The sequence below is a fragment of the Neovison vison genome, chromosome 3 (assembly GCF_020171115.1).
Source record: "Neovison vison isolate M4711 chromosome 3, ASM_NN_V1, whole genome shotgun sequence".
Taxonomy (NCBI): domain Eukaryota; kingdom Metazoa; phylum Chordata; class Mammalia; order Carnivora; family Mustelidae; genus Neogale; species Neogale vison.
Window position 1 is genome coordinate 131,036,379 of NC_058093.1, and position 60,948 is coordinate 131,097,326.

General features: G+C 41.5%; 1 protein-coding gene across 5 annotated transcripts; it reads right to left on the reverse strand.

The window, feature by feature from the left end:
* Positions 1–21,458: 21,458 nt before the first annotated feature.
* Positions 21,459–60,728, reverse strand: SOCS6 (suppressor of cytokine signaling 6). 5 transcript variants are annotated; one of them, XM_044242823.1, is made up of 3 exons: positions 60,666–60,728; positions 54,936–55,124; positions 21,459–27,103 (listed from the first exon to the last, which is right to left on the reverse strand). In XM_044242823.1, exon 3 carries the CDS (start codon positions 26,979–26,981, stop codon positions 25,374–25,376), a length of 1,608 nt encoding a protein of 535 aa, XP_044098758.1. In that variant the 5' UTR covers positions 26,982–27,103; positions 54,936–55,124; positions 60,666–60,728; the 3' UTR covers positions 21,459–25,373. The 5 variants fall into 5 exon arrangements, 4 of the variants coding, with proteins under 4 accessions (XP_044098758.1, XP_044098760.1, XP_044098757.1 ...); XM_044242825.1 differs by lacking the exon at positions 60,666–60,728 and adding an exon at positions 59,672–60,072; XM_044242822.1 differs by lacking the exon at positions 60,666–60,728 and adding an exon at positions 59,587–60,072.
* Between the last annotated feature and the right edge of the window lie 220 nt (positions 60,729–60,948).

The window sequence follows — 60,948 nt, forward strand, 5'->3', positions numbered from 1 at the left end:
TCTGTTCATATCTTCTGCCCATTTTTTGATATGATTATCTGTTTTGTGTGTGGTGAGTTTGAGAAGGTCTTTATAGATCTTAGATATCAACCTTTTGTCTGTACTGTCATTTGCAAATATCTTCTCCCATTCCGTGTTATGCCTCTTTGTTTTGTTGACTGTTTCCTTTGCTTTGCAGAAGCTTTTGATTTTGATGAAGTCCCAAAAGTTCATTTTCACTTTTGTTTCCTTTGCCTTTAGAGACATATCTTGAAAGAAGTTGCTGTGGCTGATATCAAAGAGGTTACTGCCTATGTTCTCCTCTAGGATTCTGATGGATTCCTGTCTCACATTGAGGTCTTTTATCCATTTCAAGTTTATCTTTGTGTACAGTGTAAGAGAATGGTCGAATTTCATTCTTCTACACATAGCTATCCAATTTTCCCAGCACCATTTATTGAAGAGACTGTCTTTTTTCCACTGTATATTTTTTCCTGCTTTGTTGAAGATTATTTGACCATAGAGTTGAGGGTCCATATCTGGGCTCTCTACTCTGTTCCACTGGTCTATGTGTCTGTTTATATGCCTGTACCATGCTTGGACATCTTATTTTATGAAGGTGGAGAGCTGGTTGATTTTTGGTGATGGTGTTTCTCCTGCCATGGAAACATGAGAAAATTTCCCCAAGATAGTTGGTCTTAAAGTCCTTGAGTTCTGGGTTTACTTACCTAAAAAATAAAAGGCTAAATTTGTTTTGTGAGATGCAGTCAGGGAAGTGAGTTTTGCTTGGAGAGTAAGAGAAGAAGGTGACCCAACTTGGAAAGACTGTTGGATTCCATAGATTAAGGCTTGGGGGCTTCTGTAGGACTTGGTGGTGGGCTGGCTCCTTGGCCCCCAGTAAGGAACCAAGCACCATGGGTTTTGGAGTTTCGGCCAGTATCTGCAAGACCAAATATAATCTTGAGGGTGTGGAAGCTACCATTAAAAGTTGCCTTCTAATAAAATATTTTACAGTCATCTATTATTATATTACAAACTATCCCCAAACTTTAAATTGTTGTTGACTTATGACAAAATAGTTATACTACAATTTCTGGTTAAATCATTATCCAGCTGTTTACATTATTATAAGCAAGTAAATTTTTTAAAAGATTTTATTTCTTTATTTGACAAAAATCATTTTATTATATTGCACAATTTTGTGGGTCTGGAATGCGAGTATGGATCAGCTGGCTGATTCTTCTGTTCCATGTAGGTTTGACAAAAATGATTCTGGTATTCAGTTGGCAGATGGGCTGGCCTAGAGGGTCCCAGGATGACTTCTGTACATGAAGACTCATGCACGCATGCCTGGACAAGGATGGTTGAAGAACCAGTAGAACTAGGTGTATTAAGTAGAGCACCATGCATGACCTCCTAGCATGTGGTATCAGTGTAACCAGACATTGTACCTGGTAGTTCAGGGCTCCAGGAGTGAATAAGGCAAAAGCAGCATGGTCTTGTATAATCTAGGCCCACACGTCACCTCATGTCACTTCTACTGTTGACTGGTAAAAACCATCACAAGCCAGCCCAGATAAAAGCAAAGGGCACATAACCCCCACTCTGACTAGTACCAAAAACTTAACAGCCACTCTTTTAAACCACCACAACTATAAAGACATGGACTTAGACCACTTGGAACTTCCAAAATGGACTGAAAATCAGGGGCCCTTCTGCAATTTTAGGAACTGCATAAACCACCAGAATTCATATATAACATGCCTAATGGAAACAGAACCAAAAGGAGGCTGACTCTCAGCTTAGTTATGTTTTTAATTACATTAAGAAAATATCAACTCTTATTTACTAAAGCTTTAAAAATATTACATATTTAAAAGATTTATTCACATAAAAAAGTAAAATGTTCTACAAAGCTTAAATAAAATACCTCTTCCTTGCCATATTAGTTTTCTATTGGCTGCTATAACACATACCACAAATTCAGTAGCTTCAAACAACACATATTTATTATATTATATTTCTGTAGGTCAGAGTCTGGCACAGGCCTCGCTAAGCTAAAATCTTAATGTCCACAGGGCACTTCCTTTCTGGAGGCTCCAGGGGAGAATCTGTTTTCCTTGTTCCTTCAGGTTCTTGGCAACATTAGGTCTTTGAGGTTGTAGAACTGAGGTCCCTGTTTCTTTGATGAGGGTTGATCCTGACTCTTAGAGGCTACCTGTGTTCCTAGGGTCATGACCACTCCTGTGGTCACATCTCTCCCTCTCTCTCTATCCACTCTCTAACCTCAAAGGTTCATGTGATTGGATTCACTTAAATAACCCAGGATAATCTCCCGATCTCAAAATCCTTAATTAAATCACATCTGCAAAGTTCCTTTTACCATGCTACTTAACATAGTCATGTTTTCTGGGGATCAGGACAGAAGCATCTTTGGGAGGTTCTGCCTACCATACTCACTACTCCCCATCCCAATTCCAAAGTCTTTTTTGTTATACCAGTGTATAGCATGATTTCTGGATGTTCTTTTAATTTAACCCTTAACACTAAGATAATGATTTAACTCTTTTATGTGCCCACACATCCACACACACATACATATTCTGTCTTCCCCCATTCTCCCAAAAAGAGTTATACCACAATTTCTGGTTAAATCATTAACCAGCTGTTTACATTATTATAAGAAAGCAATTTTTTTTTCAGATTTCATTGATTTATTTGAGAGAGAGAGAACACAAACCTGGGGAGAGACAGAAGAAGGGAAGCAGACTCCCTACTGAGTAGGGAGCCCAAAGCAGGGCTTGATCCCAGGACCCCAAGACCATGACCTGAGCTGAAGGCAGATGCTTAACTGACTGAGCCACTCAGGCATCCTTAAGCAAAGTAAATATTTTTATAACTAAAAACATGTTATGCTATGATTATTTCTTTCCTGAATAATTGCAATCACTATTTGCCATCTTTCTTTCACTCGCTTAATTTTCTGTATATTGATCATCTTGGAAGTTTTCATCAGAATTGGAAATCACTTCTCAATACATTTTAACACAGCAAGAAATCTATCAAATGTTTTCCTTGCTTGAAAACATCCCTCCTTTGCCTTATTCCCTTTCATTGGGACTTGGATTGATTGCTATCCAATCTATTACAGCTATTGAACTGGAAATATTCTTTTAGTATCACTTCCAGAATTGACTTTTTATTTCTCCTATGTTGAGGATCACCTGTCTCTTGGTCTACTCCCCCCCCCTTTTTTTTTTTTGCTGGAGTACATGCACCAGTAACTCTCTGAGAAAAGGCACATGATTTATTTTATTTTTTAGTTTGCATGTCTTAAGACCTTTTTTTTAATTCTACCCTCATATTTGCTTAATGTTTAGGTTTTGTAGAGTATGCTGGGTTGGACTTCTTCCTCCCCCATCTCTTAAATGATGTCAAGATTTGAGTGAGGATGGTGTGGGGAGCGGCCTGTGTAGTATCTTATAGCAAAGGAATAACAGAGGTCAATTGTGAAGAGGGAGTTAACCAGAATGACATCTCCACCACAAGTTTGTTCTTGGGCGCATCGTTTTTATAAAAGAGCAGATGGTAGTTGAGGATCTGGGAAAGGATTCCTTGTACTTAAATTCTTGACTTTCATATACCTAACCAATTTGAACACTTCATATACTTAACCAGTTTGAATAATATTCTAAAGTATCAACTCTTCCTGGAAGAGGGGTACGTCCAGGAGTAGAGAGACAAAAAACACTGGCTCTCTCATTCTCTCATTCTTTTTCACTTACCAGAAACAAAAAGCTTTAGAAAACAAAAGTAATTTTTTCTACTATATTACATCCTTCTTCCACCCTATAAAGTGGTTCAATGGCCTCTTTGTGGAGTCTGTTGCTTAATAACCCAAATTTCTCTAGAGTTTAGAATACTTATAAATACAATCACCAATAATGACAATTTTCATTTATTTTTCCTTTTAAAATTTATATCAGAAATTTATATGGTCCCCTTTGAAAGATGATAAGAATTTAAGAAATATATACATTATAAATTTTTTAAAAAGACTCATGATTTGTAAAGATTCAAGAAAAAGAAAAAAAAGAAAGACTTCAATGATTTTCTAATCATATTTATCATGAACAGTTTTGGCCTATGTTTCTACTAATGAAAACCATTATTAATTTTAGTCAAGTTTTAAAGAAAGTAATCAAGTCCTAGACACTGGATATTACGGTAATGTTATAACCTTATTTTCCAGGCTTTTATAATCTCCTTGTAGATACCAGACAGTTTTATAGTGAACAGTTAAACAGTCTATGATTAACTGCTAAAATGAAAGCTGTAAGCATATAATATCTGACTCCATATCATGAAAGACCTAGGTTATTAGCAAATGTGCTGCAGAACTTTATCCTATAATCTACTTAAATAAAAAATAAAAGTTACTAAGCTGTAAGTTGGTGAGAAATGCAACAGAAAAATTCATAGTAAAACTCAAACAGATCATCTTAATATATATATTCAACCTCCCGGTCCAAGCATATTCATGTCTAACACAAGTTCTGCATAGAAACAAACATGATGGGGCGCCTGGGTGGCTCAGTGGGTTAAGCCGCTGCCTTCAGCTCAGGTCATGATCTCAGGGTCCTGGGATAGAGTCCCACATCTGGCTCTCTGCTCAGCAGGGAGCCTGCTTCTCTCTCTCTCTCTGCCTGCCTCTCCATCTACTTGTGATTTCTCTCTGTCAAATAAATACATAAAATCTTTAAAAAAAAAAAAAGAAAAGAAACAAACATGATACTAAAATTGAATTTTTACCCTAAAGCTAACATGGAAATGAAAACTGAAGAAAAAAAAAAGTACATTTATTTCTTTTACGAGATTTTTCCTAAGATTTTTAAGTTACTTGTACATTTGGACCTTTTGCATTTTAACTTCCTCTGAGAACAATAGAAGTAGATTCCCACCCTGTTACAATCTTATCAGCTAGGTCTATGGAGAAATCCTTTCAACTAAAACAGTTAACAAGGTTAAAATCTGGATTCTATCAATTAATGATGAAAGCAATTTAGTAGTTGATCAATGTTACATGTTTAATGAACTTAGATGAACACTTTCATGCCTTTGAACTAACAACTCATATTAATTAATTCAGTTAAATGCAGAATTCATATTTGATCTCCCTATCACATAGCAAATGTAGACAGCTTGAAAAGCCATAAATGGCTACAAACAATGTAAATGTGCAGGAATTTCAGTATAGAAAAGCAGAAAGGAAAAAAAAAAATCTAGAGCCGGTCCAAATTGTTCTAAAAACTGAAGTTTAGATTTCCCTTTCTATTTGGCATTTGCTGAATTTCTGGATTCCACCAATTGTCTTTAAATTCTAAACAGTGAAAAACTGCTTCCTCAGAAGTACTGGGGGGAAAAAAAAAGAAGAGGAAAGAAAAAGGAAACTAAATTGCTTTTTAAAGCATTCAAAACCAACTGTCAAAGGTCATTGCTGGGGAAATAAGCAGCCAGTATTTGAGTGAGACCTCAAAGTATAAATATCAACTTCTGTAGTCCATGCCTTGGCTCTACTTCTCAACTGAAGACTTCTAAAATTACATGGTTTCTAGTAAGTGAATTACATTTACATTTTTCCCATAATCAAAAAATCCAGATCAAAGTTTGATTTCATAATCTTGTTGTTTCCTGAAGAGGTGTTCTGTAGTGAAAATGAGGTCATTGCCTTGGTAAATTGAGAGACCAGCTCAGAAAGTTACCAAAACTATGAAAAAACTGGTTTTATGATTTAAGGATGTACAAGCACATTTTATTGAGAGCCCCAAGGTCCCAGGAAAGTACTGATGTATATTTTTGCCTCATGCTTTGGCATATTTTTTTTTCATTACAATGGTTACATTTGGAGATCCATAAGGAAGAGCAGTGCTGTACCAAAAGAAGGAAAAGGGGGTGGGCATTTTAACCTTTAATGAAATAATTTCAGCAATTTAAATTTCATTTTAGCTTTAATCTATTCATATGCTAAGACTGGAGGAGATATTTTGGGATTGACTCTCTACCCCCAAAAATCAATTCTTGTTTTTTGTTATATACTGGAGAAACCATGCACAAATGCAAACAGAATTAGTACAAATGCTATCTCTGGAATAAAAACAAAGGCTGGGTTGGGGTTAAAAGACTCCTGGGATGGAGGCCACAAGAGCACAGTAAAAGCAAATTAACTACAGGATGTTTTCCATCCAGAGTGGATTCATCTACTGACAATGAAAGGGGAAAAAGTTCTCTTGGTTATGGATTGGGTTTGTCTAGAATTTTTAAACAACCAAAATACCATTGTAGGGTCATATGTCTGTGAGAAATATCACTACAACTAAACATTTAACTAAAGAAGGAAAAAATTAAAGTTTTACCTATTAGCCAATACTAAGTTCTTTAAATTGTTATCATAAAAGTTGCTCGTTTAAATAATCCAGTAAGACAAATATTTTTATTTTAATAAATGGATCAAAATGTACAAGCAATACCTGGTAATGCTCTATAGAGTTCATCCTGGGCACAGATGCAGAATCTTTATGCCACCAGATAATTTTTTTAGTAAAACAATGAAAATTGGCAATGCAGATGCTATAGGAAATTTTATGCTTAGGCAATCTTGCATCTATTCTGTAATTCATGTATCTGACACTTGCTAGCTATTGAAAGATTGTTCATCAGAGTTGTTCTTAATTAAGATACTTCTGAATTTTTAAATATGTTTTAGTTTAGACAATATTTATTAAAATTTAATAGTAAAACCAGTAGCAAGTTAAGATAGTCTCCCCTCTCTGTGTTCCTCATCTTAATGCTCCTTAAAAATCATTGAATTTTTGGGGGTGCCTGGGCGGCTCAGCCGTTAAGCAGCTGCCTTTGGCTCAGGTCATGATCCCAGGGTCCTGGGATCAAGCCCTGCATCAGGCTTCCTGCTCAGTGGGAAGCCTGCTTCCCACTCCCCCTGCTTGTGTTCCCTTTCTCACCGAGTCTCTCTCTGTCAAATAAATAAAATCTTAAAAAAAAAAAAATCATTGAATCTTTAAATTAAGAATTCCAAATAGTGTGTTCCCTTTTCTTCTCACTCCTTTGGCCCGAACATCTAGAAAAGGCTTTATTTTGACATGATTTTTACATTTTCTTTGATCTCTATTAAACTCATGTACACTGAGTGACATAATCACTAGATTTACTAGGTTAATAAATGGTAGTTGGAGATATATAACACAACAATTTCTGACTAGAGATGAGCTCCCTCAGAATGAGCACGGAAAGGAAATTTTTCAATCAGTAAAGCTTGTTCAGCCATTAATGAATCAATAAAAAAATTTTTAAATCACATGACACCTAAAAGATTTCAAATGTTTTTACAAAATTTTCCAAGAAATAGTCAACACTGGTATACTATACTGTCTCACACCTCTACATTCCAGGTACTTTATTCCTTAATAGGCCAGATAATTTCACTATTCCACAAAAAAAAACAAAACGAAACTAAACACACACACACACACAAAATCCCTAGTTATGCCTGTAAGTAGGTGACCTTCCTCTATTATTCTTACGCTATACAAAGAATGTGAAATATACCACAATATTTGAATATGTTTCATATAAATTGTTCATTTTAATACAAAACCATTAGTGGTAAAGTACCTACATTTTTATACATATTTAAGTGTTTATTTTATTAGCAGATGTTCTTTATTCATTAACATATCTCCCTAGACTGAAACATTCAGATACCACCTTCCCCACTTCCCCAATAAGGAGGGAGCAACCCTCAGAACAGACTCCTGTTTCCTGACCACAGGAGTAGCCATGTGACCCATCATTCTGGCCACAGTGAAGCATGAACATGTGATCCAGTTAAAGCAATGTGGAGTCCTGCCTAGGACTCTCTGCTGGACCTTAGTGGAAAGAAATTCCAGTTCTCTGCTGATGACACAACTCTAACAATGTGACCACAGGACTGCCAGCCACTAGGTTCCCCACCTCATGGAAAAGTTTGAGAGAATCAAGTTGATGTCCTGACCATGGCTAACCAGGCTCAGGACAGCACAAACTTCCAGGTTTGAGTTCCTGAGACCCACCAACCATACCACAAAATTAGAATCTCTGGTTTGGGAAAGTAGGGGCATTCCTTCTTTAACAATGGAGTAAATGACATTCAGCTTCCAGTAACATCTCCCAAAAACAGAACTAGTTAGGTCTTGCTGAATCCTATCTTTCCTTGACACTCATCTCCCTTACAATGACTTTTACAGTCCTGGCACATAATAGGAGCTCAATAAATACGTTCTGAGTGAACGAATGAATGAATCAATGAATTTGTTAGCACTGAACTATACTGTACAGTTAGTAAAGGTGAGTTAGTAAACATAGGAACACAGTAATTTAGAGCTCACATTGAGAGGTGTCTTTAAATGGCTCTGTAAGCATATAGTCTTTTCTGGGTACCATATTCAGCTTAAGCACAGAACACCCAAAGAAAGTGAGGGTCCCATGGAGAGAGGAATCTGGTGCTATACAAATGGGGCAAGAGACTTCGGACTAAAAGCTGGAGAAATAGGTCTCCCAGCCACCAAATGGGATCTGAGCCACCTCAACTGTTATGGATGGAATGCCTGTGTCTCCCTAAAAGTCATATGTTGCAACCTCCAACCTTACCTAATGTGACAGTATTTGTAGGTGAGAATTTGGGGAGGTAAATAGATTTAGATGAGAGCATGAGGGTGGGCCTCCCATGATGAGATGCGTGTCCTTAAAAGACCCCAAAGAGCTTGCTTCCTCTCTGTCTGCACATATGGAGGAAAGGCCATGTGAGGACAGAGGAAGAAGGTGCTGTGAGCAACCCAACAAGAGAGGCCTTACCAGACTTGGATCCTGCTGGCACCTTGATCTTGAACTAGTAATCTCCAGAACAGTAAGAAATAAATACCTGCTGTTTAAACCACCCAGTCTATGGTATTGGTTAAAGCAACCCAAGCTAAGACAAATTTTCTTATCAGGATCAGGCCCTATGTCTCAGAGTCCGCCTCACTACAGAATGTGATGGCTAGTCTCAGCTCCCCGCAGAACACTTAATTTTATTTAAGATAAGTTTTACTGTGTTTACTGAGGCTATACAAAGCATAAAATTTACATTTTATAAAGTCATACCATTTGTTCACTCTGAATTTTATTTGGCTACTATTTTCCTACTAGGTTGAGTTCCATGATTGACTGTTGAATATAATAAACATTTATTATGTACCTTTTACATACTAAATTCATTCTAGATCAGGGGATATTGAAGAAAATGCCTGTCCTTATAGAGTTTATATTCTAGTCGAAGGGGGATGAGGTGAAACAGGGGATAAACCAACAAACATGTAAACAATTAAACATGTAGTATGTTATATAGTGACCTCCAGTTCTGGCCATGACAAACCCTTTCATATCTGTTTAACTATCTCATCAAAAACAACTACAGGAAAACATGAAGAAGGCCCTGGAGAGCAACCAAATTTGACAGATTACAATGCTCAAAGCAGGAGAACATAGGAGGTCCACATTTACCCTGTCATTTTCCCTAAGCACATTTTCCAAAAGGCAGAACATAGGAAAAGTGTCCAAGCTGAATGGCAGTCTTAGCAGAAAAAGAGACAACAGTCAGTATTTGGAGCTGTCAAAGCATTTGGATCTGGGAAAACCCAAAGAAAGAAGAGAATCACAGAGAAAAAGCCTAAAGATCTTCACACAAAGTCCTCCCAAGTCATTGTCTGACCCTGAAATTTTTCATGGACAGTTTAAGCCTTCCTGAAGAAGAAAACAAAGAACCCTGGGGAAAAAAACAGAACAGGGTGGCTAAAGAGTCAAACAGAACCTTTAGCATCTAAGAATTACTGAGGAAACAGAAGTCAGAGTTCAAGGTAGAATGATCTTGGTAAACATTCAAGCTTGAATTTGAGATCCTAGAGTGGCCGGGAAGCATGGCTTTGTCATAAAACTAAGAGGATAACCTTAAACAGACCAGACTTAACAACACTTGCAATCAAGTTTCAAAAGAATCAAGATGATCTGCCAATTTCCTAGCTGCCTTCCAGAAGAAAATTAGACCTCTTCGGAAGAACAGAGTAACAGTCCAGCGTTCTTAAAATGTTTTAACCAAAAGGTTCATCATCCAAACAAAAATCACCAGGGGTGAGACGTAAGAGGGTGGAGGAGTAGCAGACTGAAATGACATCAGATCCCAGGAGTTCAGCTAGATAGGTATCAAACCATTCCAAACATACAAACTCAACAGGAGAGAGAAGAGAAGAGCAGGAATTCTAGGAACAGAAAATCGACCACTTTTTGAAACGTAGGATGAGCAGAGAAGTGAGTCCCAAGGGATGGGAAGATAGACTGCGGGGGGAGGGGCTGGCTGCCAGCAAGCAGCGGAGTGGCGGAGCACAAAATCAGAACTTTTAGAAGTCTGCTCCACTGAGGGACATCACTCCAGATGCCGGGGCGGGGAGACCCTTGTGAGAGCAGTGTGGACTCAGGTCCTGTGGGGTCACAGAAAGATTGGGGGTGCCAGAGTGTGGCAAAGCTGCCAGGTATTGGAGTGGGGAAGCCGACTACAAAGACAGAGCCAGAGAGTGAGCTTTCAGCTCGGGGTTACCTGAAACTGATCCGTGGCACAGTCAGACCACTGCTCTTTGAGCAGAGACCCCACAAGTGACAGACCCAGGGAGACTCACTTTCCTCCACCAGGAGGAACAGTGTGGCAGGAATCTGCTGGTTTTGGAGACTCCAGATGGGGATGTGCGCCAGAGATACAAACACTCATTCACAGGCAGGTGAGCTCCGAGTGTAGCCAGAGATCAGGGAGATAGGAATGATTGATTGTTTTTCTCTGAGGGTGAACTGAGGAGTGGGGCCCCAAGCTCTTGGCTCCTCCAAGCCAGAGACTGGGAGGCCTCCCATCCTCCAGAGCTGTTGGAAAAGCGTTCAGGGAACAAAAGCTCCAAGAGCAAACCTGAGCAGATTATTTAGCCCAGCCCCTGGCAAGAGAGGTGCAATTCCACCTCAGGCAAAGACATTTGAGAATCACAGCAAGAGGCCCTTCCTGCAGAAGATCAGCAAGAACATCCAGCCAGACCAAGCTCACCAATCAAGGAGAACAGCAGAACTCCAGAGCTAGAGGAAAGCAATACATAGAATTCATGGTTTTCCCCATGATCCTTTAGTCTTGCAAAGTTAAATTTTTAAAATTTTACTTTTTTTCTTGTTCTATATTTTTAACCTTTCCTCTTTCTGCTTTTAATGTTTTTTAACTAGTTTAACAATATCTTTCTAAAAAATCTTTTTAAACCATATTATCATAATCATATTTTATCCCTTCATTATATTTAACCTTATTTTTTGTATATCTAAAGGTTTTGGGTTTTTTTCTAAAAAATTTTGGGATACAGTTTCTTATAACAGATCAAAATATACCCTAATCTAGCACATGGCTTTGTTCTAGTCTCCAGACTAATCACATTCTTTTTTTTTTTTCCCTCTTCCTTTTTCTAACCAACTTATCAATTTCTTTTTTTAGAATTTTTTTTAAATTTTCACCTTTACAATCATATTCCATCCCTTCATTGTGTTTACCCTTATTTTCGTGTATATATAAGTCTTTTTTTCTTTAAAATTTTGGGAGGTAGTTTCTTCTAAGAGACCAAAATACACCCAAAATCAAGTGGGTGGCTCAAGACTGGGTTCTATTCACCAGTCTAATATATATATATATATATAGAGAGAGAGATAATACACACACACAATATTTTTATTATATTTATTATATAAAATAATATAAAATTAATTATAAAATATATTATATTTTAAAATAATTTTAAAATAATAATAAAATACATTAATTGATAATATAATAATAAATATATTTATTATATATATAATACACACACAATATTTTATTTTTTATTTAATTGCTTTTTTCCTCCTTTCTTCTCCCACAGTTTTGAATCTCTTCGGATTTGGTTAGCGTTTATTTTTCTGGGGTCATTGCCACCTGTTTAGTATTTTATTCTCTTGTTCGTATATTCTTACCTGGACAAAATGACAAGGCAGAAAAACTCACCACAAAGAAAAGAACAAGAGGTAGTACCAACAGCTAGAAACCTAATCAATACAGACATTGGTAATATGTCAGAACAAGAGTTCAGAAAGACGATTCTGAAGGTGCTAGCTGGGCTCGAAAAAGGCAAGGAAGATATTAGAGAAACCTTTTCTAGTGAAATAAAATCCCTTTCTGGAGAAATAAAAGAACTAAAATCTAACCAATTTGAAATAAAAAAAGGTACTAAAGAGATGTAGTAAAAAATGGAGGCTCTTACTGTTAGGATAAATGATGCAGAAGAGAGAATTAGTGATACAGAAGATCAAATGACAGAGAATAAAGAAGCTGAGCTAAAGAGAGACAAACAACTACTGCACCAAAATTCAGAGATAACTGATACCATAAGATGAGACAATATGAAAATAACTGGGATTCCAGAAGAAGAAAGAGAGGGGGCAGAAGGTATATTGGACCAAATTATAGTAGAGACTTTCCCTAATATGGCAAAGGGAACAAGCATCAGAATTCAGGAGGTAAAGAGAACCCCTCTTAAAATCAATAAAAATAGGTCCACCCTGTCATCTACTAGTAAAACTTACAAGTCTTAGTGACAAAAAGAAAATCCTGAAAGCAGCGCGGGACAAGAAATCTGTATCATTAAGTGATAGAAATATTAGACTAGCAGCAGTCTTATCCACAGAGACCTGGCAGGCCAGAAAGGACTGGCATGATATATTCAGAGCACTAAATGAGAAAAACATGCAGCCAAGAATACTACATCCAGTTAGGCTGTCATTGAAAATAAAAGGAGAGATGAAAAGCTTACAGGACAAACAAAAACTAAAAGAATTTGCAAACACCAAACCAGCCCTACAGGAAATATTGAAAGGGGTCCTCTAAGCAAAGAGAAAACCTAAAAGTAGTAGACCAGAAAGGAACAGAGACAATACACAGTAACAGTCACCTTACAGGCAATACAATGGCACTAAAATCATACCTCTCATAGTTATCTCATATCTCTAGTTACCCTGAATGTAAATGGGCTAAATGCCCCAATCAAAAGACACAGGATTGCAGAATGCATAAAAAAAATAAGACCCATTCATATACTGTCTATAAGAAACTCATTTAGACCCAAAGACACCTCCAGATTTAAAGTGAGGGGGTGGAAAACAATTTACCATGCTAATGGACATCAAAAGAAAGCTAGGGTGGCAATCCTTATACCAGATAAATTAGATTTTAAGTCAAAGACTATAAAAGGAGATGAGGAAGGATACCAAAAGGGTCAGTCCAACAAGAAGACCTAACAATTTTAAATATCTATGCTCCTAACATGCGAGCAGCCAATTATACAAACCAATTAATAACAAAATCAAAGAAACACATTGATAATACAATAGTAAGGGACTTTAACACCCCCCTCACTGAAGTGGACAGATCATCCAAGCAAAAGATCATCAGGGAAATAAAGGCCTTAAATGAGACACTGGACCAGATGGACATCACAGATATATTCAGAACATTCCATCCCAAAGCAACATAATACACAATCTTCCCTAGGGCACACGGAACATTCTCCAGAATAGATCACATTCTGGGTCACAAATTGGGTCTCAGTAGCAAAAGATTGGGATCATTCCCTGTATATTTTCAAACCACAATGATCTGAAGCAAGAACTCACTCACAAGAGAAAAGTTGGAAAGAACTCAAATAATGGAGGCTAAAGAGCATCCTACTAAAGAATGAATGGGTCAACCAGGAAATTAAAGAAGTGAAAAAATTCATGGAAAAAATGAAAATTAAAACACAACATTTCAAAATCTATGGACATAGCAAAGGCAGTCCTGAGAGGAAAGTATATAGTGATACAAGCCTTTCTCAAGAAACAAGAATGGTCTCAAGTACACAACCTAACTCTACACCTAAAGTAGCTAGAGAAAGAACAGCAAAAAAAGCCTAAACCCAGCAATGGAAGAGAAATCACAAAGCTCAGAGCAGAAATCAAGAAATTGAAGCCAAAAGAATGGTAGAACATATCAATGAAACTAGGAGCTGGTTCTTTGAAAGAATTAGTAAGATGATAAACCCCGGGGCAAACTTATCGACAATGTGGAGGAAATGGATGCATTCTTAGAGACACATGAACTACCGAAACTGAACAAGGAAGAAACAGAAAACCTGAAAAGACCCAAAACCATTAAGGAAATTGAAGGGGTCTTCAAAAACCTCCCAAAAACAAGAGCCCATGGCCAGACGGCATCCCAGGGGAATTCTACCAAACATTTAATGAAGAATTAATACCTATTCTCCTGAAACTGTTTCAAAAAATAGAAATAGAAGGAAAACTGCCAAACTCTTTTTATGAGGCCAGCATTACCTTGATCCCAAAACCAGACAAAGACCCCACCAAAAAGGAGAATTACACACCAATATCCCTGATGAATACAGATGCAAAAATTCTCACCTAAATACTAGCCAATAGGACCCAACAGTACATTAAAAGGAATATTCACCAGGACCAAGTGGGATTTATTCTTGGGCTACATGGCTGGTTCAACATCCGCAAATCAATCAATGTGATACATTAATAAAAGAAAGAACAAGAATCATATACTCTCAATAGATGCTGAAAAAGCATTTGACAGGGGTGCCTGGGTGGCTCAGTGTGTTAAAGCCTCTGCCTTTGGCTCAGGTCATGATCCCAGGCTCCTGGGATCAAGCCCTGCAGGTGGCGCTCTGCTCAGCAGGGAGCCTACCCCCCCCCAACCTGCCTCTCTGCTTACTTGTGATCTCTGTCAATAAATAAAAAAAATCTTTAAAAAAAAAAGCATTTGACAAAGTACAGCAACCTTTCTCAATCAAAACTCTTCAAAGTGTAGGGATAGAGGGTACATACCTTAATATCATCAAAGCCATCTGTGAAAAACCCACAGCGAATATCATTCTCAATGGGGAAAAACAGAGCTTTTCCCCTAAGGACAGGAACATGGCAGGGATGTCCACTACCACCACTGCTATTCAACACAGTATTAGAAGTCCTAGCCTCAACAATCAGACAACAAAAAGAAATTAAAGGCATCTGAATCAGCAAAGAAGAAGTCAAACTCTCACTCTTTGCAGATGATATGATACTTTATGTGGAAGACCCAAAAGACTCCACTCCAAAACTGCTAGAACTTGTATAGGAATTCAGAAAAGTGTCGGGATATAAAATCAATGCACAGAAATCAGTTGCATTTCTATACCCCAATAGCAAGACAGAAGAAAGAGAAATTAAGGAGTCAATCCCACTTACAATTGTACCCAAAACCATAAGATACCTAGGAATAAACCTAACCAAAGAGGCAAAGAATCTGTACTCAGAAAACTATAAAGTACTCATGAAAGAAACTGAGGAAGACACAAAGAAATGGAAAAACATTCCATGCTCATGGATTGGAAGAACAAATATTGTGAAAATGTTTATGCTACCTATAGCAATCTACACACTTAAAGCAATCCCTATCAAAATACCATCAATTTTTTTTCAAAGAAATGGAACAAATAATCCTAAAATTTATATGGAACCAGAAAAGACCCCAAATAGCCAGAGGAATGTTGAAAAAGAAAGCCAAAGTTGGTGGTTTCACAAGTCCAGACTTCAAGCTCTATTACAAAGCTGTCATCATCAAGACAGTATGGCACTGGCACAAAAACAGACACATAGATCAATGGAATGGATTTGAGAGCCCAGAAATAGACCCTCAACTCTATGGTCAGCTAATCTCCGACAAAGCAGGAAAGAATGTCCAATGGAAAAAAGTCTCCTAAACAAATGGTGCTGGGGAAATTGGACAGCCACATGCAGAGGAATGGAACTGGACCATTTCCTTACACCACACACAAAAATAGACTCAAAATGGATGAAAGACCTCAATGTGAGAAAGGAATCCATCAAAATCCTTGAGGCAAACACAGGCAGCAACCTCTTCGACCTCAGTTGCAGCAACTTCTTCCTAGAAATATCACCAAAGGCAAGGGAAGCAAGGGCAAAATGAACTGTTGGGACTCCATCAAGATCAAAAGCTTTTGCAAAGCAAAGGAAACAGTCAACAAAACCAAAAGACAACTGACAGAATGGGAGAAGATATTTGCAAATCATATATCAGATAAAGGGCTAGTATCCAAAATCCATAAAGAACTTACCAAACCCAACACCCAAAGAACTAATCTAATCAAAGAATGGGCAGAGGACATGAACAGACATTTCTGCAAAGAACACATCCAGAGGGCACAGACACATGAAAAAGTGTTCAACATCACTTGGCGTCAGGGAAATACACGTCAGAACCTCAAAGAGATACCACCTCACACCAGTCAGAATGGCTAAAATTAACAAGTCAGGAAATGACAGATGATGGTGAGGATGTGGAGAAAGGGGAACCCTCCTACATTGTTGATGGGAATGCAAACTGGTGCAGGCACTCTGGAAAATAGCACGGAGGTTCCTCAGAAAGTTGAAAATAGCTACCCTATGACCCAGCAATAGCACTAGGTATTTACCCTAAAGATACAAATGTAAAGATACAAATGTAAAGATACAAATGTAGTCATCCAAAGAGGCACGTGAACCCGTATGTTTATAGCAGCAATGTCCACAATAGCCAAACTATGGAAAGAACCTAGACGTTCATCAACAGATGAATGGATAAAGATGTGGTGTATATATACAATGGAATACTATGCAGCCATCAAAAGATATGAAATCCTGCCATTTGCATCGATGTGGATGGAACTAGAGGGTAATGCTGAGTGAAATAAGTCAATCAGAGAAAGACAATTATCATATGATCTCCCTGATATGAGGAATTTGAGAGGCAGAGTGGGGGGTTTTGGGGGGTAGGGAAGGAAAATATGAAACAAGATGGGATTGGGAGGGAGACAAACCATAAGAGACTGTTAATCTCACAGAACAAACTGAGGGTTGCTGGGGGGAGGGGTGTGTGTGGAAAGGGTGGTTGTGTTATTGACCTTGGGGAAGGATATGCTACGGTGAGTGCTGTAAAGTGTGTAAGGCTGACCATTCACAATCCCTGGGGCAAATAATACATTATATGTTAATAAAAATAATTAATTCAAAAATTACCAGGAATGCTTAAAAACAACAAAAATAGGGCCAAAGGACCGCAAGTCAGGCAATAAGGAAAAAGCACAATAGAAGTGGATCCAGATGAAAAAAATCTCAACTGAAAAATGGAAACTACCAAATAGAACCAAATAGAAAGTGGAATCAAAGAATACCATTAAAAATTTACTAGCTAGGCATAACTAAAAAACTGGAAATCACAGATGGGAGGATTAGGTAACTCAAAGATATATCAATAAAAATGATACAGTATGAAGAGGTGAGAGAATGGTTGAAAAAAATAAAGAGTTCCGATGATATTTAGGGAAATATCAGTCTAAAGACATGAAATTGGAAGTCTACCAGGAAAGAACAAGAAAGGGATAGAAAAAGAAGTTAAAGAAATAATGATGAAAAATTTCCTGAAGTTAGCAAAAGAAAAGAAAAAAAAAAGATTTAGAGATCCAAGAAACACAACAAAATCCAAATAGGATAAATTCAAAGAGAACCACACCTCAGCACATCAATAATTGGACTACTGAAAAATAAAGACAAAGAAAAACTAAAATATAAAAAGAAGTAAGAAAGAAAAGGAAAAATCTTAAAAGTGTGCGGTGGTCAGTAGTGAAAGAACACATAATTTACAGAGAAAGAATAGTGCAAATGGCAGCTCATTTATCATCAGCAAGAACAGGGTCCAGAAGACCATGGTATGACATTTTAAAAGTAGTTACAGAGCAAAGGAAAAGGTCAACCTAGAATTCTATACCCATTGAAAATATCTTTCAAAAACAAAGGGTAAAGGGGCGCCTGGGTGGCTCAGTGGGTTAAGCCGCTGCCTTCGGCTCAGGTCATGATCTCAGGGTCCTGGGATCGAGCCCCGCATCAGGCTCTCTGCTCAGCAGGAAGCCTGCTTCCTCCTCTCTCTCTGCCTGCCTCTGCCTGCTTGTGATCTCTCTCTGTCAAATAAATAAATAAAATCTTTAAAAAAAAAAAAGAGTAAAATGAAGATAATTCTGTTAAAGAAAAGTTGAGAGAATTCATTGCCTTCAGATTTACATCATTGGAAACACTGAAATGCAATTTTTAAAAAGATTTATTTATTTATTTTAGAATGAGTCATGGTAGGGGCAAAGGAAGAGAATCTTCAAGCTGACTCCCCACTGAGCACAGAATCCCATGTAGGACTTGATCTCAGCACCCTGAGATCACAACATGAGCCGAAACCAAGAGTCGACACTTAACCATCTGAGACCCAGGCACCCCTGAAATGCCTTTTAAATAGGATTTAGCTATTTTCAGTTTCCGTTAATTGTCCTAAACTTGCCAGGTTAGTCATATGTGCTGATATGTGCTGATAGAGTTTAGGACAACTATTCAAAGTTTATAACAAAGAGATTATTTCTGTTTTAATGATACCGGGCTAGCTATAATATAAATGGCTATTTTCCATAAGTGGGGAAGAGAATTTACCTTGAATTCATCATAACGATTACCATAGGAACAGAGATGGTGATTTTTTTCCTATCCATTTAGGTGCAGGCCAAGAAGTTAGAATGTAGAGTGTAAGTATAGTTACAACTACTTCCAGAAGGAAGTTCCTGTTCAGGATGTACTTACTACAAAATGACAGAAAGTTTAAGAGAAATGGCTGAGCTTGGGTATATGAATAAGAAAGAGAGGGTGGAAGGTTTCTTTTGTCTGCTAGAAAGCATAAAACTGTGGCTCCTTGCATAACAGGGCACAAGTGTCTCAGGCAATCTGATCAAACACATAAGCAAAAAAGAAGCAACATTTTCCTTTATGCACCAAACATGTGGAGAAGTCCTGCCAAGAGTTACAATTCAACTTTACCTAATCATGTTCCTATATTAGCATATCAGACAGTTTTCTTTTAAGTGAACCTTTCCAAGGCCATGCAAGGGAAAGCCATGTTCCCATCCTCAGGATTAAAAGGCGAGAAGTCCGTAAGATACACAAGTCAGGCCCCATAAGTGGTTACCTGTCAGTGCCTGGACAGAACATCTTTGTTTAAGCTAAAGTAGTCCCCTGGAGAAGAAAGTAGTCCCCTGGAGAAGAAAGTAGTCCCATGGAGAAGAAAGAAGCAATTCATTTGCTTCTGCTAAGGTTTCCCCCTGACAATCAGAAATAAATATTTTAAACAACAGAAAACACCAAGTAGAGGAAGTATATCATACTGGATGACAGCATGGATTTTGGGACCAAATGGCGGCAAGTTTGTAAGCCGGTTCCGTCACTTGGGATCTTTGTGACCTTCCAAGGTCCACCTTTGCATCAGTTTTCTTTTTTTATGATGCTAAGGTGCCTGCCTCACAGTGGGCTGTATTGAGGACACAAAATATATGTTAAGTAAGAGTTAGTAGTACATACATTAGCACAGTTTAAGCTCACTATTATTTTACTAAGAGATAAATGATGTAAAATCCAGCTCTCCATTTTCACCTATTGATTCCAGGAGATTCCAGAACCCATATATTGCAGAGCAATGGATTCTTCTGTATTACAAGACATACATCCCTTTGTTTTCTAGGCAACTGTTACACCCCCCAGCACTATGAGGACGGTGATTCTCTGGGGCAAATGGTGCTCACCACCTGGCAGCCACAAGAAAACAAGAATGCCAAGGTCTAGAGTGAGGAGAGGGAAATGGTTTGTGGCAAATGCAGGAGGTAAACAAGTGGCTTGAGAATGAGTTCTCAGCGGAAGAAGAGATGCCACCTCTTAAAATTGCTAGGGGTGTGCACCTGGATGGCTCAGTCCGTTAGGTGTCTCACTCTTGATCTCAGCTCAGGATTTCATCTGAGGGTTGTGAGTTCTAGCCATGCATTGGGCTCCGAGCTGGGCATGGAGCCTACTTAAAAAATTGTTAGGGGTAAGGCGGGGCCAGAGAGCAGATTATCTGCACAAGGGAAGAGGCTTTCTCTAGTAAGAACCTTGGGTAGAATTCCACAAACAAATATGGAAAATACATACATACATATATACGTGTGTTTGTGTGTATTTTTTTTGAGAGCGTGCGCACACGCGAGTGTGAAGCAGGGGAGGGACGTTGGGAGAGATCTTAAGCAGACTCCACCAGCACAGAGCGTATCATGGGGCTCGATCTCCCAACCCTGAGATCATGACCTGAGCTAAAGTCAAGAGTTGGATGCTTAACCCGGTGAGCCACCCAGGCACCTTTAATTCCATGTACTTAAGAAAAAATTTTATAAATTCGCTTGTGACCTAGGCCCAGGGCAGGATTTGATGGCTCAAAGTGACCTCTAGCCAAGACAGCTGGCCCTGTTCATAAACCATATAGAAATAACCCCTGCTCTGGCCAGTCACTCTTGGACTTTTCACACTCTTAAGGGAGCCTTTCCCAAGAGGACTTCTAACTCCTTAGAGGAGGTGGCAAAGCTTCCTGGTACTACGTAGGGAAAATGCAGTTGAAGACTAAAAGTGTAACCCCAGAAGTTTGGGTGCAAAGCCAGCTGTGGTCAGAAAGATACTTACTCTTGGGGTGCCTGGGTGGCTCAGTGGGTTAATCCACTGCCTTCGGCTCGGGTCATGATCCCAGGGTCCTTGGATCGAGTCCCACATCGGGCTCTCTGCTCAGCGGGGAGCCTGCTTCCTCCTCTCTCTCTCTGCCTGCCTCTCTGCCTACTTGTGATCTCTATCAAATAAATAAATAAATTCTTTAAAAAAAAAAAAAAAAGAAAGAAACATACTTACTCAGATGCCACTACGACTGGGTTCTCTGCCAGTGTCAGGCCCAGGCATTACTGCGCCATGGACTTTGGGTAGAAGGCTTCGGGGGGAGGGAGAGTGGGAACAGACGAACTGGTGTTCACCACCCATTAGCAAGACAAGTCATGCAAAAGAAGAAAACAAGAGTCAAAATTTTTAAAAGGTGTTTCAGCACAACCTTCTTCCAGTGAAGTTTTATTACTACACTCATTTTAAGTAGACTTGGTCTCACAGATGATCTGCCTGCTTACTCCCAGCTCTATGTTGAAGGCTTTCAGGGCAGTAATTAACATTAGCTGATTACTAATTCATTTCATGTCTCCCACGAGCATTTTCACTTTTTCCTAATTTTATTTTATTTATTTTTTTTTTTTACTAATTTTGGTCCCTACTCTCCAGTCTCTGCCCAGTTTATGGGGCATCCAGAAACCAACTAGTTAACCTGACTTAATTAAACTTCAGACTCTGTACCCAGGTTATTAAGTAGACTACAAGGCAGATCTTGTGAACGCAATTTTTATTTACACACTGTATCTAGAAGCAGATACATAAATTCTTATACAATTAATTTCCAAAAATGTGCAAGAAATTACTATAATTTGTTTACAAACCAAAACACATATTAAAATCAATGGACTTTGGATAATTCATTCTGTGGTGTTCTCAGTACAAATGGTACACACCTGATTTGAAACATACAGAAAAAGTGTAAACTACAGCAATCTGGATTGCAAGTATTAATTTCATGGCACTCCAACGACTATAAAATTTCTTTAATCCAACATGTATACTTATTACAAAATTCTATAAGAATTTTTCATCATCTCTGGATGTAGAGTTTGGATCACTTTTCAGAAACAGCAACTACACATTCACCATATTATGACTGATCAATAAAAAGGATGTTTATTAAAAAAATCCTTAGTAGGATTTTAGAAAGTAGCAAAAGGAACCAAATTTGTGATTACTAACGTACCAATACTTTATTTTGGAACTTTAAAGTTATTTATGGAACTGGTAACTGCTCCTTATTAGAGTTTTCAACAAAACTGGCTATTGCTGGTAGAGTGATTTCATTTTCAAATTGACTTCACATTCGATGACAAGCCATTAGGATTTAATATATATTATTCTGAATCATTCATGAAACAAGTTATCTCATATATAATGTGAAATGTACAATGATTAAAACTGGCGTTTCTGAAAGCATTATTAAGATATTTAGATTTATAGCACTAGCAGGGGCACTGCGTATAACCTACTTAAGATTTTAGTCATTTTTATCCTGTTTCATTAATACTGGCTCAGAAATTATAATGTATACTTTGTGTTTATTTCCTATATGCCAAAGATTTTTGTCTTTTGGCACATGATTTTCTTCAACAGCAAGATGGTTACCCTTGTAGCCGGTTTCCTTAAAAACTATTCTTAGTTCTATGATCATTTCCTGTGATATGTTTCTGACCTTCTAGATTTTCAGATTATTGCACCAAGTAGAAAGAGAACAGTTTTCCTTAGAAAGAGAAAGAGTGAGATATTTTTCAAGTACTTTCTATGCTTTCTTATTATTTATAAAAATGCCTAATAGTGTCCTAGTAAGCCTAGAATTAGCTTCTAGCCTCCATCATGTTTTGTGACGAAATGTTTGATTAAAAAAAACGACTCTGATTCATTTACTATGGCAAAAGGATACAGCTTTCCTGTTTTCTCTTTCTTGCCTTGAGCTCAGATTTTTTAGAAGCACATATTTTAAAAATCACTTACAGGTTTTTCCCGCGCCATCTAAACTGCCATTCAGTAGAATCCAGAAATTTAACCAAATGGTATCTAAATCAAACTACAGGACAGAGATTTCTCTCTTTTCCCCTTTCCATTTTTAAAGACTATTTTATTTTAGGATCCTATAAAGCCAGTCTCTCACATTATGTTGTGCTGCCTACGCCAAATGGTTCTCTCTACACAAAAGCAGAAAATATTCCAATACTCCTTTGTTGGTAAATAATTTCTTGGCAAATACTTTTATTTTTATCAGTACACTATCAGACCCTAGCAATTTCAAACTGGATTAGAATAGGGCATTTCACCTTGAAGTATTTTATATTACAACTACACAAAAAGCACATAAAAAACTGGCTTTCTGAATTAGAACAGCATCAAGACTTGCCCTCCATAAAACCCAAAATACAATTTTAAAAACATTTAGATGAAACTCAAACTAATCTTAACGTGAAACTAAATAGCTAGATCTTGAACACATGACATCATGAGGAAAACGTGGGGGGCAGGCTTTGCCCACATGACGAGACAGGGTTCAGGGCAGTCCAAAGACCTCTGTGCACCATGATCTCACAAAGAGTACATGTAAATGCTTCTAGAAACACGGAGAAGCCATTTCAACATTTATTATTAATACACAGTGACTCTGTGACAATACCTGCCATCTAATATAGATGCACAGGGACTTTTAACTCACCCTAGATATATTTTAAATTGTTTAAAAATAAATAGTTTTGCAAAAAAATAGTTTAAATGTCTTGCATTAATTTGATAAGTTTACAACTCTGTTATAGTTCTTAATCCAAATAGCTTATAGTGAACACTTAAATTATATTATTACAGTATACTCCATATTCCATCCTATTAGGTGAAAACGTATCAGAAAATGAAAGAGGAGTCTTTGCGACAAGGTACAATCAACATTCCACCAAAATTAAGTACCTTTTCCCCTTTAAGTCAAAATACCATAACACGGTATTATTGTGCCTTTTCTTGGTATTTCTCAGTTCTGACCCTACCTAAAAAACAGAAACAACAACAGCAACAAGAAACAGGGACGCTGGCATGTCTGAATGACAAAGCCATTACGGGTGACCCAAGACCTTTACTCTTACTTTTAATTGAGGGGTAAGAGATAGGAAAACTGAGTGGCAAAGGAAGAAATGTCATAAATTATATGTTTCATCGGAGGTGGAAACATTTTCTAGATGGGATGCTTCCAAAACACTCACTGAAGCGAATAAACACTGAATTTCAAAATAACCAAAGTACTGGGGATAACACACTCCTTTCTGTGCCCCAACCCAAGCAACTGAATCAGAGATAAAACAACTAATGCTGGCTGCCAATTTACTTAAGACTTAGCTAAATTTAAAACAAGACAAAACAAAAAACCGATTTTTAAATGGCAGTATATACGATGGGCAACAAGACTTCCATATACCTGATACAGTTTTTAATATTCTTCTTACAGGAGGCTCCACAAGTTCCACAATTTTTCAACTAAAGTCATCAGGTTTTTTGGTTTTGTTTGGAGAGAAGGAAGGGTCAAATCTAGCACATCTTAACAGTGACTACATAAAAGAAGAATATAAACCCAAATCTAAAACAAGGTTTTCTACTCAAATCAATTTAAAAACTTTATATAAACTTAAATGTCGCAAGAGAATCTAGTCCTTTACGAAGGTCAGTTCTACATCAAGTTCACCCAAAGAAAATGTTGGCTAAACTAAAGAAATCACAGATAAAACACTTTACCAAAGGAAAGTATAATTAACACAACAAAATTACTATCACAGGAAACTATGATCATCTAGTGTCTCTTCAATAATAGTTCTAGTCCCATAGGTCTTCTTATGTTATTCCAATTTGTACCAGAGCTTAATGACAGAAAAGGCAACAATTTCTAAATTGGTGGTATACACTTCTTTATGATTTTTTTTCATGTAAGGCCATTTATTAAAATAGACAAACCACAAGATGAAAATGAAGGCAACAGAAAAATTCAACTTTTCACAACCAAAAAACAGCACAACCTCAAAAACAATTTGGAAATAAGTGTTGTAGAAGTTATGTTGCAGATCTGCATTCCAATACCCAAGATTATGTCAAATCATAGTTCTAAATAAATCCTTCTGAAGTATGAGATTAAAAATCATTTTCAGTGTATGTGTAAATTCTGCATTTTTTCATATGGGTATGTTTATTCAACACGATCTTTGAAAACGGGCCATTTAAAGAGACATAACAATATTCATTCTGTAAGTTTCATTCAACTTTACTTAGGGTTGAATACACATGAAATGTGCTTTTAATGCATAAAAATCACAGTGGATAGCAGCAAAGGACTGGGGGGGGTGGTTAAGGAGAATCTGATCATTCACATTGTGATTATTCTGCACATTTATGAAAGATAATTCACACTTCCAAAACCGCAAGACTTCCCTTTTTAAAGAACCAAAATAAACCCAAGACACCTTGCTGACACTTCCCCACCCCTGAACAAATTGATTACTTTTACACATAAAACTGAAATAGTATGGCAGCAAAAGATTTTGATAGCAATGTAAGTTTGTAAACTGTATTTCAATCTCTTTTTCTTATTCCCAAAGTGCAAGATGCAGGGTTCTCGTAATCTTTCAGTAGTGCTTCTCCTGTAAGTAATCCTTCATTTTGTTTGGCAAAGGCAGTTTCTGAATCAAGTCTATCCTAGTATACTGACGTATAACAAAACGACACAGGTACTGCAAAGAACGCACCTGCATGAACCGTGACACGGGATTGGTCAGTCTGACCGGGTAAGTTGCAGATCCAGGCAACCGAGACCTTGAATAACAAAAAGCTCCATTTTCAGAGTCCCTGATTGAATGCTCAATTAGATCAACGATGGACGTATGTCCTTCTACGTCGGGCTGTTCATAAAAGCTAAACCTACCATTGGAGTGTTCGATTCTCGTGTGAAGTGTTTTGCCATGGGAGCGGAAGCTCAAGCTCAAAAGGTAACGGTCGTCAGAACTGTCCCGAACAAGGAAAGAGCCATCTGGCACATTCGCCAGCTTCCCTTCTGCCTCCCAGCGCGTGATGGGTCCCCAGTACCATCCTTGTTTCGCCAGTTTTTTCAGCTCCTCCGTAAGGCTCGTCACAACCATGGGGCCGCTACTCTGCACCGAGTCGTACACTCTCGCCACCCCAGGGGCAGAGTTCGGGTCAAAATTCAAATGGCAGCGCATGCTTTCGGCCACGTGGGCGTCCGTGCCGGCGAGCGCCCCGAAGTTCCTTTGGACTGGATCGGTCTGCATCGGAGGTAGCAACGGTGAGAGTGGGGGGGCGTCGTCGTGACCCGCTCGGGGGCTCTGCAGCATGACGCCGGTGGTGCCGATCAACAGGCCGTTCACCGCCTGGTCCACGAAGATCTCCGGGGCCACCACGAGGTCCTGGTCTACCTGATTCTCGTCTTCGGCGAAGGAGCCGCCTCCCACCTGCGGAGGGACCGCGGAGACCTCCATGGGCGAAGAGGTGTCCAGACAGTAGGCGCGCGGCCCCTCCAGCGGGTACATCCCCTCGTCTAAAGGCACGGTGTACTGAATGTAGTCCTGAGGCACAAGTCCGATAACGACAGGCACGTGTTCCTCGAGGTGCAGGTGCAGGTCCCCGTGCTGGGCCTCGGAGCCCTTGAGGGAGCTGCTCTGCTCCGGGCACACGGTCTCCGACTGCAGGTCGTGAAAATCCTTCCGCACCCCGTTCAGGGCCGGGCTCGGACTGGACGTGTGAACCAAGGCCTTGACCCTCACCTCCATCTTGATGCACGTCTCCTCCGAGTTGGTGGGCCGCAGGGGCCACGGCGTGGGGCTGTAGTGGTGGCTGCGGAGCGACGTGGAGCGGATGGGCCGCTGCGCGCGCACGTCCTTGAAGACCAGCGGCGCCGACGAGGAGGAGAAGGTGTCGTCGTCGGCCGCGCCGCCGGCCGCCGCGCCGCCCTTGCCCTTCTGCTTCTGCTTCGCCGACAGCCGCCGTTTCAACGTACCCATGAGGCTCTCGCTCTTGGAGCGGCCCTTCCCGCCCTTCTCGTCGTCGCCGCCCAGGTCGCAGCCCGCCAGCTCCTTCCCGTAGCAGCCGCCGAACAAGGGCTCGTCCTTCCCGAAGTCGCCGGCCAGCGCCGGCTGCGGCACCACCATGAAGTCCGTGTCCTCCTTACTCTTGCTCAGGTTGAACGACTTCCGGAAGGTCTTGAGGCTGATCTTCTTCATGGTGACTCGCTCCCCGCTCGAGGCTCACCCGCTCTCCGCGAAGCGCTCCTCACGCATCCGGGGAGGCCGCGATGCCGCATCTACGGACTCGGCCGGCCTCGCACACCCTCCGGAGCCGTCCTCTAGAAGGAGAAAACGTCAAATTCTTAAAAAGTCCCATTACGGAAGAGTTCCACACACGTTTAGTTCACTGTTTCAAGCCTTTAGCTTCGGAAGGAGGACGCGCGTGGGGCGGCAGCAGGGTCGGCGCCGTCTGCGCGGGGCGCCCCCCGCCGTCCCCCCGCCGCCGTCTCGGCCCCCCGCCGTCCCCCCGCCGCCCCCCCCGCCGGCCCCCCCCGCCGCCCCCCGCCGCCCCCCGCCGTCCCCCCCGCCGCCCCCCCCGCCGCCCCCGCCTCCCCCGGAAGAGCCCGCGGTCCTCCGGCCGGTCCGCGTCTCACGAACACCTCGGGACGCCTCAAGAACAAACCCTACTCTGCCTCTCTCCTTTCCGCACCGCGCTTTTGAGAGAGTCCAGGTTCCCGCCTTTCCTAACTCGCTCTGCCCGAGCGACGCTCGGCTGCTGTCGCCCGCGTCCCCAGCAGCACAGGCTCAGGGACGATGACACCAGGTCCAACGGGCAGAGTAACAAGCCCGGCTGATTCCTCAATAGTTTACACACACTTTCAAATACTTAATCATCTGTAGGGACACATAAAAAGAATCCTATCATCCGCGAGAGCCTGCAGAAAGTCTGGCGTGGGCCCGCATGCCCGCGAGCCCCCCAAGAAGGCTCCGGCCCCTCAGCTTCCCCGCGCCCGGCACAGCCTGAGCCCCGCTCGCGCTGGGGCGCTCCCAGCGGAAGCCACGCAGCTGGAAGTGTCGGTCTACTCTGAAGATGATGAAGCATATTTCCAGAATGATTATTTCTTCCTCCTCTTATTCTTCTCCTCCTTCTTCCCCCACCGCCCCCCTGGCAAATTTTTACTTCTGTATCCAAAAATATGTTTTCTAAACTATCTTATAAACATTCCATCACAGAAAAAAAGACAGGATTTTAACTCTGTAAAGACTTTCTGAATATCATTTTATAGGGAAAATTTGGGGCCCCAGAAGTAATACTGGTAACAGTAGTACCTGCCTTGCAAAGACATTCTGTTTTGTTTTGTTTTTTTAAGATTTTATTTATTTATTTATTTGACAGACAGAGATCACAAGGAGGCAGAGAGGCAGGCAGAGAGCCCCAGGCGGGGCTCGATCCCAGGACCCTGGGATCATGACCTGAGCCGAAGGCAGAGGCTTTAACCCACTGAGTCACCCAGGCGCCCCAAGACATTCTGTTTCAAACTACACACGTTTTATTTCCTCTCTGTCCGAGCTCTGCAGTTTCTGCAACCAACAAAGTATAATGTCCTAAAATAAGATGATTAGCTTGACTTGAGCAAAATGCTAATAAAACTAAGAGCAAGATCCTCCCCACCCATCAGTTCAGCACCACTCTGTTTCTTGGCAAAAGAAAAAAAGCTCTAAGCTTGATGACATTCACAAATTCACTATGCATTTGCTAAGTCCCTGCTACACACCCAGCACTGTATGGTCATACACAGATTAATAAATCGTTTATGGCCTCATAATCTAGTAGCACAGAGAGATGAATGAATGTATGTATGAATGGACAATATTTAAGACAAACCTATTAGTAATATACTGATGATAACACAAAGGGAACTAAGAGAGACATCTTACAAACGTTTACAAATAGACAGGATTTGGTTACTGTGTGCATAGAATCTGAATGAAATCATTTTTAATAAAAGCCACTCACATCAGACAATCTATCAGGGGATCAGCAATATCATCTCCTTAAAGGAAAAAGCAATTTTAAAAAGTCTTGCTGTCATGTACTATTTTTTCGAGCAAATTGTAAAAAAATGCATATATGTACTTGGAGGGCCAGTTTCTTTTAAACATACTAAGTTTTCTATTAGATGAACTCACTATCCAAGTACCATTATCTTCCACCTAAGCATAAACATGTAAGTTATTAACAATTTTAATTTGTTTAACAAAAATATGACCACTCATAAACATGAAATGGAGAATGTAACAATATACTTTAGTTGGCAAGTCACTCCTTCTGAGTAGACCATATAGGTTTTGTAGCCAAAGACAGATTCCAACATGTAATCTTTTCTGATAAGAATAATAATCCAACTGTGGTTGTGACAGGTACATCTCTAAGTATAACTCCTCCACGCAGCAGAATTTAGAGATTTTGTTGCTATGTGATAAAGATGAATTACAACCACTAGAAAGAAGCGGATATGAAACTCAAGTTAAGTAAAATAAGCTCTTCTCTTACACAACACATGTAAATTATGTTGAAATTTTAAAAGGTCAACAAGAAAAAAGAACAAAAGAAAGGAGCTGATATCATAGAAATAATAAATAGTAAGTAAAAATGTACAAAGTAGCTTTCTGGTAAAAATTAATATTGTGTGTTTGCATCACACAAGCCTGATCCATGGGCTTGTGGATGAGTAAGTCCTGGGCCAGGACCGTGACACCCCGCACCCCCAACTATGCAACCGCTCCAGGGGTCATCAACCAATGATGTCACGAAACCTACCACACTTAGAATTTCCATAGTAATTATCATATCAACTTGCCTTGCTACCAATATTTTAGGAAGGCAAGCGTATGTAGCTCCATGAAAATCTGTACGCTGCATGAGCACATCCTTCATGACCGTATGAAGCTTTAAAAATGCCTGAAAGTCAGTCATACATTCTGCTGCAATTAAATACCACTCCAGAGTAACATAAAGTAATGCTGTAATACTACCTATGAATGTGCCAGGAAAATATCTGGAGAAATCTTTGCAAATAAAGAAACACTATCACACACAGAAGCAGGTCCAGGCATACATGGAAACAGGGCACATCAGCAAACCGATGGCAAAGGACACAATTCAGTCCTCAGCGTGAAGACAACTGGTTATACATCTGGAAAAATGAGAAAACTGGATTCCATACCTCATACCAGCAGTGAAAATAAGTTATGAGCAGATTAAAGATCTAACAGTGAAAATCTCATTTTAGTTGGAACAAAATATAAAATATCTTTAAGACTTTGAGATAGGAATAAAAAGTCTAAGTGCTCGCTTTGGCAGCACATATACTAAAAACAGGAATAAAATGTCTTAAGGCACAAAAAAGGATAAAGAATAAAATCGGGGCACCTGGCTGGCTCAGTGGGAAGAGCATGTGACTCTTGATCTTGGGGTCTCACATCAGTTTAAGCCCCACGTCGGGGGTAGAGATTACTTTAAAAAATAAAAGCTTTAAAAAAAATAATAAAACTTGTTCAAAAAGATACACAAAGGGACTGAGATGTCATCTATCAAATTCTTTTGTGAAGCTAAGAAAAACAGGACAACGTAAGTATACCAAAGCATCCACTAACTTCTCTTAATCAGAGAGAACTTTTTTTTTTTTTTTTAAGATTTTATCTACTTGATAGAGAGCAAGCACGAACAGGAGCAGCAGACAGAGGCAGAGGGAGAGGCAGGCTCCCCACTGAGCAGGGAGCCCATGTGGGGCTCGATCCCAGGACCCTGGGATCACAACCCGAGCTGAAGGCAGATGCCTAACGAATAAGCCACTCAGGCATCTTCAGAGAGAACTTTTTTTTTTTTTTTTTAAAGATACATTTTTTTTTAATTTATTTGACACAGAGAGACAGGTCACAAGCAGACAGAGAAGCAGGCAGAGAGAGAGGCGGAAGCAGATTCCCTGCTGAGCAGGGAGCCGGATGTGGGGCTCGATCCCAGGACCCTGGGATCATGACCTGAGCCGAAGGCAGAGGATTAACCCACTGAGCCACCCAGGCGTTGGCCCCCCCCACCTCCAGAGAGAACTTTAAAGTACAATTCTTCATAGCAGTAGAAACTGCGTTTATTTGTCTTAACAGGCTGAAATGGTGACCTGAAGACTAATAAAACCTCCTGCATTCATGATAATTTTCTGGCTCATGAGCAAAATGAATCCAATTTTGTTCATAAAAGAACTGGGCATCAGTTCACACAGAGATTAAGAAAACTTAATTACCAATAGCTATAAAACTAAAGGATGCAAACGAGACAAAACAAACATGTTCAATCCCAGTAACAGGGACGTTGCAAAGAAAGTACTGTTTGCATTAATTCTTTAACCCTCTCAGCCACCCAGGCATCCCATGTTTGCATGGGATGAAAATCAGCATGTTTGAAAATCAGCAAATTCTCCACGAACTAGGTAGGTCAACAGATCAACAACCAGAATGGCTTATATATGGTCTGTCTAGACTGTCATTTCAACATATCTCAAACCCAAACATGTACATCAACCTAAAATCTGACCCACAGGCTTAAGCCCAGTTAATTTTCTAGGAGTAGTATAAAGTGTTAGCTCAGTTTCGATCTTAATAACAAAGGTTTTTGTTTTCCTGCTTCTGTGCCTGGTTATGCTATTCCCTCCTCCTGGCAAAAGTTCTCTTTCTTTTTCCTAATCCACCTTTCAGAGAATTCCTTAAAAAAATATTCCTCTTCCTGAAATCTGCTCTGATCACCCTCCAGAAGGGAGTTCTCTCTCCCTTCTCCGAACACAACCTGCATTTATTTAATAGTATGTCACACAGTGACCCAGAATTGCTTGCATTCTATTCCTATCTTATTCCCCAGATGGTAGTGCTTGAAGACAGAGACCAGGTCTCATTCATTTTTCTATTCCTAACCAGGAACTATCACTACATATTTATTATAATCTGTTTAAAATCTCTGATACCAAATAAATATTCCTTCACTATTAAGTAAATGATAGGAACGATGGGATGGGGAAATCATACTGTACAAAACTGGCTAAATCTCCTCTTATCAAAATGGAGCAACTGATCTACAAAATCAAAAGTCATTATTACAAATGATGCAGGACTGGCAATTCCATCTAAAAAGGCCACATGGAAAATACCCGCCGATTATGACAAGGTCTACCACTCAGAATCCAGCCTCATACTTCCACATGGCAGGTGTTCTGTGTTCCGTCATGTAAAGGCTACTGAAGAAATGCTACCAAATACACGAGTTAAGAGAAAGAAGTAAAAATACTAAATGCTACCCTATTACTTACTTCCACACAGTTACAGTACATCTAAAAAATAAAAAATCTGCTTTTGAAAATTGAGCATCCACGGCATTATCAATACACTGAATTATGCTATCATCAGGAAATAAAAGTTGTACGAAGTAACTGAATCTTCCAGTAGGCACTTCGGACCTCCTTTCTGTCGTACGCTGTTATTCATAAAGCTCTCTCCGGTCCTTCCCCACACCTGCCGTGTGTAAGATACTCTATCAGATCTAAGAGAAGTTCAACTGACACAAAACTAAGAGAGGACATCTGTGAGCTCCGAGAGAGGTCAAAGAAATGATAGGAAAAGGCTGGCCTGAGACAGTCTGATACAGTATCCTCAAGCAGTAAACTCTGAATGGTGACCAACAATTAAAAGCTGTCAGTCAGACTAGACTGTAAACAAAGAGATGGTGAGAGTTTATGGTGACTCTTAACTTTGCTTCCCAACTGCTCCCTGACTGCCCTATGTGGACATGTGGGTGAAAGCCACAAGCAGGTCTTAGTGGCTCTGAGGTGTCCCTGAACTTGGACTAAACATTCTGTCCTTATTCTTTTCATCACTATCATCAGATCCGCAGAGGAGTCTTGACCCACAGAAAGTCTGTCTTCAGTAGAAGGAACAGCCTCTGATAGTAACAGAGCCCAGTCCATCACGGTGGCCACTATACGGGGAGAGGCTGTCCGGGCAGCATAGACAGGAAACAAGTAAACCAAGGGAGGCGTGATAGTTAGGAACTGTGAGAGATACCATGAAGGAAAGGAAGCAATCAGAGAATACCGGGGGTTCCTACTCTAGGTTCCCAAAACACTGAAGACCCCTCCAAGGCCTCTCTAACAAGCCAGTATTTACACTGAAGCCAGTCACGCAAAGGAAGGTTGAGGCAGAGAGAACACCTTTCCAGACAGAGGGAGGGGCAAGCTCTGGGCTGAGGTGGGAGCTGCAGATGCAAACACAGAATCCAGCTGCGCCTCAAGTGGATGGTGTGGAGTGGGGCGTAAGACGGCACATCAATGTATTTGGGTCTGACTCTAAGTGCGTTCAGAGGAATGAAAAGGTTTTCGGGGCGCCTGGGTAGCTCAGTCGGATAAGGGCTTCACTCTCGATTTTGGCTCCAGTCATGATCTCAGGGTTAATAAGACTGAGCGCCAAGTGGGCCTCCACGGTCAGCGGAAAGTCTGCTTAAGATTCTCTCTTTTCCTCTTTCTTTGCTCCTTCCCCCACTATGTGCACGTGCGAGCACACTAAAAATAAATAAATCTTTAAAAAAAAAAAAGGTTTCAAGTATCAACATGTTCTAGTTTAAGTATGCATTTCCCAGTTTGAGCCACATATCCTCCTCCTCAAAATACAGGCATATACAAAACCACTAGGACTGTAACTTGGGATGGCAAAAACAAAATCAAAAACAAAACCCAGGGTCTCCCATTACCTTACCCAAAAAATAGATGAACCCTTTCTTCATAAAATGCAGATGCTAAAACAATCACTTGAAACTACTTCTGTAGTTCTAAGAGAACTACAGGTCTTCCCCTGGTAGACCACACTCTCCCATTTCTCAGCAAGAGTTATTAGGCTGAGATGAAGGAAACGGTCAAAAAAACGAAGAGGCAACCCACAGAATGGGAGAAGATATTTGCAAATGACAGTACAGACAAAAGGTTGATATCCAGGATCTATAATGAACTCCTCAAACTCAACACACACGAAACAGGCAAACATATAAAAAAATGGGCAGAAGATATGAACAGACACTTCTCCAATCAAGACATACAAATGGCTATCAGACACATGAAAAAATGTTCATCATCACTAGCCCTCAGGGAGATTCAAATTAAAACTACATTGAGATATCACCTTACACCAGTTAGAATGGCCAAAATTAACAAGACAGGAAACAACATGTGTTGGAGAGGATGTGGAAGAAGGGGAACCCTCTTACACTGTTGGTGGGAATGCAAGTTGGTGCAGCCACTTTGGAGAACAGTGTGGAGATTCCTCAAGAAATTAAAAATAGAACTTCCCTATGACCCTGCAATTGCACTCCTGGGTATTTACCCCAAAGATACAGATGTCGTGAAAAGAAGGGCCATCTGTACCCCAATGTTTATAGCAGCAATGGCCACGGTCGCCAAACTATGGAAAGAACCAAGATGCCCTTCAACGGACGAATGGATAAGGAAGATGTGGTCCATATACACTATGGGACTATTATGCCTCCATCAGAAAGGATGAATACCCAACTTTTGTAGCAACATGGACGGGACTGGAAGAGATTATGCTGAGTGAAATAAGTCAATCAGAGAGAGTCAATTATCATATGGTTTCACTTATTTGTGGAGCATAACAAATAGCATGGAGGACAAGGGGTATTAGAGAGGAGAAGGGAGTTGGGGTAAATTGGAAGGGGAGGTGAATCATGAGAGACTATGGACTCTGAAAAACAATCTGAGGGGTTTGAAGGGGTGGGGGGGGGTGGGAGGTTGGGGTAGCAGGTGGTGGGTATTATAGAGGGCACGGATTGCATGGAGCACTGGGTGTGGTGAAAAAATAATGAATACTGTTTTTTATGAAAATAAATTAATTTAAAAAAAAGAGGCTGAGAGAATTTCAGGTCCAACATATGAACACTGGAGAGAGTCAAACATGAGTCAATTGCATACAAAGGTTTTATTAATATCTAATTTCCATTTACAAACCATTCTTGATAATGCCTCACTTTGTGATGTAATTTTAGTGACATTAACATTCAACTTCATTAAAAATTGCTAATCACTTGAAACATGATCTCTGTCAGGAAACATCTAGAGCTGCAAACCCTTCTGGGTCCGCAGTTATGAATACACTAGGCATCATGCGAGAAACATGCGTCTGTGTGTGCTTGAAGGTGTGCAGACACAGATAATACAGTAGAAATGCATACGAACTCATCTCGGGGCTGGGTGGAAAATATCTGTAGGACATGCCACACGCTGTAAGCCTACGCTTTAGAGATCCATAATTAGGTAAGTTTTGAAAAGTAGGTATAGAAGCCGAAGAAAGCTCCAGACCTGATTGGGAAAGTAGGCCTGAACAGGAAAGAGTCCGGTGGAGGATCGGGGCAGCCGGTATGGAGGCGATATATACCCCAACCTGCCCACAGACACTCTGCTTTTTCTGGAATTCAATGGACAAACTACAAGAAGAGTAATACCCCAAATGCTCTCCATTTGCCTCACTTTTTCAAGCACAAGTCTTGACAGCCGGAAGCCCGCCATGCTGTGCCTCTCCCATTCTCACACTTGCCCTCTGCCCCACCTGCCACTCCGAGACCACCACCAACACGCGGCCGTTCGGGGCACCGGTGCTGCTGCGACCACCACCCTGCAAACCCCTCACGTTCCCCAAGTCTTTGCTCTGCTGTCGCCTTCTCCGTGAGGCCTGGCCCGACCAGGCGGGTGAACTGAGTGCAGCCCCTCGCAGGCGTCGCGGCGCTCTCCCCCAGCGCACACACTCCGCGTTTACTGTGCTTTCTCCCCTCCAGACGCTGGACAATGTAAGCTTCACAAAAGGGGGGATTTCAACTCCGTGTTACCCACTGGTGCCCCCCAAGAGTCTAGGACCATACCAAGGGCGCAGGAGACGCTCAGTCACTCTGAGTAAGCCGATGTCAGACCAGCAAACCTCATCAGGCAGGGCGATCCCGTACCCTGCCCACCTTGCCCTCAAGCCATAATTCGCCATTATTTACAAAAAAGTCACTAAACTCCTTAACACGGCGTGGCCCTTCTTTCCTTGATTTCGGCTCCAGTCACACTGAAAGCATTCACACTCAGCACATTCTCGTTCAACACAGAACTTCTGACATACTGCCTCTTTGATTGGAAATGTTTCCTTCATCTTCCTCACCAACTAACTCCTTCACGCCTCAGCTGTTCCAGCAGTTCCTCTAAGAACCACATTCTGCTCTTCCTGAGGGTGAAACCCCCAAGTCCAGGACCGCAGAGTACTGCATACCTCTCCGGCCTAGAATTTTCATCTGGGATGTGTACTCAGATCTGTCTGTATGAACGAGTGATTAATGACTCACCGCAGCAGATGATCTATACTCAATATGAAAGCAAAGAACGTTAATTTTTTTTTTTTTTTTTGGTCAGAGAGAGGGAGAGAGAGCGAGCACAAGCAGAGAGGCAGGCAGAGGCAGAGGGAGAAGCAGGCTCCCTGCCGAGCAAGGAGCCCGATGTGGGACTCGATCCCAGGACGCTGGGATCATGACCTGAGCCGAAGGCAGCTGCTTAACCAACTGAGCCACCTTATCCTCTGCACCTAGCACACACCTGGCCCCAAAAAGGCACTCAAAAAAATGTGCTGAGTGAACACGGCAGTGAAATGAAGAACACTGATCCACAGTGAGAGGCAACATGACGTACACAGCTGCCCCAGCAGCAGAACTGGTAACTGATTCTGAGGGGCTACGTAGTCCCGTTTAAATTAACCTCACTAAACTTAGGGTTCAAATGGCTCTGATTCCCATTACTGCATCCCTTTTGTACAAAAAAAGACTGACAACCAGAGTAAAAGTACTTGGTAATTATCTACTTGATAACTATTCCTTTTCCAACTACCAATCCATATGTAACTCAACATTAACATTAAATAAACAAAAATCAATCCTGGACACGAAAATACTGTAAAAAGTTCTATTAGGCCATATGGCCTTTTAACTCTTCCTTTCATTTTCTAGGCCAAGATCACTCTCGAAGTTTTAAGAGTATCTGTTTTTCTGTTTGCACTTCCAAAAATACATGCCATCTTTTTATAGGATTACCATCTGCCTCACCATGCCTAAGTAAATGTTCTGAATTAGTTTTATTGCTTTTTAATTGTAAAATTTTAAGTTTACACATACTGAAAATGTGTCTCAAGGTTCAAAGGAAAAGGTTTTAGACATGAATACTTTATTCATAGGGGCAGAAGCTAACCTCTTCAAACAATTTCCCAGCCTGTTTTCAAAGGAATGACTGGAGACAGTCATGCCTGACATTAAAACACCTAATGAAAACATTTAAAATACAACATCAACTATTTAACATTCAACAAGTAATACAGCTTTATTATTGCTGGTTTATAAGGGAGGAAACCAGGTCTCAGAGAGATTAAAACTTGCCCAACCAAGTTAAGTAATGTGTCACGAGGAGAGATGTGGAATGTGATCGTGGCACATCGAAGCTCCCATTCTCCCCCCGTGACAGGCTGCCACGCAGCCAACTCAGCAGTTCCCAACTTCCCAGTCTGGGGACCCCTTCATCCTCTTACAAATTACTCAAGACCACCAAAAGCTCATCTATGTGGCTTTTATCTACTGAAACTTTGCCTTCTAGAAATTAAAACTGGGACTTTAAAATAGTTATTCATTTTTCAATGACAATATACTCATTAGATGTTAACATAAATAACATTTTTCTGAAAAATAAATATATTTACCCAAACAATAAAAATTCAGTGAGACAAGTGGCACTGTTTTACATTACTGTAAATCGTTTTTCTGTCTGACTTAAGACAGCTGGCCTCTCATGTTTCCATCTGCATTCAATCTGCTACAATATGTTGTTCCAGTTAAAGCGTAATTAGAAAATCCAACCTCCTACAGATACATAGCTGGTAAAGGGAGAAATATTTTCTTTAATAATCTTTTCATATAACCGTGGGTATTCTTTCCTGTGATATTATACCAAAAATCAACAAGTGATACTTTCTTAAAAACTCAGTTGCACTGGGAAATCTGAAACCCTTTAGATAACTTCTTAATTACATTCAAATCCCATGGTCTAAGCTTGCATTTTGAATCAATCGTCCAGGATGTATTATTTTGTAGTATCATAGTGATTTCATTACGCAATCTTGAAAAATTCCATTTATTAACATTACCATTGACTGATCCCATCAGGAAAGCTAAGCACCGGGAAGCAGTAAACTAACAGTGGGAGACACAAGCTCTCCATAATTCTGATTTTTGCTTGAAAGCCTGGATTTATCACTGACACCAATACTGTCTGTAAATTTATGAAACTGTATCTACCGAAACCCTGAAGCTAAAATACCGTAGTTGGTCAACAGGTCTCTTGTTAATTTATTTAGGTTTTGTTTTGTTTTTTAAGTTAAGTTCTTTGCCCAACATGGGGCTTGAACTCATGACCCTGAGATCAAGAGTCACATGCACTACCGACTGAGCCAGCCAGGCGCCCCGTCAACAGTTCTTTCAGGTAAAAGTGGTATCTCCTGACAGACTGCATGAAAGAGGGGCTGGAGTGCAGCATCTCCAACAACAGCACAAATGCTTCCCCTGAGACACCTTCTTCCATTAGTCTGTGGGAGAAACCATGCTCTATACACTTGCATTTTGTCACAAGGATTTTGAAAAGATGTGTACTCAGGGTCAAGATTTAATAAATGTTAACAATTTTTACAGCTTCCTAGTGACTTTTTTTTTTTTTTAAGATTTATTTATTTACCAGAGACAGCACACAAGCAGGGGGAGCAGCAGGCAGAGCAGGCAGAGGGAGAAGCAGGCTCCCCACTGAGCAGGGAGCCTGATGGGGGACTCAATCCCAGGACCCCGGGATCATGACCTGAGCTGAAGGCAGACCCTTAACCTACTGAGCCACCCAGGAGTCCCTCCTCAGTAACATTCTTAAACGTAACTGTGACTTGCATTTTACTGCAAGTGCTTAGAGGTAAAGAACAGGAGACTGCTATGAATGTTCAATCACAGCTGGGGCCACAGCCGTGGCCATGGGAGGGCACCACCAACTGTATCCACCATTGCTTCTGCACCCTCAGAGAATGGCAAATAATGTTTCAGACTCATTATCAAAGGGGATCCACAGACCATACTTAGAACTACCAGCTTAAACTATCTGTGAAGACAGTTTAAAAGAACAAAGAGAAAGAACTTAAGGTAGGCAAGGCATCCACATAAGTTACCAAGACAAAGAATTTCACTATCATCTCTCTGCCCTAAAGGTGGCCAGTTTCTTAGCAAGCCATGGTTCGTGCCCTTCCATTTCAGCTCCTCAGTTTCTATTCCGTTGTTCCTGAATCTGTCAGTATATTACCTGCCATTAACTCTATAAAAAATGAAAAATAAATAACAGATAATAAAATCCTTCCAGAAAGGAGAGAAAGTAGACCATATGATAAAAAGGAAAATAAAGGCAATGGCCAATACTAGATGAAATGCAACAGAATTTAGGTCCCCATGTTTGTTATGCCAATATATATAACTGGGATAAACTGAACTATTAGAAAAAGATTTTCAGGTCTGGTCTTACAAATCCCATCATATGCAAAACACACTAAAATCAATGGTCTCAGAAAGTTTCAAAACACCGTAACACCATCTGCTAGCCACTATCAGACTATCCTCTTCTTTAGCATTCCTGCGATTATCCTACTCTATCAAGTGAATCAAGTTTAAATTTGTATTCTACTTGAGATCATGAATGTTATCAGTCACTGGTATATCCCCATTACATAAAATACCTCCTGGGTTTGACTGAGGTTCATCCAAACTTTTTTGAATTTAAATTCACTGCATATTTTAAGCATGCAAACAAGTAAGTAATTTTTTTTTAAGTTCTTCCTACAAAAACAATTGATTCGTAAACACTAAATAAATGCAGATGGCTAAAAATTTTCTGTGGAATTAAGTGTAAACAAAACCATTCTAAAAGCCAACAAAACAGTACTTAAAAAAATATAGGTTTTTGTACAAAGATTGCTTTGCAAATATGATTAACTTCTACTTAAAAGAAATGTCAAAATGGAAATCACATGTAATATATCATTGAAGGACAGATTTTACACAATTCAGACTGATAGAATTTAGTCAATGGATATTTCAAGGAAAGACACTGGTCCTACATATGGAAATTACGAAAGAGTGCATATTTACTTGTTTCAATTAAAAATGAAATGTTTAAAAATACGTGAGTCCATAATTAAGTAAAGTTTTTCAATTAACTGACAAACACCAATCTTAATTGCTTCAGGAAAAATCCTCTAACAGAAAAGAATGAAAAAAGGAATATGCAAACAACAAGAAAGCTAGTGTAACAGTAACAAGATAGTGAAAATGGTCATACAAATATAAAGGGGCACATTACATAAGGTATAACCCACACAGAAAATAAAAATGCCAAAAATTTTTACACACAAGGAGGCCCAGGTGGCACAGTCAGTTAAGCGTCCAACTCTTGGTTTCGGCTGAGGTCATAATCTCAGGTCGGGAGATTAAGCCCGAGACAGGCTCCACACTAAACGCAGAGTCCACTCGAAATTCTTTCTCTCTGTCAGCCTCTCCCACACATGTTCTTTCCCTCTCTAAAATAAATAAATCAATCTTTAAAAAAAAAAAAAAACTATACACACAAAATCGAACATTAAAATATCTTTTTCCGCCCAAGAAAATAAATGAAAATGAAGAATACAGATTTAAATTACATAATTACTTTATTCCTTTAATATATGATTCTATACTCTAAAAAGTAAGAAAGCATCTGCTTTTTAAGAACTTATGGTATAGTTACCAAATGTGCTAATATATGAGGTCACAATGCAAATATCGGTAAACTTTCAGTTTATCTGAAAGTTTATCTGAAAAATCAGAAATATCTCACTGGGGCACCTGGATGGCTCAGTTAGGCATCGGACTCTTGGTTTTGGCTTAGGTCATAATCTCAAGAGGAGGAGATGGAGCCCCACACTGGGCTCCACTGGGCAAGGAGCCTGCTTGGGATTCTCTCTCCCCCACTCCCCCTGTCCCTCTCCCATCTCTTAAAAAAAAAAACAAAAAAACAAAAAAAACAACTCCTCAAATGACAAGACAATAAAAACATAAAAAGGAAAACAGAAAAATAAAAATGACCAAACATCCTCTTGAATCAAAGAGGAAATCTCAAAGAGAAGAAAAATGGTATACTCTTTATAAACTAAAATCATGGAAATGCGACAGATCAAAACCTATGTGATTCTGCAAGACCCTACTAACTGCGCTCCCAGAAAACTTCTAAGCCTTAAAGGCTTAAAAGAACTAAACATTAAGGGATTTTAAAATAAATAAATAAAAATAAATAGTAAGGAATTAAAAGAAACAAAGTATGCGTTCAATTCCAGAAGTCAGCAATGAGAACCCCCCCCACCCTCGCAAAAGACGAATGAATCAGAAAACAAAAAACAGTAGTGGTAAACATTGTAAGAGTTGATTCTTCAGTATACTGATTCTTCAGTATACTGATTCTACAGTATAAAACTGTATTTATATGAATTAGAAATGAAGTAACTACAAAATATGTAAGAGTACTGTGTAAATTCAATAAAAATTTGAAATTTAGATGAAATGGGAATTTTAAGGCAAAATATGTATTACCAAAATTTGCCTTACAAGAGGCAGGAATCCAAAAGAGACTAATAGCTGTCAAACAACTTGAGGAAGTCCTGAAAGAACTACCACGACCCCTCTTCCTTTGGGGAGAAAAAGGGACTAATTACTAAAAACATGAAATACAAAACTCACTAACCTACTTCAAGACATAGAACAAGCAGCCTCCCAAATTTACTTCTGAAGCTAAAGAATACTGATACCACCACTGGACAAAAGACAATATATTAAATACAAAACAAAACAAAAAACCCCACAGATCTCACTTATGAATACTGAAATGCACATTTTAAACACCAGAGTGGTGAGGGGAAACAATTCAGCTATGTAAGGTACATCCCAGGATTGCCTGCACAGCCGATTATTTGTAAATTCATTATAATTTACCATAGAGCAAAGGAGCAAAATCATATGACAACAGCTATAAATCTCTCTCTCTCTCACAAACACACACACCAAAAAAAATTATCAATCCTAACCCTTCAAAATAGAAACAGACGGACATTTAACACATGATGATATAACAAAATTAAGAGTCATATGAATAAAGAAATGATAAAAAGCCAGCAACAAAGATGTGGATTACCAAGTATTAATTAACATTATTTTCAACATGCTAGCTAATTAATCAGACAAGGGTAAGGAGTATAAATATTGGAAAGGAGAAGGCAAACTGTCATTATTTACAGATGGCATGAGTGAGTACCTAGAATACAACAGATGCAGCTGAACAACTATTAGGGAAAAAAAAGAAAACAAAAAAAATTCCCTCTAGTGACTACTTACAAAATTTACATGTAAAAATCACTAGTAATTACTTTAAAAAAGCTGGGGGGTGGGGCGCCTGGGTGGCTCAGTCGTTAAGCCTCTGCCTTCGGCTCAGGTCATGATCTCAGGGTCCTGGGATGGAGCCCCGCATCAGGCTCCCTGCTCCGCGGGAAGCCTGCTTCTCCCTCTCCCACTCCCCCTGCTTGTGTTCTCTCTCTCTGTATCTCTCTCTGTCAAATAAATAAACAAAATCTTTAAAAAAAAAAAAAAAAGGCTGATAGGCTAATATAGTAAAAGACTAGATTTGATTTATAATAGTTTCGAAAAAGATGAAATTATTTTTTTCAAGATTTTGGTTATTTATCTGACAAAGGGAGAGTGAGTGAGCAAGCACACGAGTAGGGGGAGCAGCAGGCAGAGGGAGGAGCAGACTCCCCACTAATCAAAGAGCCCAACCAGTGCTCAGCCCCAGGACCCTGGGATCACAACCTGAGCCAAAGGCAGATGCTTAACCGACTGAGACACCTAGGCACCCCAGATGAAATTAATTTTTCAAAAATGTCCAGAAATACATGAAAAACTTTAAAACTCCTCAAGAGGATCATAACCGATTTAGATATATAGAAAGACACATTTTATTCTTAGATAAAACAATTAAATCCTGTCAAAACATTCCTCAAGACCCCAAGAAAACATCAATGATATCTGCAAGAAACCAGATAAAATTATACTGAAATTGGACCTATAAACAAGGAAAAGAGGAAAAAAACTAAAGGATAAATGAGGGCGAATGAGCTGCACAAGATATTAAGCTGCACAGCTTAGGGCACCTGGGTGGCTCAGCCAGTTAAGCGACTGTCTTCCGCTCAGGTCATGATCCCAGAGCCCCCGTTTCAAGTCCCACATCGGGCTCCCTGATCAGCAGGGAGTCTGCTTCTCCCTCTGACGATCCCTCTCTCATTCTCTCACTTTCTCTCTCTCAAATTAAAAAAAAAAAAAAAAAAATTAAAAATTAAAACAAAACATACAGCTTAAAACTGGAGGGGGGAAAAGACTAGAAAGTCAAGAAATAGACCAAACACATATCGAAAGAGTATGTGCCCAACAGAACACGTGACACTACCGGGGGTTAGAGAGATTCTTCAAGAAAGGATGATGAGCGGGCTGGGTGACCATTTGGGAATGATGGAGAAAGCAAAGCTTTTACTTTCTTAAAAGTACTGTGCAGAAGGATCAAATACATAAACATAAAAGAAAATACAAAAGTTGTAGAAAAATCTTTTAAAAAAATCTTAGCACTGCAGAAAGCTTTTCTATGCATAACATAAAACCATGAAACCATAGAGGAAAAGAATGACAATCCAACAATGCAAGTTATAAATCTCTGGATAGCTAAAAGAATGGCATTACTAAAGCCAAAAGATAAACCAGAGGAAAACTGCGAGCACATGACAAAGGACTAATTTCTGTAGCACAGACTGTGCCCTTAGAAATCAGTACGAGAAAGGCACAAAATCCCATAAGCAAACAGGCACAACATACAAAAGAACAGTTCACAGAGAAATAACGGAAGGAAAGAAAAAAGAAAGGCAAGAAAACAAGAGAAACCAAGCAAGTGACAGAGGGAGAAAACAAATTCAAGTAGCCCATCATCACCCTAGAAGATTTTCAATTCATTCATAACAATGAAATTAAAGGAATCTGGGGTGCTAGAAACTGTTCTATATCTTGATTGTGGTAGTGGTTACCGAATATATTTGTTAAAAATCAACAGATGGTACGCTATAAAGGCTGGCTTTTATTCTAAGTATATTCTAAAATTTTTACTAACTTATTTGAGAGAGAAAGAGAGCGAGCACACGTGCACACACACGGGGAGGGGAGAGCAGAGGGAGAGGGACAGACACCATTCCACACTGAGCGTGAGCCCAACACAGAACTCAATCTCATGACCCTGAGATCATGACTTGAGCTGAAATCAAGGAGTCAGATGCTTAACTGAATAAACCACCCAGGCAGTCCTCCCTGGAGGATATTCTATCTCAACTTTAAAAATGCACTGAAAGGAAAAGCAAAATGGTAGTATCTCTCACCTATGAGTTTGAAAAAGTTAAATCAGTAACAATGTTGGCAAGGGTATGAAAAACTGATAAAAAAAAACTTAATACAAATTGGTATGATTTGTGGAGAATTATTTGAAAATATTTATCAAAATTTTAAATTCACATATGCTTTAAAGAAGTTAATTATGTGATCAGGAATTTGTGTTTTGGATATATACTCATGCCAAAAACAATGACATACGGAAAATGATGTTCCCTAAAGCATTAAAATTTTTAAAAGCTACTATTACTTGATCATTTACCTTAGTAAATGATTAGCCCACACATTAGCCCAATGCATGCCAGGCTCTGGTTTAAGCCTTCTGAATACACAGCATCTCACTTAACCCTTAGAACCCTGTGTACTCAGTACTGCACACAAAGCAGTCTAACACAGTGGAAAGCACTCCGGAACCCCAAAGTAGGAGTTCATATATTTCCTGGGTCCACAATTTAACAGTTGTGTGATCTTCAAAATAACGGAACCTACCACTCAAGTCAGTTGTGAGGTTTAAACATGTTAATATATGGGGCACCTGGGTGGCTCAGTAGGTTAGGTCTCTGCCTTCAGCTCAGGTCATGTTCCCAGGGTCCTGGGATGGAGCCCCACATTGGGCTCTCTATTCCGTGGGGAGCCTGCTTATGCCTCTCTCTCTGCCTGCCTCTCTGCCTACTTGTGATCTCTCGGTCAAATAAATGAATAAAATCTTAAAAAAAAAAAAAGCGTTAATATATGCGGTGTCCTCACAACATAGCCTAGCGCGTATTAGGCTGATACGTGTTTGCAGCTAATAGTAGTAGTCAAAACAGTAATATCCCCACTGTAGAAATGGGGAAGCTGAGGTAGAGATTAAGGGTAGAACTGATTCTACAGGTCAAAGAATTGATTCTACAGAATGAGTCCATTTATTCACTCTACAGACATATGCTAAAAAATTTATTTTGGCAAAAATGCAGAGTTAACCTAAATATCTGAAACAACAGACAACAAAAATCAGTGGACTACTTTAATAAACTATAATCCACCAACACAACAGGGTATCATGCAGATAAACCAAGGGGTCCAAAATGCATTGTTGGTAAAGGGCGAGCTACAAAACAAAACGCAGACGTGATCCCATCTGTGTACGTATTCATATGCCTGCACGTATAGAGTGAATGTCTCAGACTACCCAGCATCGATGACTGCAGCTCGAGTGACGAGGGCAAGGGGTCAGAAGCCCGACAGACGGCTCTTTCCCGATACAGGTATCGTCCGCTTTTTGCACTGCGCCTCACACCAAGTTAACTTTTACAAAAAGAGCTCCATCAGAGCCCGGTTTGGCTGACCAAAAGAAATCCGCAGAGGGTTTTGCCTTTGCAGAAACGGCAAAGAGCAGAAACAGCATTCCCTGTTTGGCAGTGAGCGGGGTGGGAGGCTGTGCTCCCTCAAGCCGCGAGCGTGGCGCCCCCCAACGCCTGCCCGGGGAACTGCACTCAGTGTCCGGCTTCCAGCGGCGGGAGCTCGGAACTGGGCCGGTGAGCATGTGTGCTTTACCCGATTCACTCTGTGCTTCCATTGGCAAGACATGTTCTAAGGTACCAGAAAAACCTCAAAGAGATTATTTTTGGGGGTATGGAAATGCTCAAAACATTTCCCATGTAATTTATGATAACTGCTTCTTCACTTTACATACCATTTTTGGCTCATAAAAGGTTTCACAGGAACACCCTACTTTCAGATAGTGGGGGAGTCCTGTATTAGATCTTTCGGTGACCAGGAAGCACATTTCACTTTACTACAAAACAACCACCCCCACCACAACCTGAGAAAAGAGAACAGGCAGGCTAGGTAAAATACGTACTTGTGTGTTTCGGTCACCTCTTATCCAGAAAAGCAGAACGCTGATGCCCTCAGGGTCAAAGGTCTCAATACTTTTCCTAAATCCATCTCTCCCTAAACCTTCCCAAACCATTCCCAGTTCTCCCTCGCTGTTTATCTCAAGGATGCAAACTCTTCCCCTCCATGCCCTGTGTCATTTCAGGTCCCTCACTCTCGTCTTCAGTCTTTCGCTCCCCTGTTCACAAGCAGCCTCTTCCGTGGCGCCGCTCCCTCTGCATACCAGGAATGAGCACCTTCTCCAACCCAAATCCCTGATGCCGGACAACCTTGGCACCCTGGGGTTCGCCCCATATGGCAAGTGCTTCTCACCACATTCACTATGATTTCTGTTTAGCTTACACCACTCACCACTGTGAGTCCCTCTCCCACCATCATTTCAGGTGACATCCTGGTCTGGACTCTGTCAGACACTGCACTTCCTTGAAAAGTTTAAGGAGATGCTGCCAGACCTACACAGAGACTATAAGCAAGCAGCATTTGCAGAAACAGGGAGGGGCTGCACAGGCAGAGTTCAGGGCTATCCCCATTCACAGGAGATACCCAGGAGGAAGAAGGAGGGGGGCCTGCCACCCGTTAATACCTCTACACCATACCACTTCCATTACTAATACCAGCACAACCACTGCCCAGTCGGAGGGGACTACATCCTAAAAAACGTACATTCATCTTCTTGGAGCCTCATAAGAACTCTATCAGAAGGTATTGTCTTTATATCTTTATCTCCATTTTATAGAAGAGGAAGCTAAAGCTTAGAAAGTTTGAGTCTGGGACACCTGGCTAGCTCAGTCGGTTAAGCATCTGACTCTTGGTTTGGGCTCAAGTCATGATCTCAGGGTCCTGAGAGTGAGCCGGCATTAGGCTCTGTGCTCTGGGCAAAGTCGGCTTGAAATCCTTTCCCTCTCCCTCTCCCCTTCCCCAACTCAAGCACATTTCTCTCTCTCTCTCTCAAATAAATAAAATCTTTAAAAAGGTTAAAAAAAAAAAAAAAAAAAAGGAGGGGCGCCTGGGTGGCTCAGTGGGTTAAAGCCTCTGCCTTCAGCTCAGGTCATGATCCCAGGGTCCTGGAATGGAGTCCCACATCAGGCTCTCTCTTCTACAGAGAGCCTGCTTCCTCCTCTCTCTCCCTACCTGCCTCTCTACCTACTTGTGATCTGTCAAATAAATAAATAAAAATCTTTAAAAAAAAAAAAAAGGAAAGAAAGTTTAACAATCTGTCCAAAGTCACAAGGGAAGGGGCCAAGTAACCGACCTGAGTACCAACCTGCGGTGCATAGTCTAGAAACTACCATCTTTTCGGACGGTTTAGAATGGGAGAGCAGAGCCTAGTGACTAAGAGCACAGACCTGGAACCATGCCACTTGAACTCAGATCACAGGCAGCATTTCCTAATGAGCGTGCGCACCCAGGCCTCAGTTTCGTCTAGAACAGCCATCAAACAAGCGTCTACCCAGGGGAACTCCCTTCTGGGTGATGGCACCAGGAAGCTGACAAACCCTCTCTGCAAGAGGCAACCCTACAGTTGGGTCAAACTGTAGAACGCGACCACTTCAGCACTCTGGAGATGAACTAACAGCAGGCAAGAATGGAGAACCTTATTCGTGAAAACCACTCAACTCTGGGACTGCATTAAAATTACAGACTTTTATGCTCCAAAACACGGTGAGAGAGAGCAGGTCACAGACTAGGAAAAAGTATTTGTACGTCACATATCTGATATAGCATCTTTATGCAGAACAAATAAAAAACCTTTACAACTGAATTAAGATAACCTAAGTTTTTAAATTGGCAGAGGACATGGATAGATCTTTTACTAACGAAGACAGAAGACATGCAAATGGCTAATAAGCACACGTTATTATTAAGGTGCTTAATATTACTGGTCATTAATAGAAATTAAAAGCCACAATGATACCAGACCTAGTGTTAGCAAGTACGTGGGGAAACTGCAACCTTCATGCATTGTTGGTGGGAATGCAGAACAGCTTGACTTTTGAACCGTTCTCTGTTTTCCTTAGTGTGAGAAAAATGTTAAAATGCGTGACTAAATATAGGTAACAAAAAGATTTTTGATAGAGCAGGTACATTTTAGACCCCCAGAAATCAGTGCCTATCAGTTCATAGGGACCCTGTACTTCCTTCTTCCTACAGCTGTAGAGTGCTTGTGTATTGACTTCATTCTTCTTGTGGCACCTTAAGGAAGTTTCTCATTTTATTTTAGTTGATTTTGTCAGTTTTCTTTTATTGTTTGCTCCTTTTGTTGTCTTAAGAAATCCTCCTGATGCTGAAGTCCTACACTCTTCCGTATTTCCTATACAAGTACTGAAGTTTTGTTTTTCACCTGTAAGTCCTTGATTAATCCAGTATTGATTTTGCACATGGACAACCAAGTGGCTAACACATAAAAAAAATACTGACCCTCCGGCACCTGGATGGCTCAGTCGGTTAAGCCTCCAACACTTGGTTTTGGCTTCCGTTCAGGTCATGATCTCAGGGACCATAAGATCAAGCCCTGAATGAGTTTCTCCGCTCAGTGGAGAGTCGGCTTCGAAGAGTCTCACCCTGTGTCCCTCCCTCGACTCACAGGAACACTTTCCTCTCCTCTCCCCCTCTCCCTAAAACAAGTAAGTAAATCTAAATTTAAAAAAAACAAAACAAAACAAAACAAAAAAAAAAGCCAACAACTAACCCTGATAAGATCAAAGAAACAAAATTAAAATAGAAATAATTTTCCACAACCCAAATTAGTAAAGATTTTTCTAAATGATAATATTCATTACTTGAAAATGTCTTAACATAGCTGTTTAAAAAAAACTTGGTTCTATGCAACTCTTAGAAAAATATTCATACTCTTTGATCCAATAATGCTGTTCTTATAACTCTTAAAGAAATAACACAAAACCAAAGCATGACAACGTCCCCTACATTATTATATAGGATAAAAAAATAAATTTTAAGAATCAGACACATTCTAATTTCCAACAGTCTGAGAACTGTAAACAAAATTCTAGCACATCTACACACTGGAGCTTCAGGGAACCACCAAAACTGGTATTTATACAGGGTTATAAATAACGTGAGGGAAAAGTTCATATTGTTCATTTGTTAAGTGCAAAAACACAGGAAACAAAATCATATGTACAGTGTGGTCCCGATTATGTAGAAAGAATAGGGAGGCACACCAGACCAGAAAGAAATACAGCAGAACTGCCATCTGGACCACGGAATGCTCCGTAAATACTATTTTCAATACTTTATTTTCAAAATATTCTATAAATACAGAGTTTTTATAAGAAGAGGTCTATGAGTTTGTTCTTAAGTTACTTTTCTAAAGGGAGTGGCTGAGTAAATCCATCAGGTTCAAGCAAAATGCAAGGCCTTTTCTTGGCTTTCAGTTCTAACACGAATGAACAAAAATATAAATCAATAGATAAGAATATTGTATTTTTTAAATGAAAGCCTAGGCAGCCTTCTCTTTCTCTTTACCCCACCCAAAACAAACTTTTGCCAATCTGACACTTGATTTTGATTTGTGTATAGTTAGGTCTGGCCTGAAATATTCAGTCTGATGAGTATTATATCAATATGGAGTTAATACTGACTTAATATATAAATATTAACTCAGAATAATAAACTCATCAGCTTTTCAGTGACCCTCTTAACTCCTTACTCAGTTTATATTCCACATTCAATCATAATCATTCCCTAGCATGTATCCTCAATTCCCTTTCTCACTTTACTCTGACACACTCTCTTGGCAAAACATCACTGCTTCAATCCAACTCTGCCCATGCCATGTCTACACCCTTACAGGAAAACGTGGCTGGAGAAACACATACCACTCTGCCTGGTCTCACTTAACGTCATGACCATGAACCTCAGCTGGAAGCTTAATGCTGCCTGGAAATCAAACTACAGTTCCCTGATCCATTCACTCTCTCCTGTTTATTGCCAACCAACCCCCATGATTCTTCGCACCTGTAACAGGTACCCCCCCATCTTTAATCTCAGCTGATGGCCCAGCTTCCGAGCTCACTGAGAAAATTAGGACATAAGAAGAAAACTTCGGACAAAACCATCCTGTTCCTTTACCTATCCATGCACCTCTCTCAAGGCCCTCCCCTCCATTTGTCTACTGGATCTCCCTCACGTCCCAACAAGCTCCCCTCTCTACTGGATTCCTCCTAAAAGCATCATTTCTCATGTACACAAACTTGTCTTTAGGCTCCCTTCCTCCCCAGCTCTGGTTCCGTCTCTTTAACACCGTCTGCAACCAAACACCTTGGGAGAAACATATATACTGGAGACCTTACTCATCCTCTCCTCCCGGTTTCCCTCTACCCGCATCAGACACCTTCTCGACCACATCAAACAAACTGCTCTGGTCAAGGTCACCAATGACGTGCCACTGTCAATCCAGCATCAGTGCTCAGTTCTCACCTGCTCTGCCCACAGCACCTGCCACAGCTGATCAGTCCTTCTCCGACCACCGTGTCTCCAATCTGTCACGCTGGAAACCGGAGCACTCAAGCTGGGTCACTTTTCCTCACACCCCAGCGACTTGCCCCCGTCTCATGCCTGAAATAGTGCCGGTGTCTCCTCCACTCCCAGATCCACATCTTTCATTAGCCTCGTTTTAGTCAACTTCCTTCTTGACACTGCCACTCCCTGTCTTAGGAATAGCCGACACTAAATGTGCTCAAAGCTAAACTCCGGATCCCCCCCATGGCAGCCCCGTACCTGCTCTACTTGCAGCCTTTGCCACTTCGGTCTATGGTTACCCCATCCTTCCAACTGCTCAGAGCGAAATCTCCACAATCATCCATGGTTCCTCTCCCTCTCCCTCGCCACATTCGGGGTCATGGTTCAACTACTTTCAAAATACATGCAGAATCCAATCTCCCGCTGCCACTTAACGGCCTGTGCTCTCAGCCACAGTAGTTAACTGCCTCCCACTTCATTTCCTTGCTTTCTCCTCGGGCCTCTACATTCTTTTCTCACATGCTGACAGTGCCCCGAGTAATGAAGTCCTTTATCTCTGACCCAGGAGTGTCAAGTCTTCCAGCAGCAATCATGAAACTGCCAGGCTACGGTGAAAGCCTGAGCACAAGGTGCAATCTCCTACTCGTCACAGTTCTTGACGACTACATGCAAATAAAAATAAATGAAAAATAGTAAATGGAACAGAATTCCTTGGACTTCTTTTAGGGCCTCCAGATCTTACACAACAAGCTTTATTTTACAAAGAATTATGATTATTTGCATGATTACAAAGGTAGATAAAGAAATTTAAAGATAACCTAGTTAAGAAAAATGAACTTAAAACTGCCAAGTAATTTCAAATTTAATTAAGAATAAGTTAAGGGGCGCCTGAATGGCTCAGTCAGCTAAACATCTGCCTTCAGCTCAGGCCATGATCCAGGGTCCTGGGATCAAGCCCCACACATCAGACTCCCTGCCCAGTTCTCTCTCTAATAAATAAAATCTTTTAAAAAAATAAATAAATTTATAATTACAACAAAAGCTCTAATAAATTTTCAAGTGATTCTCTCCCACCCTATAGGCTACTGACACAAAAATATGGGGTAGCACTAGTTTGCTGTGTGACACTGAATCAATCTCTCCTTTGTGAGTCTGTTTTCCATATAAAATAGGTTGATCTCTAAAGCATGCTCAGTTCTGTAAGTACCTGACTCAGGGCAAAGAAAAATATGCAGAGACTAAGGAATTTAACCTGCAGAAACAAAATTTTACACGAGCATCTCTAAGCAACTTTTTAACTGTGTTCAATACATTTCTATTAAGTTAAATATGAAAATGTTCACAAATCCAATCATTTAAAATGTTAAGGGAGCTGGCTTATATAAGAATTGATTAATGAGCTAAATTCACTCCTCTTTAACTTTTTAATTCAGACTTTAACATTTAACATTTAAAAAGCAGAACACTTGGGGTGACTAGCTGGCTCGATCGGTGGAGCACGCAACTGCTGATCTTGGGTCATGAGGTCAAGCCCATGCTGGATGTGGACGTTACCTAAAAAATAAAATCTTAAGGTGCCTGGGTGGCTCAGTTGGTTAAGCAACTGCCTTCAGCTCAGGTCATGACCCTGGAGTCCCATATCAGGCTCCCTGCCGGACAGGGAGTCTGCTCCTCCCGCTGACCTCTCTCTCCCTCTCTCATACTCTCTCTCTCTCAAGTAAATAAATAAAATCTTTAAGAAAAAAAATCTTAAAAAAAGAAGGTAGCACACCTATATACCAGTTCATCACCATCTATGAAGTATGCACATATTAAATGTTTAATGTATACATTTTTATACCTGTGTAGACACTTACCCGTGTACTAGCTAAAAACTCCACAAGTTCCCTAAACAACAGTAGTGCTTTCACTGCCGATGACCAAGTACAGCCTCACTGGTTAAGTACCCAGTGGATAAGGCCCTCTGGGGAAGGAAGTGTCAAGAAGGAGAATTTTTTTTTACAAACTGGTTAAAAGTAAGGTCCAAAGATCTATGTTTGCTGCTTTCGTCTTTATTCTGGCTTTAAAAGTTGAGGAAAAAAACTAAAAAAATTAAGATACTGATCCACGAAGTCCAACATCTGGTGAAGAAGAGCTTCAGTTCAAGACAAGAAAATGAAAGGGAAGAAATTACAGAAGAAACTGAAAATTTTCCTGTAAAGGGACGACACAAGCTCACAGACTGAAAGGCTCCACGGAACGCTCAGTACAAAGAACAATAACCAGGCACACCGTGATGAAATTTATAGGAGGTAACAAAATGAAACTAAAAGCTTCCCCCAAAACGAGGCGAACATGACATACAACTGATGGGAAACAGCAACTAACTCAGTAACGCTGCAAACTGCCGGTCCAACGTCTTCACAATTCCAAGAGCAAATTTCTTTTCAGTGCGGCATGCGTTCCCAGGGAGCGACTTCTCGTGCGTGCGCACACTGCTCGGCACCCGTGCAGGGCCACGGCTTCTGGTAAATGGACTGTGAGGAACATGACATGTGTCACTTCTGGGCCAAATAGCTCAGGGCCAGCGTGCCCCGTCAGCTCGCCCCTGCGCCTGCTGTGGTGATGCAGAGCCGTCGGGGGACGGTGACGGGGACCTGCGGGTGAAAGCGGACTGGACCCAAAGACGACGCGGGAAGAGCCGTGGTGCAGCGCAGACTCGGGGCAAGCAAGACAGAACTTCTATTTACCCGCGAAAATTTCAGAGTTCATCTGCCACCGCAGCATCACCTACTCCATCCTGACTACAGCAATAACCGAGGGGCGCCAGGGTGGCTCAGCTGCTTAAGCATCTGCCTACAGCTCAGGTCACGATCTCGGGGTCCTGGGATCGAGCCCCACACTGGGCTTCCTGCCGAGCGGGGAGCCTGCTTCCCCCTCTGCCTGCCGCTCCCCCTGCATGTGTGCGTACACGTGTTCTCTCTGCCTCTGACAGATAAATAAAATGTTTTTTAAAAATAAATAAATAAATAAAACAATAACCTAGAATTCTACACACAGCCAGACTATAAATTAGATATTTGGAACATAATGCTTTCTGACAAAGACTGAACAAAACACAACCACCCCACCTTCTCAGGAAGTTACTAGAATGAGCTCCATTAAATCAAGGAGGTAAACTAAGAAACAGAATACAGGTAGCCTCACTCTGGAAAGAGGAGAAAAGAATCTCTGGATTGCTATTATAGCTCCTGCTGTTCAGCCTCTTTAAGATAATGTCCCGCTGCTTAGGGTTCTTCCCAAACACAGCTCACCCTCCAAGAGCCAGCTCAACTGTTACCCCCTCCACGAAGACACAGATTCAAGTTCCCCACCTCCCAGGAGTGAATGAAAACATCGCGCATCCATAGGACGTGCCCTCCGCTGCGACTCTGCTAGCGCTGTGGTCTATGACTTGGGGCCGACTGCTTCACCTCAGTTTCCCTCTCCCCAGGATGTATCCAAGGATGAAGCTAGCCAGTAATCAGAAGCTCCCTTTTAATCCTCAAATGCAGTAATTCTCCAAATGCACAAAACTAGTAAAATTTAAAATAATTCTATGTGTGTTAAATGCGTACATACTTCCACAGTCTGTGACATTTGGTAATAATATTATTATTCCCTAAGTATATTTCTTTCACTCTCAAAAGCAATTGTCAACAGATAAAAATGATTATTGTCACAGAGATGATATTTCCTTTAAAACCAAAATTAAGCTTTAATAAGAAACATCTCATTACTATAAACACCAAAACAAAATTTACAAAAGCAAAATCATACTAAGTAGCAGTATACCAGTGAGAATTCACCTTACTTTACCGGTGTATCAACCCTATTGTTTCAACCATCCAGTGTGGCTGGGATACCCAAAATAACACCTATTCCCTACAAGGACAACCATTAGCAGTTCCAAATAATAGGCCATCTAGAGCACATGATGAATTCACCTTTCCTAAATCATTCTAAAGAATAACATCAAATTCTTAAAATTGTTTTTGATGGACATTTTTCCCATTGGGGGCCACAGAGTCCTCTGTTCTCCTAAAAGGGAAACCTTACACACAAGCACGCACACCAAATATAAATAATCTTGTGCTGTCACTGAAGTGCTGTACATAGGTGCCTCTTCGGATGACCAAATTTACCTGTTGCAAAACTTCAGGATGGCATAGTGACATCTTCAGGTTCACTGATGCTGAGATAACGGTTTGTCTCCCAGGCCTTCAGAGATCTCCGTCTTTTCTTCTCTCTTTCTTCTCTATTACTCAACAGTCTGCTCCCAAGGACAATGGGACAGCCACTGCTCCCCAAACATATTCTCCAAGTGTGATGCCCTTTTAATAATTTTAAGAAAACATTTCAGTGTGATGGTTGTTAACAGTGATACAAATAGACGTATATATATTGCACCAGTATAAAACAAGAGCCTAGAGCCCAGCAGAAGGCCAAGTGCCGTACCTTTGTTGGTCTACATCTGCCCCCAGCTGATTGCAGTGACCCAGTGCCAAGCAACTCGATAGCTGCTCACATCTGTAACCCTCACGATCCTAGCAGCTGCCACCATCAATACTTCCATGGGCTCCCACTGTCTTTCCTCTTTAATTTTCATTCTTCTTGTTCCTTTGGTCTTACACCCTGTCCCACACAGGGCTTCTTTAAGAAAAACCAAGTCTTGGGATGCCCGGGTGGCTCAGTTGGTTAAGTGTCTGGCTTTGGCTCAGGTCGCGATCTCACAGTCCTGGGATGGAGCCCCACATCGGGCTCCCTGCTCAGCGGGAAGCCTGCTTCTCCCTCTGGTGCTCCCCCTGCTTGTGCTCTATCTCACACACACTCTCAAATAAACTAAATGCAAAAAAAAAGAAAAAAGAAAGAAAGAAAAATGAAGTCTTGCATATATGTTACTAATCACCCAGAATGCTCCTTTTAGCTAACCTCAGTATATTTTAAACTGATTTTTTTTTTTAAGATTTTATTTATTTGACGGAGAGAAAGCACGCAAGCAGGGGGAGCAGGAGAGGAAGAAGCAGGCTCCCCAGTGAGCAGGGAGCCTGATGCAGGGCTCAATCCCAGCACCCTGGGATCATGACCTGAGCTGAGGGCAGATGCTTAACTGACTGAGCCACCCAGGTGCCCCTAAAGTGATTATTAATATCAGCAGGTTATACTCCTCATTGAATCCATACATTTCTGTGTGTTTTCTCATTTAATCTCCACAACAATGCTGAGAAAGGCACTATTACTATTTTACAGATAAAACAAGTAATACCGAATTTATTTTAAAAACCTACCCTAGGGAGCCTGGGTGGCTCAGTGGGTTAAAGCCTCTGCCTTCGGCTCAGGTTGTAATCCCAGGGTTCTGGGATGGAGCCCCGCATCAGGCTCTCTGCTCAGCGGGGAGCCTGTCCACCCCCCCTCCACCGCCTGCCTCTCTGCCTACTTGTGATCTCTGTCAAATAAATAAATAAAATCTTTTTAAAAATAAATAAATAAAAATTAAAACCTACCCTATAAAGTCACAGAGCTGAAATTCAAACCTAGATCTCTGCATCCCTACGAAAGACTGCCTTCCCCATAACCAGTTAGTTATCTAGGCCTCGTACAGGTCTGATTCCAAATGAGGTTTTTCCCCTCCTGCTGAATTCCGCATCACAGAACTGAGAATGCCAGAGGTGCCAGATAACCATGGGTTTACCTTAGCAAGCTACGAGAGCTAACATTAAGGGAAATGTGCTCTGGAGTTGTCACCCTCCATACTCTCTAGAGAACTACGCTTCCAGAAGTGATGAAGGCCTGTGCCTACTCGTGAGTGGCCAGCTGGACACCTGAGTAAGCTCGGACCACGTATGGGTCTACAGCTAAAGACAGCTCCTGGGGTATCTGCCTGGCTCAGTCAGTAGAGCAGTAACTCTTGATCTTGGGGTCATGAGTTTGGGACCCACGTTGGGAGTAGAGCTGACTTAAAAAAACATAAACAAACAGACCAAAAAAACCACTGTTCTCTCTGTGTAGGGTGAGCTGGGCCCTAAAGTTACAAGAACGTTGGTCTTATTAGTGTTATGATTTATTCAGCTAAGCAGATCAGATGGGCAACACAAAATAAGCAACACAAAAAGCCAAAAGATCTCTACCATCTACACTGTACACCCTTGCCTTTAATGTGTACACAACAACATAAAAACTACAAGCACCTTCTGTATGCCATGTCCCCACAGGATGTGTTAGGGAGACACAGAAACACAGAGCACATTCTGCCCATGTGGGACTTTGAGGAGGAGAAAGACCAAAAGAAATAAAATAGTTATACGCTGCAGTAAATGTCACAATGAAAACATACAAACTGGTAAGACGGGACTCCTGAAGGGCCTAGAAGGACGAGTGGTCAGGATAGACTTCCCTGATGCCATGAACCTGGGATTGAGAGAGAATGAACTGACCATAAGAACAACACTCTAGGCAAAATAACTACCACATCACAGATGAGGAGGCCAGAAGCAGCCTGGAATGCGAGAGAACAGAAAGGCTAGAGGGTTAACTTCACGGTGAGGAAGACAGGGTTGTTCGAGATGAATGGAAGAACTGGGCAGAAATCTTGTAGCCCATGGTACAGAGTTTGGAGTTTAGTTTACATAAAATATATATTCACAGTAACTCTGTCAGGTGGATTTATTATCCTCACTTGAGCCCCACAGGAGGAGGACATGGAGGGGATATAAAAGGTGTTCAAAGTCACAAAGCTAGTAATGTATATTAAAGATCAAACACCACCAAAAGGTACTCACGACCCTTTGTAACATGAGAATTCAAATCTTAAATGACTTTATCTAAGTACATCCATTCTCAAAACATCAGTAAGTCCACGGGCACCTAAAAATAATTGCCCCATTAAGTAAAATTTAATGTTTGTACGCATCATCAGAGATCCTGAAGTCAGTTTAAAATGTGCCCTTAGTTCTAACGCCTTCACTACTTACCTGCTAAACCAACATACTAGACAGAATAACAAATTAACCACAAAAACATTAATGACAATTTCAAGGTAGATGCAATTTAAAACATGTCCCAATGCTCTTTTGTTTTTACTCCCCGAACTACTCTCTCTCAATTTAGTCATAGAACAAAGTTCCCCCTTTTTATGGCATACACTAGTATTATAAATTTCTCCCTTGTAAAAGGAGTAATTTTATAGAAATACTCAGGCACCACAGATGTGCCATTTCTAAAACTGGAAAAAGATTAGGGATGGGGACCAAGAACTGAAATAATCTTCACTTCCCATAAAAAATCCAACAAACAAAATAGCAAACAGTGATCCTAGCTTAGGTCATTTACCTACCTACCTACCGCTATTGAGTATTAAAATCTATGTGCACACATCCATTAGTTACACTATATATAAATAACACCGGGTATCTGACCTCATAGTCAACATATTTGTGTAACAACCCATTCCACATGCCTGCATATTTTTGAGAGAACAGTAATTGCCACAAATTGAAAAATGGACATAACATTTCCATTTTTCAGACTATATTATGACTTTTAGATAAGATCACACAATTACTTCTACGAGCAAAATAAAAGATACTTGCTATTTTTTTAAAAAGATTTTATTTATCTCACACACTGAGAGCACAAGCAGGGGAAGCTGAAGGCAGAGGGAAAGGGAAAAGCAGGGTCCCAGCTAAGCAGGGTGACCGATGTGGGGCTTGATCCCAGGACCCTGGGCGGAAGGCAGACCCCCAAAGACTGGCGCCACCCAGGCGCCCCAAAGATACTTGCTATTAATAACACAAGTTTCCTGAAAACCGACCACAGTGGAGAAAAACTACCAGAGTTTTCTCTGAGGAGTGAAGTTACATAACAAGACAGTCTTAAGCAGACACTTGCTTCTGTTCCCCCCAAAAGAGGTGCGTTAAAAGGAATACTCCCGATGGCAAAATGGGTAGAAATCCAGTCAGCACAGCTTTTCCTCCCAGGTCATGGCACTGCCCAGGTAAGCTACAGCCCAGGTCAAGGTCACCCAAACCCCTTCCCTGCCACTCCCTATAAGGTGCTGCCTCGGGACGATGCCACGTGACACCCGAGGGTGTGCCCCTCGGTTCTGGGGAGGCCATGTTTAAGACCTGCCCTATCTTCCCACTAAAAGAAGGCAAAAGGGCAGTGCCAGGTACCTCCGATCAATTTCGAAGGCATTTAAGGATCATAATAAGGGAAAATATTTCCAAAGAGATGCTGAATGGAGCCCCAAAAAGGGTAAAGGCTCATCCTTAACCAGACCAAAGAGTGGAAAGCACTTGACCAACCCCAGATAATCAGTTCTTCTGAGATTCGTTACCAAGTGGACGGTCTGTGAGCCAGCTTCCCCAAAGGCAAGGAGAAAACGTTTCAGAAGGTACTGGAACCACAGGGTTGAGGCGACAGACTGTGTTTCGAACAGAGACAGATTCCGAAAGTTACCGCACCCGCGGCGAAGATGCAGCAGTGAGGAAAAATTCAGAGGAAAAGAGAAATATCACCGGCTACACGTTCCCGCTTTATCTGTGCAACTTGGTAAACAATACCACTGATGTTTTTAAGTGAGGAGGATTCTCCACAGCACTGAGTATTCCACTTAACATTCATTCATTCAAATAAGCTAAGTGGACTTCACGCTATTTGTTGGGTTTTTAAAGCCAAGATAAACGTGCGCCTGCCGTGGCTGAGAGCACGTCCGACACCTCGTCCTGAAGTCGGTGGCAGTTCACTCCTGATTACCAGTATCCGTATTCCAAGAAACCCCGGCAATTAAAAACGTACTGGGGAGCCGTGCGATGTCTCGCTCACGTTTTTACTGGGATGACTACATTCTCCGACCTCGCACCCAGGAGCACGTTGCCTCAACCCAGGGCAGACCTTCAGGAAACATCTGCTGAACGGACTTCATCATGGTCCATTTCGTTCCCGGCAGCCCGAGCCGTGTTACCTATTCCCACCTGGCCCTTAATTCCACAAAGTGGCGACGGGAACCCCAAATTCCACTTTCCGACTAACTGTGAAGTTGGCATCCAGCCTGCTGCGCGCACTCCAAGTTCTGTGCCAGGACCTGCCACCGAGAAACGTCAATAGTTGTGCTACATAATGAGCCACCATGGTGTCCCTGAAGTTGCCAACTCCTGAAGCAAATTGAAAATTAAGGCCTGTCTCGCTTCCAGGGGCCGCTGAAGAGCCCGCGGCCCCTACATCCGTGCGAGTAAATCCCATCCAGCAGCACCGTCACGCGCGGCACACGCGGGGGGCCCCCGGCGCGACCTCCCGGCGGGCGGGGGCGGCGGCGGCACCGACGCGGCCTGGGCCCTCCCGAGCCCGCGCGCCCTCCGACCCCTGGACCACAGCCCGAGCCCGAGCCCGAGCCCGAGGACCCGCCGAGCGGGCCGGGCGGCGGGCTGCGAGCCGCGCAGGCCCCGCGCCGCCGCCCCAGGCCTTCGCCAAGCCCCGGCCTCTCGCCGGCGGGGCTGCGGGCAACAAAGGCGGAGGCCCGGCCCGGCGCGCCGCGGACGGGGAGGCCGAGGGGTCGGACCGGCGCTCGGCGGAAGCAGGCCTCGGCCCTCCCCCGCCCGGCTCCCCGCCCGGCCCGGCTTCCCGGACGCCGCTTCCCCGCCGGCCGCCCCCCCTCCCTCCCCGCCCGCGAACCCGCCGCGGCGGCCCGGGCCTCGCGCCGCCCGGACCCTCGGCCGCAGACGCGCCCGGCGGCCTCCCCAGCCCCGCGCGCGCCGGATCCGCCCCCGCCGCCCCGAAGGAAGCAGCAGCCCCCGCGGCCAGTTTCCCGGGTTACGGAGGAGAGGGCGCCGACGGCAAAGCCCGGACCCAGCCCCCGACTCGGCTCCGCAGACGCTCACCCGGCGGCGGCCCGCTCCGCTTCCTCGCCCAGCGCCGGCGCGACTGCCGCGCTCGTCCCTCCTCTCCCGCAACTCCTCCCTCCTCCGCCTTCCTCCTCCTTCCTCCTCCTCCTCCTCCTTCTCCAGGAGGGGCGCGCGGCGGCGCCTGGGCCCGAGCGCCGAGCCGGAGCGGAGGAGCCGAGCGGGCCGCCCCGCGCCCTCTCCTCGGCCCGCGGCGCAGGCGGGCGTCCCGGCGCGGGGGGCGGGCCGGGCGGGGGGCGTCCGGGGGCGGGGACGCGCGGGG

Bases quoted from the DNA above. Each gene is read 5' to 3' on its own strand.
- SOCS6 (XM_044242823.1), bottom strand. From the start codon at position 26,981: ATGAAGAAGATCAGCCTCAAGACCTTCCGGAAGTCGTTCAACCTGAGC.